Genomic DNA, 72089 nt, shown 5'->3' on the forward strand with positions numbered 1-72089 from the left:
GATCAACTAGGAATTCATGCCTCCAGCCACTACCTACTTTGAGAGGAGGGCCTAGATTATTAACATGTTAATACACCTTATTTTGTAGAATGGTTTTAGATATACAGAAAAATTATGAAGATAATACAGAGAGTTTCCTAATTGTTCTTGCTAGGACTTCCAATACTATGTTGAATAACAGTTGCAAGAGTGGGCATCCTTGTCTTGCTCCTGATCTTAGAGGAAAAACTTTCAGCTTTTCACCACTGAGTATGATGTTAGTGGTGGGCTTGTCATACATGGCTTTATCATGTTGAGGTATTTTCCCTCTATAACCACTTTGTTGAGAGTTTTCTTCATAAATGGATGTTGAATTTTGTCAAATGTTTCTTCTGCATCTGTCGAGATGATCATATGGCTTTTATCCTTCATTTTGCATCCCTGGAATAAATGCCACGTGATTGTGGTGTACAATCCTTTTAATGTATTGTTGAACTCGGCTTGCTAATATTTTGTTGAGGATTTTTGCATCTATGTTCATCAGGGATATTGGCTTATGCTACAATTACCAACATTCTGCCACTCTTGCTTCATCTATTCCTCTACCCACTTCCCACTCCTACTCTCTTCACTGCTTTTCTCTTACAGCCTCCACCCCCCACCATTTTTTCTGGGGAGAAGTCACACATATTACAATATGCAAATCTTAGGCTACACAGTTTTAACAAGTGGGCACAGCTGCATAACACACACCCCTTTCATGATAGGAAGCATGTCCATTCCCACTATTTTTTTTTTAAGTTTATTTATTTATTTTTGGCTGCGTTGGGTCTTCGTTGCTGCACGCAGGCTTTCTCTAGGTGCAGCGAGCAGGGGCTACTCTTCCTTGCAGTGTGCAGGCTTCTCACTGTAGTGGCTTCCCTTGTCGTGGAGCACGGGCTCTAGGCACGCGGGCTTCAGCAGTTGTGGCGCACACGTTTAGTTCCTCTGAGGCATGTGGGATCTTCCCAGACCAGGGCTCGAACCCGTGCCCCCTGCATTGGCAGGTGGATTCTTAACCACTGTGCTACCAGGGGTGTCCCACCCCAACTATTTTCTGTCCTATTTTCTAGGACCATCCACCCCCCCATCCAGAGATAACCACTGTCCTGATTTTTTCACCTTAGGTTAATTTTGCTTGCTCTGAAACGTCATGTAAATGGATTCATATAGTTTGCACTCTTTATTTCTTCTTTTCTGGCTTCTTTCACTGTGTATAGTGTCTCTGAGGTTCGCCCACGTTGTTGTGTGTGTCGGTATTGTATCCCTTTCTATTGCCGAGTGGCACTGCATTGAATGCATTTGCTGCATCTTGTTCATCTGTTTTCCTGTTGATGGGCATTTGGACTGTTACCAGTTTGAGCTGCTGTGAATAAAGCTGCTGTGAACATTTTTGTCCAAGTCATTTTGGGGTGCATGTTCTCATTTCTCTTGGATAAACACCTATTTGTATGTTTCTGTATCCATCAATGCTGACGATCTAGTCAGTACTCAGAAAAAGTGTGGTAAAATGAACTGAGTCGTGGAACTAAGAGCTGCGAGGTGGCAATAATCAACCGTTTCATATAGTGAAGTGCATTTCATATAGTAAAGTTCCAAAGTTGAGGGTGAATGCCAATAGCAAAGGCTGGATAAAAAGAAAGGACATCTGAGGTAGGGACTGAGTGATTCAGTCAAGAATTTTGAAAAAGAACAGCCTTTGAAGAAGAGCCAAAACGTAGAGACAACCAGGAGACTTCCTCCTGCAAGGGACGGAGACTTCTCTCCAACATGCTGGCTGGACTGGAGTCCTGCAGGGTGTCTCTTCTGGGGTCAAAATGGTACACTTGGAGCAAAATCACGACGCCCAGAGTTTGTTAGTGAGATTCTTCATGATGTTTTATATCTTGCTGAAGAGCGTTGATACCCTTTGTTTTGTCCTCCTTAAATCCACTGCTGAACTGCCACACTGAGAGACTTTGTCCTGCCAGGGCTAGTCCAGAACAGGAGACCATCCAGCAATCTTTTCTCCTGGCGCTGGGAGATGTTTGTGTGTAGCTAGGAAATCTGGGCTCCTGCCATTAATTAGCCATGTGCGCCTTTGTCTCCAAAGTTCTTTCCAGCTCTGAAATATTACAACCTGGCAACTATACTTCTTTTTTCAATATATATTTTTTCTTATTACAAAGGTATATGAATTTACCATAGATAGTTAGAAAATATAAATAACAGAACCGAAGAAAATATAAAATCACTCACCATTTCACCACTCAGTGCTGACTCTTATTAACCTTCGCTCATTCATTAACACATATTCATTGAGTGCCTACCATGTGCTGAGCAGTTTGAAGTGTGTCTTTCTAGACAATTTATATTTTAATGAAATCCTCCTGCTTTGTAACCTGCCTTTCACTTAATAGACAGTGGTGAACATAGTCTCACGTCAGTAAATATTTTTCTACAACGTTCCAGTTTTTCATGTTAATAAACACTGTCAGAGCGAGATTTTGAGAACCGTTACTTTAATTCCCACAAGCAGAACTCCCAGGTTAATTAGTAATCACGCTTATGAGGCTTCTGGCAGGTGATGCCAAAATAACCTGCCTCCCCAGCCTCTCTTTACATCTATCCACTCAGACATATGCACTAAAATGGGTCCAGAACCGCGCTGCCCATTACAGTGGGCACTAGACATACAAGGCTGTGTATATTTAAGTTAAAATTAATTAAAATAAACAATTCTGGTCCTCAGTTGCACTAGCCACATTTCAAGCACTCCATAGCACATGTGGTTACTGTAATAACACAGAAAACATTTCCATTATTGCAGAAAGTTCTACTGGACATCACTGGTCCAGATGTGATGTTTTATTGATGTTAATTATTGTTATTTTGGGGTAGAGCAATTTGGGGTGATTTTCCTTTTTATTGCATTTCTTGACCCCTTTATTTATTTTTTTGGCCATGCTGCATCGCTTGTGGGATCTTAGTTCCCTGACCAGGGATTGAACCCAGGCCCCAGCAGTGAAAGCTCCAAGCCCTAACCACTGGACCACCAGGGGACTCCCTCTTGGTCCCTTTATAATGAGCATTTATCAATTATTGTTTTACATATATCAGGTTTAAAAGCTTTCTCCTCTTTGGAAAGGTGTACCTCGTGCCCACTGGCCCCCCGTAGATATGTCTGATTATGGGAAAACTTCAGAGCCCTTATGTCTGGTCATTGGGTTTGAATTCTAATTTCCAAATTAGAGCTCCAAAAAAGTTGAACTAAGAATCTCTATTCAAATTTACTTACATATGCATAAAGAAATTCTGGAAGGATACAAAAACAAAAAATTAGGAACATTACTTACCTAAGGCATGCGGAGTGGGTGTCTTTGCAGATGAGGACAAGAATGGGACGGAGATTTTCCATGTGAATGTATCACCTATTTAAAAATAGATTTAAAATAAATTTAAAATATATCTCATTAAATTACACAAAGAGCATATGATTGTAAAAAAAATTAATAGTAGACAGTAAAATTCCTTTCTCCGAAGGTTATTAATGGCAGGTTTGTGAGAATCCTTTCAGACTTGGGTCCGTTATGAACAATCACACATAATATCTTTTTTATATGAACAGGACCACGGGCACTTACGCTCTGCAGCGTGCTTCACACGTCTCTAAAATGTTATTCTGTCAGTGTGCTTTCATTCCTTAGGCATCACCAGAGTCCTACCTCCCTTCCTGTTGATGACAGCTGGAAAAAGTGGGCTTTTAAAGCTCCAGGACTTTTTTCTCTTATGTCTCCAGGTGGCCCTTGATAACACCTCCACGTCTCCTTTGAAAGCCCATGTGTCAGACCCGTTTCCAGATGACGGCAGAGCTGGCATCAGTCGGTCCAGGTCAGTCCCATCCTCACGGACGTTGCAGCTTCAGTTCCCTTACTTCTCACCCTCTCCCTTCCTCAGGTGTCTCCTTGTCTGCACCGTTCCCAGGCAGCAAGGGGTGAAGGGAGTAAGAGCATTTCCAGGTGGAGCCTCGGGGCAGGGAAGAGGCAGGGACATGGGGCACGAGTCACCTCCAGGTCCCTTTCTTCTTCTCCAGGCAGCCAGTAACAGTCCCCTTGCTTCCTCCTCTTTTTTTTCCTTTGTTTGGCTGCATCGGGTATTAGTTGCAGCACACGGGGTCTTTTGTTGCAGCACGGGCTCTTTGTTGTGGTGCGCGGGCTTCTCTCTAGTTGTGGCCTGCAGGTTTTCTCTCTCTCGTTGTGGTACGCAGGCTCCAGGGCACGTGGGCTCTGCAGTTTGCGGCATGCAGCTTCTCTAGTTGAGGTGCGCATGCTCAGTAGTTGTGGCGTGCGGGCTTGGTTGCCCTGCAGCGTGTGGGATCTTAGTTCCCTGACCAGGGATAGAACCCATGTCCCCTGCATTGGAAGGCAGATTCTTTACCACTGGGTCACCAGGGAAGTCCCCTTGCTTCCTCCTCTTGTCCACCCCCAGTTCCAAATCCACTTGCAGCCCCTACTGTGATGGACACATTCCTGAACCTTACTTGCATCTTTTTTTGCAATTCTGTGATGGGTTTCCCACATTGACCTTGGAGAGTCTGTTCCACACACCTCCTTGGGCGCACCCTTGTCCATATCTCCCACAGGAGGGGAATAAGTGAGTAAGGGGCATTTCCAGAGGACTGGGTGGGCCTGGAGTAAGTGTGGAAAAAAGTGGAGATGAAAGGTATGAGTCACCTACAGGAGTCACTGATGCTCTTGGAAGTCGCCCAATACCTGGACCTAAGAGAGAAATCTCAGTTCTGGGGCGGTGTGTGTGTGTGTGTGTGTGTGTGTGTGTGTGTGAGTGTGCCCCTTCCCCCAGAGGTCCAGTAACTCGCCCAGCTTCAAAGACTCTGATCCTGGCCTCACAGGACTGGAACCAGCAAATCCATAGAGACATAAAGTAGACTAATTGTTGCCAGGGGCTAGGGTTGGGGGGATGGGAAGTGCCTGTCAATGGATACAGGGTTACTTTTTGGAGTGATGAAATGTTCTGGCTAGTGATGATGGTTGCTCTGTGAATATATTAATAATCACTGAATTGTACACTTTAAAAGGTTGAATTTTATGGAATGTGAATTGTGTCTCAATAAAAAAGTAATTTAGAGGGTTGCAAATCTATTGAGATATAATTTACATGCACTAAAATGTAAACTCCCATCTTAATGTAGAGTTCAATGATTTTTGACAAGAACCCCCATGCCGCCACCACCACTCTAATCAAAATATAGAACATGTCCATCACCCCAAAAGTTCCCCTGTGCCCCTTCAGCATTTTTTTTCAACAACACTGAATAGAGTAGAAACTATCAGAATTCATCACACATAGTAAGGGGTACTAGTTCATAAAATTTACATTGTAGTTATATTTAAAGATATACACACGGGCTTCCCTGGTGGCGCAGTGGTTGAGAGTCTGCCTGCCGATGCAGGGGACGCGGGTTCGTGCCCTGGTCCAGGAAGATCCCACATGCCGCGGAGCGGCTGGGCCCATGAGCCATGGCCGCTGAGCCTGCGCGTCCGGAGCCTGTGCTCCGCAACAGGAGAGGCCACAACAGTGAGAGGCCCACGTACCGCAAAAAAAAAAAAAAAAAAGATATATACACACACACATTATAGGGTTGCGATATGAATCACAGTCAAAAGGACTGAAAGTTCCTATTGAAACATGCACCATGGAAGGTGTAAGGGGGTCGTGGCAGAAATGTTATGCACTTGCTCTGAGGGTCGCTATGTGGCTGGGCTCTCTGCCCAGCACTTACATGCATCATCTCATTCAAGCCTTACAGCCACTTTCTATTACGTGCCTCATCACCCATTCTGCAGATGAGGAAACCAAGGCTTCACGATCTCTGCTGGAAGCCAGATCTAATTTCAAAACTTACTGCCCATAATGCCTCAGTTTTCTCTTTATGGGTTTATAATTCCAGCTGAAATGTCAAATCCTGGAGGATGAAGACAGTATCTGTCAACCTCAGATACTGTCATTCAAGAACAGCAAAACAATAAGAAGATGAAGAAGAGAAAAAAAGAAAGAGGACACAGTCCTCCCTGCATGGAGCTTGCAGTCGAGTCACAGGTGTGCACACCCAACCAGAGAGCTTGAAGCACCAAAGACAGGAACATAGTGTCATGTTTTTCTTTGTAACGCTGCGTATAACCCTGGGTGTGATGGGCTGGTTTTTCCTGTGTCCAGTTGCTGGGAATGTTGCCCCAGCCTTTCTCTGAGACACTCCTGGGCAGTCAGACCAGGTGGACCCTGCAAGGGCCATTCCCTTCTGGGTTGTTCTGGAAAGCTCAAGACCTGAGCTTGTCTTGAGGAGTCCTCGTGACACAAAGAGTCCTGAGGGTGCAAGGACCCCAGACCAGGGGTCTTGCTGGAAACACTGGAGCCCTCCAGAGCCCTCCTACCAAACACTGGCCGCAGAGCAGCAGGGGGAGGATTACAGCACAGAGTTCAACATTAGGGCTTTTGTCCCTGAATTGCACCTCCATGATACACTGGTAGCCACCATCAATCTCTCATTTCAAGAGAGTCAAGCCAGATGGCATAAATCCTACCTTCCAGTTAGCCCTAATTGATTTCACCCTTATTGATTTGTTGCTAGTTAATGAGCCTGTTTACCTCAAGACCCAAATCCTTCTTTCCCCCTTAGATACTCTGGCATCATTAAATCTTTTAAACATTAGGAAATGTCTTTATTTTATTATTTTTAGGGAACGTCTTTAAATGCTAGTCTTGGACATCACTGTATTCAGCACACGGCATATTCTAGAAAAGTCAGGGGACCCCCAACAGAGACCAGCTTTACATCCAAGGAGTAGCTAAAACCCTGGAGTCTCGAGGTCACTAGGGCCTTCTCAGTGTGTTCATCTGGGATGCTGTGGAAAGACTTGGAATCACACAGACCTGGATTTGGATCCCAGCTCTGTCACTTGTTAGCTGTGACCTTGGGCAATATACCTCACCTCTCTGAACATCAGTTTCCTCATCTCAAAAACAAAACAAAACAAAAAACCCCAGGAGTCTTGTAGGGTTACTGTGGGATTAGATGAGATCAAGGTATGCAGTAGGCACCTAATACATACCAGCTCTCCTCCCCACCTCCTGCCTGCCAAGGAGGTTAACATTCTACAAAGACAAAAACAGCCAAGCAACTTTCTGTAAAGGAGGATTTATATCTTCGTTCTTGTTTTTCCTGAAAGGGCACGAACAGGAAACCTTGCACTGGTAAGAACACCCTAACTCTGGTCCTTCCGCGCAGTAAAGTAAGGTTCCCACGGGTTCTTAACCGCCGTGCATTGTCATATATTATGTGATATGAACCAAGTGTGTTCACTGGAAAACGGTTGTCTTGCCATCTGTACCGCCACCAAGAGGTCCGCGCCACCATCTCCCACTCACCTGGATCATTCGTCAGCCTCGTACTTCCGCTCTTGCTCTCCCAGAAGACACTTCTTTCCACGGAGGCGGGCTCTCAAAATGCAAATCCAATCACATCAGACGCCTGCTCCACACTCTCCGTTGTCTTTTCTGCAAAGCCCGACGCTGTCCATCCGCTGCCTACCTCTTCCGTCCCAGCCCCGACCTCCCCTCTCCCGGAAGCTGCACCAGCCACACGTGTTTTCCTTGTCCTCAAGCAGCCCAACTGGTTCCAGCCTCTGGGCCTTTGCAGCTGCTCCCTCCACCTGGAGCTCTCCTCTTCCTCCCAATGGATGCTTTGTTTTCAATATGCAGGTTTCAGCTCCAAGGCACCTTCTCAGAGATATCTTCTCTGATCATGTCCCCACCGCCATCACATCCATCACTTCACCCTATTTTATTTTCATCCTTGCACTTGCCGCTAACTAAAATTCTCTGGTACCTTGTCTGTCTGACTCACCGTGCACCCCAGTGCCTAGAACAGTGCCGGGCACAGGACAGGGATGTAATTCGTGCTTGTTAAATAAGTTAACCCAGGGAATTCCCTATCGGTCCAGTGGTTACGACTCCAAACTCTCACTGCTGAGGGCCGGGGTTCAATCCCTGGTCAGGGAATTGAAATCCCACAAGCCACGCAGTGAGGCCAAAAAAAAAAAAAAAAAAAATTTGTCTTTCCATTTACAGTATAAATCAATGATCTTTGGGATGGTCTCTCATATTAGAGCTTCTAGTGTGTAAGTGTCTAGACAGTCTTTTATTTTTGGCATTTTTGGCAAAGTGACTTGCTTCTGGAATTTAACAAAACCAGACAACGCCTGTCTCCCTAGTCTCATCCAAAGCTGTGCCACCTCTTCTAGAATCTGCCGAGACTCCGGCTGCCCGGCTCCTCCATCATAACCAGGCACGGCTGAGACAGAGATTTTACAAATCCCACTGGAATACTCTGCTGCCTGAAACACTGGAGCACCAGTGGAGACTTGAAACTGGAGACAGCCCCAATCCAGCCAGAGCCCCTGCTCCTCTGTGGGCTGTATACATGAGATTAATTCAGGCAGGAGCCAGGCAAGAAATGCTGGCCCCTGAGGACGGCTAAGAGAGGGAATTTTAAGATCCAGATGGAAAAGAAAGCTGGGGCAGGGGGTGAGGGGTGGTGGGGTAGGGAGGACCCACCCCTCCGCAACCCAGGGGTTCTGAACCTGCTAGGACTGATATTAAATATTAAATTCGGGGTATTTATGTGCATGTGTATGTATGTACATTTTGGGAAGAGGGTCCATAGTTCTTACCAGAGTTGCAGTAGGGTCTATGCCCTGAAAGGTTAAGAACCATGGATCTGGAAGGCATGCAATTAGGTTAGCGAATCATCACCCTAAACATGACCTGAGCTGAGACAATCACGAGAAAGGAAAAGTGCTTTGTGCTCCAAGGAAAACAAAAGCTATTTCCAACAGGAATTGGCTGTCACATTCTCTGCACTTGGAAAAAAAATCAACAGAGCATCCGCCCAGCCTGCCCAAGGCCCATCCCTAAGCCCAGGTCTCTGGGGAAGGCTTCGAGCCTTTGTTTTCCAGTCTGTGGGCAACTGGCTGGGCAGAGAGCCAGAGGGGAGAAACCTTTATGGAAGAAAATACAGAAGCGTGCCATGTTGTGTGGGCTAGAAGCACCCGAAGGTGCTGACTGAAAGTGATGACTGCTACCGCAGGACCCACTAGGTGAGAAAGAATGTGCTAGTTGAGATTCAGTTCTCTCCTAACCCTTTGACTTGGCTCCAGCCACGATGTTGGGCCTGCTTTTTCCTCTGGGTGCCCTGGGCTCCACAGTATTCATCATGGGCCTCAGTGCCTTTCTAAGTAGATTTTGGACCCTTTAGGGGTGGCAAGCCCACTTTTCTCCCTATGGCCACCCCAGCTATCAGACTGGAGCTCCTGCCTATTTAAGGCTATGTGTCACATCTGGTGTTCAGAAGGGACACTCCCTTCCCCTGCCCTTCTTGCCTTTGTAAGGGGAGGACCTGGGACGTGGCAGAAGGCCCAAAAAACGCTGGAAGGAGCCCCACAAGCAGGCAGGCGGGCCAGGAGCCAGAGCGCTGTGCCAGCACTTGGTGTAACCTCCAGGGAGGGTGCAGTCCACACACGTCCTGGCTTCTGAGAGGCAGGCACTGGGTGTCAGCCCGCAGCCATCACCTCTCCTGCTCAGCCTCTCCATGAGCCCCGCGGAGTCTTGCTCAGCCTTGTTATTCTTCTGCGTCTGTATAGATTCTATCTTTAGTATATCCCAGCGAGGTCTCCTGATTTCCTCCCCCAACTCTGATTCTCCTCCAAGCTTCCCCATCTCAGCCTATGGCACCTTCATCACCTTGGGGCTCATCCTTCAGGTCCCAGCTAAACAGCACCTCCTCCTTGGAACGACCTTCCCAGGAACCAAATCTAAAGGTCCGTCCCCCTGCCCAGCGCCACCAGCCACCCCACCCCCCACCAAGATGCCCTCCTTCATGTCATTCTGTTTGTTGATCACGTTTATATTTACATTTCTATTAAGATATAATTCACATACCGTAAAACTTGCCCTGCTAAGGCACACAATTCAGTGATCTTTTCTTTTTTTTTGTGGTACGCAGGCCTCTCACTGTTGTGGCCTCTCCCGTTGCGGAGCACAGGCTCCGGACGCGCAGGCTCAGCGGCCATGGCTCACGGGCCCAGCTGCTCCGTGGCATGTGGGATCTTCCTGGACCGGGGCATGAACCCGTGTCCCCGGCATCGGCAGGCGGACTCTCAACCACTGCGCCACCAGGGAAGCCCCCAGTGATTCTTGGTATATTCACAAATTTGTGAGACCATCTTCATCATCTCAAAAAAGAACCCTGTACCCATTAGGCTCACTCTCCGTTTTCCCTCCTCCCAGCTCCTGTTAGGCACTAATCTACTTTCTGTTTCTATGAATTTGCCTATTCTGGACATTTCATATAAGCAGAGTGATATGTGACTTTCTGTGTCTGGCTTCTTTCACTTAGCATAACGTTGTAGCATATATCAGTGTTTCATTCCTTTTTATGCTGAATAATATTCCATTGTAGGTACAGACCACATTTTGTTTATCCATTCATCAGTCGATGGACATTTGGGTTGTTTCCACATTTTGGCTATTATGAATAACGCTGCTATAAACATTCATGCACAAGTTCTGTGTGAACATATGTTTTCAATTCTCTTGGGTACATACCTAGGTGTGGAATTGCTAGGTCACATGGTAATTCTATGTGTAACTTTTTGAGGAAGGATTCTGTGTTTTAAATGTGTGTCCCACAGCACTATACAGTACTTTCTTTATCTAGTAGCCCGAGGTATGGGCATCTGCATGGAAAGAAACCCACACTGACAAGGATGTGGAGCAAAGGAAGTCTCAGACATGGCAGGTCTTCTCCTACTTACACATCCAAGAGACACCCCTGCACCCATGCACTAGCATATACAAACAAGGATGCTCCCAGTCATACTGTTGGCCAAAAATAGGAAATAACCCAATGTCCATTCACAGTAGCTTGCATAAATATATTGTGGACTATTCATCAAAGAAAATAAATGAACTGCAGCTACACATCACAGTATGGATGAGCCTCACAGTGCTGAAAGAAACAAGTCACAAAGAGAATATGTAGAGTACAATTTCACTTATATAAAGTTCCAAAACAAGTAAAATGAAATCATGTGCGTTAGGGATGCAAATGTGGGCAGAAAAACTATTAAAAGTTATTTCAACCAAAAAACAGGATATTGGTTACCTCTGGCAGGGAGAGCGGGAGGGACACAGGAAGGTCTTCTGAAGGGCAGCCAATTTTCTAGTTCTTGTCCTGGGTGATGAATACACCAGGGTTCACTTTGAATTATTTTCAACTGTACATAGGTACTTACTTACTCACTATTCTGAAAGTTTCATTTCACAATTCAAAGAGGAGACAGGGGACTTCCCTGGTGGCGCAGTGGATAAGGATCCACCTGCCAATGCAGGGGACACGGGTTCAAGCCATGGTCCGGGAAGATCCCACATGCCGCGGAGCAACTAGGCCCGTGTGCCACAACTACTGAGCCTGCACTCTAGAGCCCGTGAGCCACAACTACTAAGCCCACGTGCCACACTACTGAAGCCCACGTACCTAAAGTCCACGCTCCACAACAAGAGAAGCCACAGCAATGAGAAGCCTGTGCACCGCAATGAAGAGTAGCCCCCGCTCACCGCAACTAGAGAAAGCCCGTGCGCAGCAACAAAGACCCAAGGCAGCCAAAAAATAAATGAATTAAAAAAAAAAAAAAAGAGAAGAGACAGAACCCAGATCTAGGGGTCAGGACACCTGGATTCTAGATCGGGTTACCACCAAAGAGCTGTGTGACAGAAGAAAAATTATTTGTCTCTCTGCCTTGACTTTCTTATCTCTAAAATGGGAATGATAATAACAACTGACACTTGTTCAGGACTTACTGTTCCCAGGTACCGTGCTAAGTGTTTTCACATCTGTCATCAGTTATTAGTACATCCCACGAGCACAAGAAACACGAAACTGAAGCCAGCTTAGGCAAGAAGTATTACATGGTTGCAGAAATGGCCTCTAGAACCTAAAGGCAGGGTGCAGTGGGGAACAGACTCTGGGGACTCTGTCTTTTATTGCTGCTTTTCCCTCTGGAACTGTTGCATACTTCTCTTCTGCTATGAACTGGTTGTTTTTGCATCTCACTCACAAGTCCCAGGTTTATATCTTCTGCATTCAAAACAGCAGCCGGACTAAGCCTGGCATCTCTCAGTACAAATTACAAAGTTTGTTGGGAAAAGAATTCTTTCTGCTTTAGTTTGGATCCAGCCTCTGCTCTGATCCAATGAACTGTGGCCAAAGGTCAGAGTCATACCATGCAAAAAGCCTGCCAGGGACGAATATCATGAAACTGGGGACTATGGCTGGCTGGCAGTTCAGCCCATGGAAATTTAACTCTGTATAGATGTATATTCCTAAGATCGCAGCTCCTAGAATGGCAGGGAGAGTGGAAGAACTGACAACCCAACATCAACTGTTATCTCATCTACTCTATATAACAACCCAGTGAGGTACTGTGAAAAATCCCCCAATGTATGGATGAAGAGACTAAGAATCAGATTAGAGTCAGGGGTTTCCCAACAGCACCGCTGTTGACATTTTGGCCTGCACAGTTCGTCGTGGTAGGGAGCTATCCTGTGCATTGTGCGATGTTTAGCAGCATCCCTGGCCTCTACCCACTGGATGCTAATAGCACTCCTCCAGTTGTGACGATCAAAAATGTCTCCAGGGCTTCCCTGGTGGCGCAGTGGTTGAGAGTCCACCTGCCGATGCAGGGGACACAGGATCGTGCCCCGGTCCGGGAAGATCCCACATGCCGCGGAGCGGCTGGGCCCGTGAGCCATGGCCGCTGAGCCTGCGCGTCTGGAGCCTGTGCTCCGCAACGGGAGAGGCCACAACAGTGAGAGGCCCACGTACCGCAAAAAAAATAAAAATAAATAAAAAAAAAAAAAAAAATGTCTCCATATGTTGCCAAATGTCCGCCAGAGGTGAGAAACACTGACACAGGCTGAGTAAATTTCACGACACCGCTCCACGGGTAAGACAGAGACAGGATTCAAATGCAGGTCTGTCTAACTCTAAAGGCTTCTTTCTCAGTCACTGTCTCTCTTATGATCATATCTAAATTACCTACCTCATAAGGTTTAGCGAGGATATACTGAATGTGCAAGCACCTTGAAGAGTTAGGGGGAGCAGAAATAAATTATGTCTCCACATTCTGATAAGCTTCCAGTTCTGTGGATCAATGTGACCCCTCAATCAGGACAGGGTTCTGCAGCACTAAGGAATTTGAATTCCATGGGTCTGACCACCAATCAGATTCCCCATTTAGTATCGTGACGTGATTACTCTCCAAAGCCTCTCCCTCATGAGGATTGACATTCCCAACGACTTGCTATCCTGTGTCCAATTCCACTCTCCAACCTACGATTTACGGTAACTTTTTTTTCCTTTGCTTTTCTTTTTTTTTTTAACAGTAACTTTTCTTACCTGGTTTTCCTCTAGTGGTGCCAAGTCTTTTTCCAGATAATTTGGTCCCTAAAGCCTATATATTCTCCTTCCACAAACAACTAACTGAACATATTCCATCTCTTCCTCCATGAAGACCTCCAAGAGGTCTTAACCTAGGCTGCCTGAGGTTCCGTGGTGCATTTGCCAAACTCCAGTGGTTTCCCTGGAGTGGGCCCTCCCATAACTAGAACGCCTCTCTGAGAATGTTGCTTGACCAAGCCCTATGTGGACAGACGCCAGCCTGTTAGTTTTCATTTTGGTTTGTTTCTTATTTATTAAATTTAATTAATTATTTTTGGCTGTGCCAGGTCTTAGTTGCGGAGAGCGGGCTTCTCTCTAGCTGTGGCGCATGGGCTTAGTTGCCCCGCGCCACGTGGGATCTTACTTCCCCCACCAGGGATCAAACCCACGTCCCCTGCGTTGGAAGGCAGATTCTTTACCACTGGACCACCAGGGAAGTCCCTTCATTTTGGTTTTTAATAGTCATTGTGACTGAATTCTAAAAATGACGAAGTCCTTCATCTGCAAGGCAGTGAGGCCCTCCCATCAGAACCCTAAGGGAAAACATTTTGGCTGAGATTAGAGAAGGCTGGCCACACACTAGTGACGGGTTCTTTACAATGAGCTTCTGTAAGTCTATCAAAGAAAGCACATCCTTACAGCTGAGTTTAGCTGCCGAATAAAATGACCAGGATATGTCATTCATATCCTTCCAGTCAAGATATAAACAGTCTGTTTGGAGGTCTGGTTACAATATAGTACCTTTTGGTAAACTTTTTTTTGTAATTGAAGTATAACCTACATGCAGAAAAGTACACAAATCATAAGTCTACAGCTCAATGAATTTACCCTGAAGTAAACATACCCATATAACCACCACCCAGATCAAGAAATTACCAGCATTTCAGAAACCCCTCTCAGGCCCCCTCCCAGTCACTATGTTCACCCTCTCCTTAAATGTAACCACTCTAATTTTAATCTTATGACCTGCATATTTTTTGTGTATCTGATGGCCCAGATAATTATCTCTGGAGGCCAGAGTTAATCAGAAGCTGGAAGGACTGTTTCCCTATGTGTCATTCCTCTTAAGAATAGTTTATCAGGGCTTCCCTGGTGGTGCAGTGGTTGGGAGTCCGCCTGCCAATGCAGGGGACACGGGTTCGAGCCCTGGTCTGGGAAGATCCCACATGTTGTGGAGCAACTAAGCCCGTGCGCCACAACTACTAAGCCCGCATGCCACAACTACTGAAGTCCACGCGCCTAGAGCCCGTGCTCTGCAACAAGAGAAGCCACTGCAATGAGAAGCCTACATACAGCAACGAAGAGTAGTCCCTGCTCACCGAAACTAGAGAAAGCCAGAGAGAAAGAGAGAGAGAAAGAAAGAAAGAAAAAGAAAGAAAGAAAGAAAGTGCATGGTAAGAATAGTTTATCAGCAAGCATGCTTCCAGCTGCAAGTAATAGAAAACCCAACTCAAATGGCTTAAACAATAAGGGAATTTATGATCTCCATACAAATGGAAGCCTGCTGCAGGGTGTGCTTCAGGGTTCATTGCATCAGCAGCTGGAGGCAACAAAGTCTCATGTTCTCTCATTCTCCACTCAGCCACCTTCGCGTTTACTTCATTTCAGGCTGGAAGCAGGGCAGCCATAGCAGTTACTTCTGTGGCTCTGGAGAGGACATTTCTTCCAAAGGTTTCATGCCACTGGTAAGAATTGGGTCACATATGTAACCATGTGAAATAGAACTGTCCCAACTGTCTCAGACTTATCATCTGGGATAGGATGGATGTTGAGAAGCCCACCCCAGTGCTCCCTACAGAAAGCCACAGAATAAAATCGGAAAACGTCTGGCTCCTCTAATGTATAAACATGCTTTATATTGATAAATGGTAACAAGGGTCATAAACAGGGGAGATTTGTGGCTGAACATACTGTTGGAGATTCAAGATTAGAGGTAAGTAACTCTCTGGGAGGAGAGAATAAATTGACCGTGGCAAAATAAACACAGCCGCTCCTGTCCCCCGCTCCCCCGAACGTCAATGATCCTTCCTCTCTGAATTGCCCATTTGGGCACTGAGTCATAAACATATTTAACGTTATTGGGATTGTGTCTGTTACCAGTGACGTTAAGCACAGAACATAATGTTTCAGTATCTCTTAGTATACAAATCCTAACCCTTTACAAATCACATGATGGCAGGCAGGGCACACGGAGCCCGTCATTTATTTTAGTTTAGTTTAGTTTTTAAATTTATTTTTCGCTGCACTGGGTCTTCGTTGCTGCACGCGGGCTTTTCTCTTGTGGAGAGGGGGGCTACTCTTCGTTGCGGTGTGCAGGCTTCTCATTGCAGTGGCCTCTCTTGTTGCAGAGCGTGGGCTCTAGGCATGCGGCTTCAGTATTTGTGGCACATGGGCTCAGTATTTGTGGCTTATGGGCTCTAGAATACAGGCTCAGTAGTTGTGGTGCATAGGCTTAGTTGCTCCACGGCACGTGGGATCTTCCCGGACCAGGGCTTGAATCCCTGTCCCCTGCATTGGCAGGTAGATTCCCAACCACTGCGCCACCAGGGAAGCCCAACCCCGTCATTTAAATGCTACAAAGTGAGTCATGGCTCTTCAGAACACTCCAGTTCCTTCAGTTACCTCGATGATACCCCAGCCATTCAGTCCCCCTAGATGTTTGAATATTCTCTACACCACCAATTTTTGAATAAATATGATAAATATGAGACTCATATTAATATTCACTTGTTACAGTAGCTGGGAATGTAACAGATTTACATCCCTTTTTTCAATGTGCTAGTCACATATTATTCCAACACAGATGAATACCTGTTGGTGAAATCTATCATCAAAGAAGATCTGGGTAGGTAAGCTATACACATCAGTGAAAAACAATCACAATAATGGGAGATACAAGAGTGATATTTTTACGTTAAGTGGTAAAACATGTATGTCTGTGGATGATAGGACAGATACATTTCAAAGATAAGGTATTAATTACACTGTATATGTATATACATTTTATATACGTAAGTGTATATGTACTAATAATTTTATATTGTTTGAAAAAAAGGTCTCCAAATAATCATTCATAGTGGATAAATACAAAACTGATAACATTCTTAGCACCATCAAGAAACGATGAATACAGGGGTAATTCCAACTGAAGAGTAAAAAACCCAGCATATCCTTCAGAAAAATTTGCCACAAAACTAACTCTTGAGGAAATTTTTCTCACAGATGTTTCTAATTTTAATTGCTACTGTATTTTACAAGGCAACATATCAGCACAAATATTAAACTATCTAATATGCAAAGTTCTAATATGAGAAAGTACATCACTATAACGCACTAGATCTCAATGCGCCTAAACACCCTCATGTTTCAGAAAATGTACTATTTTTTTCGGTATGTGGGCCTCTCACTGTTGTGACCTCTCCCGTAGCAGAGCACAGGCTCCGGACGCACAGGCTCAGCGGCCATGGCTCACGGGCCCAGCCGCTCCGCGGCATGTGGGATCTTCCCGGACCAGGGCACGAACCTGCGTCCCCTGCATCGGCAGGCGGACTCTCAACCACTGCACCACCAGGGAAGCCCAGAAAATGTACTCTTTTTACTGGAGTAAAAATATCCTGTGAGTATCAATCATTTTAGTTGCATTTTTGATATCCAACAGCCATCCAATATCCCCTACATGTCTGAACATTCATTCTTGTTAGAATTCCAGTTTTCTCAAGAATGACACGAGGCAAATGTTTTACTATTCCCTTTTATGTCAACTGGGAATGTATCTTATTTATAATCCAATATTACCCCAGTTTGCTCTTTGGTACAGGTTAGGCCATTTTGAGAGAAGTTGAATATATCATGATGCCAAGACCCAATACAGTCAAGGATCTTCTAATGGGGACATGAAATGTTAGGAAAAGGCCTCTGTTAATTTGCTCCATAAAAATCATTATCATGGTTGTAGAGATTTTAAGAGGAATGCTCTTTTCCTTCCATACCTGCAGAGGGCACATTTTTCACTTCACTATTACTCCACCAACCAGTCACATGTATTCTGAGCATCTACTGTGTTAGAGCACTGTACTAGGTACAGTGGAGAAACACAAAATAATGCCCAGTAATTGCCCAATCTCTGTCCTCAAAGACACTCCACTCTAGCTGGGAAGATTAACAGAGGGACTCGTCTGGTGCCAAAGAATGAAAATGGCCATAAGTGTGTGCCAGGCACTCAGAGAAGGGAATAGTGAATAGTGAACTGGAGTTAGGTTTCATGGAGAAAGTGAGACTTGGATTGGACTTTGCAGTCCAGGTATCATTCAGCTAGACTACCATGATAAATATGCTGCCTATCCACTGCCACTCTTCATGCTTGCCAGTGTGGCTCCACTTCCCACTGAGCTTGGATCAAACACGGTGCTACATAGGGAGATCAGCCCGGTGCTTTGTGACCACCTAGAGGGGTGGGATTGGGAAGGTGCAAGAGGGAGGGGATATGGGGATATATGTATACATATACCTGATTCACTCTGTCATACAGCAGAAACTAATGCAACATTGTAAAGCAATTATATTCCAATACAGATGTTTAAAAAAAAAAAAACACGCAGTGCTACAAGCAAACAGTCTAGTCAACTGCAATCAAAACTCAGGACCAAAAAGAAAAAAAAAAAACTCAGGACAAAACCCATTTGGGATGGGTGGGGGTGTAAGTTGGATATTACGGCTCATGGAAAAGAACTCTGAAGGGTACGAGAGAGAGGAAAGGGCAAGGTGGAAGCAGAAGACAGTAGGAGGAGTGGCCGGCTGAGAGCAGATTGTCTAGGGAGGTAGTATTGGGTCAAATCATAGAAGATATTGAAAACTAGGCAATTCTTGAATAAAGAATGTGCTTAAGAAAGGATAACTTGGAAGGAATATGCACAGCAGATACAGAAAATGACTGGGTACATCTGCTTAAAAAAAAAAAAAATTCTCATTTAGAAAAAGCCCAAGCCTCTGAACAGACTTATGGGTGATATTTTTAATTTTCATGAACAAGAGATTTCTTAAGTATCCAGAATTCTAGCTTAGAAGGCATTTTCTTTCGGAAAGCATTGTTCCACTGGGTTATTTACAATGCTGCTGTTGAGAAGTTGTGATATCACTTTCTGATTCTTCCAAAGTGATCTACTTTTTCTCTTTCAAAGTTTTTAAGACCATGGTTCTCAACCCTCACCATGCATCAGGTTCCCCTGAAACAGAGCTTTTGTTTTAATTGATCTGTGGCAAGGTCAGATATTAGTATTTTTTTAATGTTCCAAGGTGATTTCAAGATGATCCAAGATGTGGCCATGGTCAGTGGTTTTGGATTTTCTTATCCCTTCTGTTCTGAAATTCCACAATGATATGCCTCAGTTAAGAGTCATTTTTCATTATTGTGTTGAGCACTCAGTCATTTCAACCTCAAAAATCATAATTTGTTCTGAGATGTTTTCTTTACTTTTATTTATTTTTTAATTTTTTGGCCACACCTCGTGGCTTGCGGGATCTTAGTTCCCCGACCAGGGATCGAACCTGGACCACTGGCAGTGAAAGTGCCGAGTCCTAATCACTGGATCACCAGGGAATTCCTTGGCATGTTTTCTTGTATTATTTCTGCAATAGTTTCTTCATTTTTCACGTCTAGATGTCCTCTTAATTGAGATGGGTATCTCCTTGTATAACCTCTCATTTCCCATCTTTTCATTTTTGTTCTACCTTGTGGGAGATTTCCTCTTTTTTATTTTCCATCTCTTCTACTGCTTTTTTTTTTTTTTTTTTGCTCTCATTAAAAGACTTTATTTTGGAATAATTTTAGGCTTACAAAGACTTGCACAGGTAGTCCCCTAATGTTAACATCTTACATAATCAAAGTACAATTATCAAAACTAAGAAATTAATGTTGCAACAATGCCACGAAGTACAGACGTCATTTGCATGTCACAAGTCATTCCACTAATGTCCTTTTTCTGGATCTAATCCAGGATCCCACACTGTATTTGGTGGTCATGTCTCCTTAGTCTCCTCCAGTATGTGACAGTTCTTCAGTCTTTCCTTGTCTTTCATGACCCTTGACACTTTTGGAGAATATTGGTTGAGGGTTTTGCAGAGTGTCCATCAATCTGGGTCTGTCTGATATTCTGTCATGATTAGACTGAGGTTACGAATTTTGGGGAATACAATAGACAGGATATGTTCTTCTCAGTGCATCATTTCAAGGGTACATGATGTTGATGTGTTATTTATTACTGATGATGTTAAACCTGACCAACTAGGTTAAGTCAGCCAGCTTTCTTCACTAAAATTACTGCTTTTCTCTTTGTAACTAGTAAATGCTTTGGGGGAGATACTCTATGTAAATATCGTTTCTTCTTCAGCTTTTGCCTACTAATTTTAGCATTCACTAGTAGCCTCAAATTTGTAATTTCTAGAATTCTTATCCTCTGTTCCTTTTTAAATAGCATCCTTGGTTTGTATTCATGGATACAATATCATCTCTCTGAAGTTGCAAGTTTTGTCTTCTTTTCTTCTGCATTATTTCTTCCTCTTTTTCCTATTTGTTTTGATCTCTATCTTTTGTACTAAAGCTTCCAAAAATGGTTGATAGCCCTTGGCTATCTGTTTATATTTAACTGTTAAGGAAGGCATTAAAAATCTTTTTGCATGCTTTGCATCCGAAGAGCTTATTGAAGGATTTCACTGCCAGGTGACCTTGTGGAAGCCACCAGGTGTCAGTAGCTGTTGACCTTTTCTCTAGAACTGGTGGGTTTCTCCAGAGAGAAACCTTCCTAACCGCTGCCCGGGGATATAATCTTGACTGTTAGTATTCTACAAGCCAAGGAGGTGCAGGTGGGGAGGTATCTCAGCAATGAGTATGAAATTCCACTTAATCCCCACTCACCATGGTCCTCAGCTTTGCCTTGTAATCTCACATCAAGATCATCTCAGTTTACTGGCCTTCAATCTTCCAAAAATTTCCTGAGATCTTTCACTGACAGAGGTGTACTCTCTTATTCACTTTGTATCTTTGTTTATTCCTTACTCTCATCATTTATGTGGCTTTTGGAAGGGAACAGAGATAAGTTTGTCAAACTACTATGTTCAATCTGAAGCCCCTTACTGTTATTTTTTGGGGGGTGGTCAAAAACCATCAATATTTATTAAGTATAAAATTCTATGAACCGAAAAATGGTACAGATGAACCGGTTTGCAACTCAGAAATAGACACACACATATAGAGAACAAATATATGGACATCAAGGAGGGAAGGCAGGGGGTGGGTGGTGGAATGCATTGGGAGATTGGGACTGACATATACACACTAATATATAAAATAGATAGCTAATAATTGACATATAACATTGTATTAGTTTTAGGTGTACAATATCATGATTTGATATATGTATACGTTGCAAAATGATTACCACAATAAGTTTAGTTAACATCTATCACCACACAGTTATAAAAATTTTTTTCTTGTGATGAGAACTTAAAAAAAAAAAATTCTATGAACCAATCTCCCATACAGAAGAATTCCAAATGGTTTATGTAGATACCCCACCCTCAAGGAGGTGGAGCGAAACTCCCTACCCCTTAAGTGTGGGCTGCCCATAGTAACTTGCTCCTAATACGAAACAGTATGGAAAGTTCCTTTCAAAGAGTAACTTTATAGAAAAGAAACCTAATAAACACCTATAATGGAAAAGAATCGGAAAACAGAATATATATATATATATATATATATATATATATATCTCAAATCATTTTGCTGTACACCTACAAACTAACACGATATTGTAAATCAACTATACGTCAACAACAAAAAAAACCCTAATAAACACTACCTCATCCTTTTGATCAAGGTCAGTCTCATAAATCGTATTGATAGTATGTACCCTTGATACGATGCAATAATAACAAATTACATCTAGAGGCTTCCCCCACCCCAACCGAACCTATAACCTCAGTCTAATTATAAGAAAAATATCAAGTTCCAATTGAGGGCATCCTACGGTGTACCTGACCAATACTCCTCAAAATAGTCAAGGTCATCACAAACAAGAGTGCGAGCAACTGTCACAGTCAAGAGGAGGCAAAGAAAACATGATGACTAAGTGTAAAAGAAGAACAGAAAAAAAGACACTAGGTAAAAACTGAGGAAGTATGAATAAATTGTGGACTTTGATAATAATGTACTGATACTGGTTCATTAACTGTAACCAATGTACCACACTAATGTTTAAGATGCTAGCAACAGGGGAAACTGGGTGCTAAGTTTATGGGAACTCTCTGTATTATTGTCATAAATTTTCTAAATTTAAAACTGCTCTAAAAATTAAAGTTCATTTAAAATATTTCTATGAAACCAATAAACACTGGCAGCTGAATTTATTTACAGAGAAAACAGAATGGGTTTGTGGGGATGCAGGAGTCAATGAGGTTTTTCGGTTGTTAGTGATGTGGGCAGCATTGGGATTCATCTCAGAATTCTACTTAGGAGTCCCAGATAATTCAACAAATTTGGATAGGTTGTTCGTTCAGACACAGCATGATAACCCATACTGAAACTGCTTAGCCCTTCCTATGGCCCAGCATAAAGCAGGGCACCCTGAGGGATGCAAAGACGCTTCCTTCAGAGGTTGTATAGTCCATTAATGAAGACACTTAAACAAAATACACAAAGTATGTGATAATAGCATCTGCCTTGGGTATCTGCTTCCCCTATGATCCACCCCGCCATTCAAAGCTGAGGAATGGGTCCCCCCCTGCCCTTGATGGGATCAGAAATGGATACTCTTGACACTGTCTAGCCAATTACATTCTCACTTCTAAGAATTAATTTCCATAAGACGTCTGGACTGGAAACTAACGTAGCCACCTTGATTCCTATTGGTCTTCTGATTCCTGGTCCTAGTTCTCATGAGGTCCAGTTGTGCTTCCTAACCCTGAGTTCCATCAGATGCTCATTCATAACTGATTCATAACAAGTAAGTTCCCTTTTACCTGTTAGCTGAAATAGGTTCCTTACTTATGTATGTTATTCTATGACAAAAATAATGAGTGTGTATCTTTTTAAAGTAAAGAATATTTCTTCTTTGCAAAGAGACTTAGCACAGAATAAAAAAATGAGTCTCTGCCCTATGAGAGCTTAGGTATACTTGGAGAGGCAGAACCCTTTGTTACCAAGGCAGGCATTTTAAGGTCAGGTAAGCTGCAGAGGCCACTGTAGTTAGGATATGTTTTAGAAACTAAATCTGAACTAGCTTAAGACAAAAAACAAATTTACTGACTCATACATGAAAGGTCCAGTGGTAGACTTTTAGCCCTAAATGAAGGTTAATAAAGATGTTCAAACAGAACTGCACTAGTTTACATGCATGGTCTGGCTTAAAAACAAATCAGCTTAATTTCTTCCAAATGTTTTCCACAACAGGCTAGTGGGTACATTTTTGGACCATAATACTTAAAAATGAAGAGAAGCGTGGCTAAGGTGTCACTTATTAGTAAACCATGAGACAGAGTATGCAGTTTAAAGGGGCAAGATGGAGCAGAATGAGTGTAGGAAAAATCCAAAAACTAAAAAAAAACAAACAAAAAACACCTAAAAAAAAAGATTCAGGGAAGAAAAAGGGGGTCACATCGGAAGTCTTAGAAAGCTCATTTTCCTGTGCTGCTCCTTATTAGATTTCTTGGGTAATAAATCAGAGTGGGCAGGTTTGTGAGAAGATTCGTTTTTATTGTGGACATCATCCTATTGTTTTGTAAGTAATGCCACCTCCTTTTCTGAAAAACTTCGATGAGGAAACTAGAAAAAAAAAGATCCCAAAAGTAAGCTTCTCTAAAGAAAAATGAAATTCAGGAACCTGGGTTTAAAAATTTTTCTCTTTCCAGGTCCATGGTGTTTCAGTCACAGAGATTAGAACCAGGAACAAACAATAGGAAACGGCTCTGAGACTGGCACTGATGGATCAAAAATGCCACTTGTCACACTTGTAACAAACAGCATTTGTATTTGCATTTGTTTCTTAATTTAAGGTAAGGTGTTTCTTACCTTAAATTTACATAGTTGAAATGACAATCTTCGACCTCAAGTTTTCAGGAATCAACCAGGATTTGTCAAGTACCTGCTAAATACTCAGCATCAGGAAGAGTGATGTGAATTATTATGATTGAAGGTTAAATATTAGATTCAAACACTAGTAATAAGAATGGGACTTTTCTTTCCTGTTAGTAATCCTCAATTCATGTGATAGTGAAATAACCAAGCCCTAAGGAACGATGTCTCATTGGTTATGTTAGAATGCTATCAGTATGTTTTAAAGGTAATCATACAAATGGCTTATTTACCTTGTTTTATTAACATAGTCACTAGAACTTCGATCTCAATGTTTAATTTTCCCCAACAGTTTAGCTGTTTCCAAGAAAAACAACCATTTGAAGACTGGCATTACAGATAACAACATATTATTATCTTGAACTGGCTTCTCTTTACCAGATGGTTTCAGTAAAAATAGAACTCCCAACCTGTCTACCTGGTTGCCACTTCACACCCATTAATACAGCAAAAGTTTTGATTTCTGCCTCTCAGGATTATCAAACGCGCAACTCACGTCAAGGAAAGAGCAGCAGTAAGAATCCTGAAAACTGCAGAACTCCCCATCCAGTTACACTAAAACCAGTAGTAGCATAGATACAGGTGACTTTTATGCTTCTCAAATTCTTTTCTTCCAGAACACCTGAGAATTACAGGACCAACATTTCTACTTAAAAAAAAAAAATTTTTTTTTAAAAATAACTGTAGGGATTTCCCTGGTGGCAAAGTTGTTAAGAATCCGCCTGTCAATGTAGGGGACACGGGTTCTAGCCCTGGTCCAGGACTATCCCACATGCCGTGGAGCAAGTAAGCCTGTGTGCCACAACTATGGAGCCTGCATTATAGAGCCCACGAGCCACAACTACTGAGCCCACGTGTCACAACTACTGAAGCTCGCGCGCCTAGAGCCGCTGCTCTGCAACAAAAGAAGCCACCGCAATGAGAAGCCTGTGCACTGCAACGAACAGTAGCCCCCACTCGCCACAACTAGAGAAAGGCTGCACACAGCAACGAAGACCCAACGCAGCCAAAAAATAAAATATAAGAGCAAAGCTAAATAAATGTAAAAAAAAAAAATAACTGTAGTCAGGGAGAGAAAAGGAAAACAGTATCTTTATTGTGTGTAGTTCTAACAAACATTCACTGTGTGCACATTCCAGCAGAAAGAGACAAAGATCTTTGTTCAAAATATGCTGAAATAAAATAGGTAAACAAACTTCATTACTGAATACACAAAAGGAATGTTAATATTACTCGCTCAGAGGGTGAAGTCAAAAGGAAATTAAATAATCATAACAATGTTTTGCCTAAATAGCAAATGTAGAATATAGGTGTAGGCACAAAGCAGCTCCTAAAATTCATGAGTGGGATGCTAGATGTAGGGCAGGTGACTTGACAAATACCTCTCTGCTTCTTGAAACCTCCCTTTGAGATCACCCCCACAAATTCTAAACCCAAGCTCTTCCAGGGCACAACCATCAAATGTGACTAAACTTCCCATTACTTCTGTGGTATTTGGCAAAAGAACGAGATGGTTAAAAAAAGAAAAGAAAAAAAAAAAGGATCAATCTCCTGTTCAGACATGTCTGAATCCATTCCTCCTGGAGAAGGAAGTAATGAACATTAAAGCTCTGCATTTCTAAAATGGAATTTAATCAGATAGGCATCACTTAAGATTTTAAGCATGAGATACTATGTAAGTAATGATATATCTGGCCTGTAAAGCATTTTTCACTGCTTCACTTGGGAACTGAGTATATACTCAACAATATTCTTATTTCACAACGTGTGGATTTGTGACAACAGTTGAAAGAACTTTACGGCTCAAATTATAGGTTCCAATGCATTTTTGTTGCTGCTTAAGTGGTCAAATTAGAACTAAACACAGTATAAACTTTATCCATACCACGTTCCTGTCTTTACAAATGTAAGTCATTTGGAAACCAAAACCAATTCCCGAGAGACAGGGGCAGGAAATTTTGGGACCCAGCACTAACATCCCTATTTTGGGGGCACTAATTTCCCCTCATCTCCTCCTCTTGTGCTCTCCAGCCATTATGTGTACAGTATGGTGAGCAGCAGCAGTGAGCCTTCCTTGGGAATAAACAACCAAACACCCCAGAGACATCCCAGGAGGCCCGGCTGGCCAACAGGGACTGGCTCCACTGTCTCTCCAGAGGGGTTTTCACGACCCACCAATGTCGAAACTGTTTCAAGAATTCCTGTCTACTTCTTAAAACAAAAGTGCTTTTTGATGGATTCGGTTAACATACTATATTACTTTATTGTTTAGAAAAAAACTTCTGCAAACTCACACAAGCTCTACCTGGTTGTTTATGTAGGCAGCAGAATAATAGTAAATGGACCCAAAAGTGGTTTTTATAATACAAAGTGACATGATATTAGCAGGAGATCAAAAGAAGCCCTGGGTATTGGATGGATTTCATGGATGGTTGAGACAAAGTCTGAAAATCTTTTCCTCTGGCTCTGAACAAAAACAAGTCCAGATATAAACAGGAAAAGACAACCAATATGAAATAGAAAAACATACCTTTTGCATTGGTCTTTACCCTAAAAATATCAACAAAACACAAATTTTACTTAAGAATATCGTTCTTTAACATTTCTTCTAAGCCAGATGTTTTTCATTCAATTTTGGGGACTGCCAATGCACTTTTAATTGACCCAAGTTATCTTCTGGCTTAGTTTTAGCTTGAATGTTCCCTTTCCAGCTCCTCAATACTCCTTTGTTCTTCTTTTCTACCCCAGTGTGGGCCCATGTGATCATGCAACTTAATGATTACAGCAATTATATATCAATTCTTATTCAAGGCAACCCTTCCTTGCCTTCCTGGAGGAGCATCAAGTCACACCACCTCTGTTACACAATAACCAAAGATTTTTTCTTTCAAAAAATTGCCTTACACTGGCATCTTATAATACATACAAAACATTTTCTAAAGATATAAGTTTTAGGGACTACCCTGGCGGTCCAGTGGTTGAGGCTTCACCTTCCAATGCAGGGGGTGCAGGTTCGATCCCTGGTCGGGGAGCCAAGATCCCACATGCCTTGTGGCCAAAAAACCAAAACATAAAACAGAAGCAATATTGTAACAAATTCAATAAAGACTTTAAAAGATGGGCCACATCAAAAAAAAAAAAAAAAAAAAAAAAAAGATATGTTTAAAAAATTTACCCATATCCCTGACATATAAAAGTCAGCCAGAAAGCCCCTAAAATTTCTCCATAATGTCATAACCAAGTGTGCGACTAGCAGGTTAACATGATTTTTACAAATTGTGAATTCACTCAACGCTAAATCACAGGATACAAGACCTGGGTTGAACTTTTTCTTAAATAGTTTGCATGGGCAGACACTGGTGTGCTGTGTAGCTTCCTGTCCTGTCAAGTGCCTGGCAAGCAGGAATAGGGGAGGACACAGAGCAGTGCCCATGGTCCTTCCTGAACCATGCTGCTTCCTGCTGCATGTGACGATGGCTCAGAGTAGACTGGTCATCCTCAAAGGATGGGAAGAAAAATCACCACAGTTGTCGGCAGAAAACTCCCAGTGGACGGCCTCCTCAGGTGCTTCCACGGGGGGGAAAAAAGCAGTCAGATACACCAGAGAAAGTCCGAACCAAGGAGAAATAGTAACATAACTCTAAATAATAACCTTCTCCTCAATGAAACAGTCATCTGAGAAAAAAAAAAAAACTACCAGTTTTTTATTCTCAATGGAAAAAACAACAAAACCACAAATTGGAGCCATGGAGGTAAAATACACACGAAATGGAAAACATTCTCTTGTCCCGATCTACCCCCTCTGAATGCCGCTTTACCATGACAGTTATTTTACTGGGGCAAACAGAAGATTAAATACTGTACCTTTGATCAATTTGGAGTCTCTTCTGTAAAAAGGGGAATAAAAAATTGCAAGTTGATAAACAAAAAAAGAGCAAAATCCTTTAACGAAACTGTAAAGCTCTAAACACATACTTATAAATTTATATTTTACCAATACAAGATGGTAAGGGGTTTAAAAAAAAAAAAAAGAAAAGAAAAAAGATGGCTAGGAACTGGTGCCAAAGTAAAGGATAAAATTTTTGGTGCTTTTTCTAAACTCCTGTCCTAAAAGTAGTGTTTTTCAATATTTTTCAAAAGGAAGATTACTGTGAATTCACTCTATCATCCCAATTCATCTCTTCCTCTCCCTGTTTCTCTCCACTCCCCATAAACAAAAGGGAAGCAGAGTTCTGCCCAGCACCATTTGGTGGCCTTAGGAGGTGGCAAGGGCTCCCTGCTACACTCAGTTTTAACAAATATAAACAAGGAACAAGATCATTCTGCAGTTGTGTTTTAAGTCGCAGGTGTGCAACCTGATTTCATGAATTAAACCTCTTATGATAACTTTAAAAATAATATTTACTTAGAAGAAAAAGGGAAAAAGAAAAGCTTCAAAACCAGAGTGTGATGCCCTGTTAAGTATGTCTAATGTGCATTCAAAGTATTGGGAAGCAGGCAATTTTACCAAAGGGCAATGTCACTAGAATCCGTAGACTATAATTATAAAAGAAAGTTCTGAAACATAAAGGTTCTCGTGGAAAAGAGTAAAGAGAGGAAACAAAGGCAAGGACACAATGAGCAGGTGCTTTGAGAGTAAGGCTCTGAGAAATGACTTGGACACTGGCCCCAGGGCTGAGGTGGATGTCTGGCCAACAGTCTGGGGTCCGAGGGAGAAGAATACAATTGGCAGGAGTCGAGAAGAGGGCACCGCTGCAGCCTCCAAACAAGTGTCTAGTCCTCACTCCCAAGTAGATGTGCTTTCCAGACTTCAACAAGGTCTCCTCAGGAGGACTTGCTCTCCGCCATGTAGTAACGATACAGAAAACCTAAGAGAATAGCACCTACGATGGGGAAGATCCAATACGACCAGTAGCTAGACGTTTGGGAAGGGGGTAGGGGGGAGAAGCAATAAAATTGTGAACATTTCATATCAAATGTACCCTATCTTTCAACATTCACATTTTAATATTTTAAACATTTTTCACATTTTAATATTTTTATAGCAAAGAATTTTATTTGGGGAAATAAAAAAATCCAAAGATCTGGATTGAAGTTAAATAATAATTTTAAAAGGATTAAAAATGGAATGTATGGTATAATACCAAAAATATATATACATACACACCTCAGTATATATGTTTTCACAAAGACATAAAGTGGTTATTTCTGGGTTACAGGATTATAGAGAATTTAAATTTTTCTTTATGCTTTTTCACATATTCTACAATTAACATCTTTGAGCATGAAAAGTCACCATTTTATGTATATAATTATAAATTTAGAACCAATGATACAACTGTTGAATATTACATCTGCCCCACATGTATTTTTAAAATTTAATCCTCACAACAATCCTATGTAACAGGTATTATTATTTTCATTTTATATATGAAATACAAGCTTTGCACCCAAAATCACAAAGGGAAGTTGGTCAAGCAGTCTGATTCCTATCCTGATTCCCATCCTCTTAATCCCTACTTAAGCTCAGACACTAATAAGGACACACACACATGCACACACAAAACATACTGATAATTCTAATAAAGTTAAATAAATGGTAGTTGGCTTAAAAAGTCCTGTAAGAAACTTTCCTCAGAGTTTCAGGACAGTCATTATTCTCCTTAAAATAATCCTTCCCGGGGATTCCCTTGACGGTCCAGCGGTTAAGAACTCTGCGCTTTTCACTGCGGTGGCCCAGGTTCAATCCCTGGTTGGAGAACTAAGATCCCGCAAGCCACACAGCTGAAAAGATCCTTCTTCTCTAACAGAGCTTATTAGCTCTGCTAGTTTTAAGGTATAATTCTTCCATGATCCAAATGACCTGGCTGCCCCTCCACTTATGACATATGCAGTCTAGGTATTAAAAGGCTTTGAAGCCCAAAAAGCCAGCTAAGGTTCAATAATAAAAATGATTCTCTTTGCCTAAACATGCCTAGCACTTTGTACATTTAAGTATGGCAGAAAGCTGTTCTGGACACGTTTAGAACGTCAGCCAGGTAGCTTTGTTTAAAGACACAAGCAAGTTGGTCAGTATGTACAACAGCAATATGGCACAGGGAAACTTAAAAAGTAATCTCCCCGAAAGAGTAATGAATTCAGATATCTTCCAGAGCAGCCACAAGGGACAAAAGAGTTCAAAACACGGAAGATAAAGTCTTCAGTGCACAAGACTGAGAACGGTTGACCACCAATCCTCATATAATCCTTTGTAACTTTACGGCCACTGAGAACAGAACCAGAGGAAATGCACCAAAGGAGATACAGATCCAACAACTTCCTGGCCATAATACAGAACTCTCTTCATTCAGATTTATTCAGGTTATTGCACATAGTTGTGACTCAGTTATTTTTATTGCTTTGAAGTATTCCACTATATGAATATCCCAGAATGAATTCATTCATTTTACTAATGAATAGTTATTTGGGTTGTTTCCAATATTTTAATATCTTGAATAATGTTGCTGTGAGCATTCTAGTACGTGTTCACTGGTATACTTGTACACACATTTCTCTTGAGTATGTATATATCCCTAGAAATGCAACTGCTGGGTCAGAAGTTATTATATTGTCAAATTTACTTGATAATGCCAAATTGTTTTCCACAGGGACTGTACCCCTTTACATCTCCCTAAGACCCTAAAGAGGGCCTAAGATTATTGGTAATACACTTCCTAAACAACGCCTCTTATTTTTAGAATTTTTAAAAATTTTCACCAATCTGGCAGGTGTGAAATATACCCTATGATTTTAATCTGCATCTCTCTGATGACAAATGAAATTAAACCTTTTTTTTTCCATATGCTTATATTTGTGCTTCCTCTTCTGTAAGGTGTTTGTTTAAGTCCTTTTCTCATATTCTACTAAGTTACTTTTTAATTGATTTGTAAAAATTCTTCACGTGTTCTACATAGTAATTTTTAATTGGTTTTAAGTGTAGTGTAAGTCTACTGCAAGTTTATGGCCTGTATTTTCAAATTCTTTATGGAGCTTTTGGATGAGCATAAATCCTTAATATTAAGAAAGCTGAATTTACTAACAGTTTCCTTTAATTTCCACTTTTTAAAAATATTCTGTCCATCACCTCAAACAAAAAAGACATGGTACTTTGATGGGAAAAAAAGACACATTTTCTCTCTCTCTATGAAATGCTTTAAGTGGGACCTCAGAAAGATAAAACAGCTCTATATAATCTCTATAAATTTTTACAAGCCAAGGATTCTACACTTATCTCAAGTAGAGACACTTAAGGGATGACAAATGTATACCTTTCAGGGCTAATTCTACTGTGTTAGTAACATTACTGCAAGGGATAAGTAAACCTTTGAGGAAGCACACATTCCTGAACATGACTGCAATACACAATTTTTTTCTTCTGTAAAATGTAATAATACATTTTTACATTTATTATTACATTCATAATATGTCAGGTAGGTGCAGAGTGGTTGTGAGGATTAAACGAGATTAAGTTTTTTTTTTTTTTTCGAGATTAAGTTTTTAGTGGAAGTTGCATAGCTTGGCTGAGCTACAGAGACTGTGGGCCTGAATTAACAGTAGCATTTGTCCATGCATACTTACCTCTTACTACATGTGATTCTAATTTACGTTACAACAAGATGTAAAAATTACTCAAGGCAAGAACTTTTTTGAGATTACTCAGATGACTAAAACTGTAAAAATTAATTTTTCTAAAGCTAAGGAACTACTGAATTTGTAATAATTTTGACCAAAAAAGAATGAGCTGTCAACTGTACTCTGTTATGTTACACATGTATATTTATGGAAGAACCTCTTTGCCACACAGTATGTTGAGCATAAGGAAATCTATTAAGGGAATACCAACCTTTTGCATGTATTATTTTTCGGAGGGTCCTGAAGAAGATGCATATTCAAAAACAAACAAACAAACAAACAAGATTAACACAGAGTATATAAATCTTCTCGAATAGTCATGCAAACTCTGAAGCTAATAACAGAACTTCATCTTTCATGCCATTTGATGTTTACAAATCCATATGTGATGGGAGGACTAGGAATTCTTTTTCTGATAATATACAGGTATTCCCTAGTAAAGGACCACTAATGAAAGCATAGAGAAATATGACCTAAACTCTTTTTATCTGTAAAAAACAAACAAACAAACAAACAAAAAAAAGCCACTGGTACAAACGATATTGCAATGAACTAATTTGCAGTCACAATGGTAAGCCTGGTTCACTGTGGCTTGCCACTGGCTGTAGCTAAGATGACATTTTGTGAAAACACTGTTAAAAAATAAAAACTCCTGTCTTGTAACATAGAGATCAACTGGGAAATGCTCAAAAGCATGCAGATGACTGCTTTGTGGCTTAGAGAAGTGAACTCGTTTACTCTCTGAAATCGTAATAGTTATGATTAGAGACCTTAGGGCTTATTTCACAATGAAAACACCAAGAATGGAGTTAGGGGAAAGAAAATACCAAAATAAACTTAAAAACAAAAATCTGGCAGTAACAAGGTACTTATACATGCGACAACACTGATGAACCTTAAATGTTACGTGAACTGAAAGAAACTAAAGACCATGTATTATATAAAGTCCATTTACATGAAATGTTCAGAATAGGCAAACCGAGAGGCAGAAGAGTAGATTAGTGGTTTCCTAGGGCTGGGAGAAGAGGAGCTGGAGGGAAATGGAAAATGACTGCTAAAGGTTACGTGGTTTCTTTTTGGAGTGATGAAAATGTTCCAAAATTAATTTGTGATTATGGTTGCACAGCTCTGAATATACTAAAAACCCTTGACTTATACATCTTAAATAGGTGAACTGGATGGCATGTGAATTATACCTTAATAAAGCTGATACTAAATTTTAAAATTCACTTTATGTAAATATCAAATGAAGTTATGGATTTCATTAATTAGCTATATAGTACAAAAAAGCCTGCTAACTTACTGCCAGAGGACAATAACCCATTAGCATAAGTTACTGCTGCCCAAAAGATCATCTTTGCCAATATGCAATAATATGCCAGGGTATGCACACATAACTACAGACTTCAGTAACCTCCAAGATTCCCAAAAACCCTACATACATACTGGCCTAGATATTTTAGAGCAGACCATGAGATAAATTTTAATTTCATATACCCAAAACATTGTCATGCAAATGAATACATGCCCCAAACCTGAAAGAAATCGCCTACAGGCAAGTAAAACTTCTAATAAAAAGTTTTAGATAAATCCTATTAATATACTACTACACTTCTTTGAGACCCGATGTTAACAATCTGGGACATTTCTCCTTGAATAGAATGAGTCAGGCTAGCTAAAACATGTTACGGTCAATCTTTGAGAAATACAGCAAGTGTTTTGCAGATTCGGAAGGCTGGGGTGGTAATGACGGTTGTGTGTGCATCTCACAACGTTGCCTTTTTTTTTTTTTTTACAACGTTGCCTTTTTAAAGCTTTTTTTTTTAAAACTAATTAAGTTATTTATTTATTTTTGGCTGTGTTGGGTCTTTGTTGCTGCGCGCGGGCTTTTCTCTAGTTGTGGCGAGCGGGGACTACTCTTCGTTTCGGTGCACAGGCTTCTCATTGCGGTGGCTTCTCTTGTTGTGGAGCATGGGATACGCACACGGGCTCAGTAGTTGTGGTACGCAGGCTCTAGAGCACAGGCTCAGTAGTTGTGGCGCAGGGGCTTAGCTGCTCCATGGCATGTGGGGTCTTCCTGGACCAGGGCTCGAACCCGTGTCCCCTGCATTGGCAGGTGGGTCCTCAACCACTGCGCCACCAGGGAAGCCCAACGTTGCCTTTTTAAATATTCCACTACAGTAGCCAAGAAATAATTGAATTCTATCAAGAAAATTCCACGGTCTTTTATGCTTTCTTTATCCACACATATACCAATGATTTATGGAACAAAAAAATGTAGACTTAGTATTAAAAAAAAAAGCGGAGGTAATCTGAAAGGCTTACGTGAAAGCGAAACGGAGTAATATATGTATTATGATGTTTAATCTATAACCACATTAAATCCGTTAGTTCATATAAATGGATTCTGTAGATGTCAAAGTTTTTAGCCTCTTTTACAACCAAAAGCACTGGTGTGTGCTAACTAGAGTGAGCCTCAGACAACGTAGTAAGCAAGAGAGAGAAGAAAGAGACGGGGGAGAGAGAGGCCAGAAGAATCAAGACCATAATATACTGAAATTGTAATAGTTCGTAATAAGCAATAAAAATTTTAAAATATACATGGTTTCCTTCCTTCCTTCCTCCCTCCCTCCCTCTCTTTCTTTTAACTAAGTACCTCAACCCCTGTTTTAAGAGCAATCTAGGAAAGAAAAGAGAAGGAAGCTTATCCTCTTTAGAATACGAAGAGCCAAATAAATGCCAAAGTGACTCTGCTTTTAATCAGCTATAAATGAAAGAGTTTTTTAAGGCACTGCTCTTGTAGCCAAGTGTCTTGGCCAAGTTTGGAAAGAAGCCAAATAAGTTATTTTTAATTTAACAAAATTAAGAAGGGTTCTATTAACACAAAACCTTCCTTCATCTTCACCCTTCCATTCTCTCCGTGTACAGCTCCCCCGTTCTCATTTCCACTCCAGAGCTCTGTGCTGCATCTAACAGATGCTTAGGTGAAATTCCTACAGTTTATGATTGACTTTAATTTACCCCTGTGGGTGTTCAGGCATATCTTGGCTGGTTATGTTCTTGCCCACATTTTAATTTACATGCAAGATTGGTCAGGAGAAGTGACTGCTCTCCACCTTTGGCATGTATAGTAGTAATTGCAATACTATATGATTTTAGTTACAAGAGAGCAGTTCAAATCCAGAATTCTACCAAAAGCCTTACCAAGTGATTAATACGCATGCTTCTTTATTCTCCAACGAGTCTGGAATCCAATTCCAAACAACCAGATTGCTTTAAGTCTACTCTGATTTTAGTCCAAAATTAACAGAAATTAACTGTTTAAATACAGTGGTTCCTAAAGTTCAAGATTCATTAAGCCTTTAATTCTGTCATAAAATAAACAAATATATTTATATACATACAAATACTAAACATGAACTTTGTAGAACAAGAGGAAATATTTCATAATATTTGAGTAACCTTTTTATTAAAGCTGATTATAACTGAAATTATGTCTAATATCCTCAATCAGTTTCCTCACCTGTGAACTGAAAGGCTCAAATCAGATGAACCTGAATTCTAAAGTCATATTCAATTAACTCAACACAATTTTCCAACCCAAGGGCATTTTAGTAAAACCTACAAAAGCAGACTTTTAAAGATTAGAGAGAAGTTAATACCATTCTCCCACATCCAAGAAGGAAGTCTGAAGGAGCACAATCACACAGAGATGTTTCTATTTTTCAGCACGTACGTAAAGGTGTGTTCTTTCAGATACTCTTCTGAGACAGTGTGCCGTGAGTACCAACCCTCTCTGATGTGGTTAAAAGAATGACAAAGAAATGTCATAATTGGCAAACATATGGGAAGGGATTTGGGGGTCAGTGGGGCGTGATTTCACTATGAACACTGTTTATGAAAAAAACATGGGAGGAGAACACATGCTTAAGGAATGGTGTACTTTGTCACCAGAACATAAACATAGGAAGCAATACGCCAAAATTATAGTTCTGATGCATTCAAACATATAGACAGAGAGTTACGTGTATCTTCAGCCTAAACAGTTTATACTTAAGACTTTCAGAGGTTTAAATAAAAGGGAAATATAAGGTATATAAGAGGCTTATGTTTTAATTCCTAAATTGAATGTTAGCCATTCCAAGAGGATTCCAAGTATTTAAAATTGGAAGAAGTGGATTTTAAACCACAGGACACCTTCAGCAAATTCAATGAGTATCTGGGTGGTCTGGTAGTTTTTGCAGCTTTTTATTTAGAATAATTTGGTTTCTACGTGGCCAGAAACTTATGAAAAACAACTTGGGAACTTTGGGCTTCAAACACTACTGCAAAGGATTTTCCCCCCATAATACAATGGACTGTGTAACATTAGCTAACACTATATGAATTTTAGTTTTAGGTTCATCATACAACCTAAAAAGTCTGAGTTTTGAAAGTATATGATTTCAATATTTTCATGGCCATGTGGTGTGGATCTTGAGGACAGCCTTCTCATGACGCTCTAATGTACTAAAATTTCTTTCTAGATGAGAATACAGTTTAACAATTACTGTCTTGTAAAGCATAAATCCCTAGTCAGCCCAGTCATATAAGTAATATTTCCCTGTACATAAGGGCAAATTCAAAGATGAAAAACACCTGCTAAAACAAATTTCTATATGACTCTCTCAAGAACCCATTATAAGATACATAAGACATCACTGAAGAAAAAAAATTAAAACACTCAGACACTAATTTCTACTGGGACCTAAGAAGTGAAAAACTTGTTATAACATTGGAGGGCTGATTTGCAAAAGATGTTACCTTGTCCTTCTGACATCTTGCTTTGCAAAACTACACATCATTTCTAAATAAAGCATTACAAGAAGACACTAAGCCTTCAGATTCCTCAGAAAGGGTATTTTGTCTTTCAAGAGTGATCTTGCCATTACATTCTATGCTTTATTTCAAAAGATTACGTTACAAAACACAAATGTTAGGGGAAAAAAAACCAGGCAACAATGAAACCATCATACAAAATTCTTTGGTAAATAGCAAGCACTACTCATCTAAAGGACATCTGCCTACCCATTTTTAACGTTAATAAATTAGGTTGTAGATATGACAGGAATATTTAACAATTCTTAAAAGGAAATTTTTAGTATGATACAACCAACTAACTACATTACATAACTATAAAGCATGCATTCTTTTTAGTTTCCCTCCCATAAAAGAGAAAGTAAATGGAATGTTATGTATGTATAATACTTTACATACGTGTAATAGAAAACTGTATAACAAAAGTCTGTAGCATCTGGGAGAAAAAAATGTATCTGCCTTTAAATGCAAGTTATAAATTGCTTCTAACATAGATGGAGTTTACTAAATTTCAAAAGTTAAATTTTTTAAGTTAAAAAATGAAGTTTAAGAAACATGTTAAGGGACTTCCCTGGTGGTACAGTGGTTAAGAATCCACCTGCCAATGCAGGGGACGTGGGTTCAACCCCTGGTCCGGGAAGATCCCACATGCCGCGTAGCAACTAAGCCTGTGTGCCACAACTACTGAGCCTGCGCTCTAGAGCCCACGAGCCACAACTACTGAGCCTGTGTGCCACAACTGCTGAAGCCTGCGTGCCTAGAGCCCGTGCTCCTCAACGAGAAGCCACTGCAATGAAGAGCAGCCCATTTGCCACAACTACAGAAAGCCCATGTGCAGCAACGAAGACCCAACGCAACCAAAAAAAACAAACAAACAAAAAAAACCATGTTAAGCTTTTATAGAGACAATCTTACTTCCTTAAAAAAAAGAAACAGATCAAATCCTGTTATAGCAAATGTCATCTCATCAAAGCTTTTGTCTATGGAATACTAAATATTAAAGAGAATGAGAGAGATCTTTATAAATGGATAAGGAACAATCACTAAGATAAAATTTTTTAGTAGAAAGAAGGGGCAGAATAGCACCTATGAGATTTTTAAAGCAAGGGATGGTTGGTCTGTCTACTGATCAATCAGTCTATCTATCCATCCATCCACCTATTTATATTTATGTATGCACAGAATCTCTTTGGAAGAGTAAACAAGAAAATGGTAGCTGGTTACCTCAGGAGAAGGGGAACTGGGAGACAGAGTTGGCGATGGCAGTCATTTTTATAGTACACTTTTTTGTACTATTTGAATTTTTTAACCATGTACACCACAAACTACCCATTCAAAAAAGTTAAATGGAAAAATGGTCAGGTTATTGGGTCTATGCACCGTAATGAGATTTGACCAGTGAAGCAGTTGAACTGTCACCTAGATAATATCTGTTGAATAAATGAATGAAATGGTGCCACTTTTTTTTTTAGTCAGGTTAGCGTTTGTATGTTCCTTATCTCCTGAACTGAAGGTAGACTGAGTGATAAAAATGTTAACCAAGAAGTAAACCCATAATCCAAAGAGAGACCTCATGGACCACAAATGTGTCTAGGTTACTTTAGCACAGTAGGCAGGCAGGCAAACTGGCACAGAAAACATTGTTTCTAAGGTGAGTTTCCATAACTCAAAGCAGACCAGAAAAGTGTTAAGTATGAATGGAAGATGGCTCTCAGCATGGGGACTAATCCAGCCAGGAAGAGATTTAGAGACAAAAAGGTTTTTTTAATTCTAGTTAGTTATCTTTGACTGAAGCAGGTAAGAAAAACATCTGTTGCCAGATCTGTAGTTTTTAAGCTTTTAAGTTTTAGTATTGTAACAAACATTTCAGGGTCTTGAACCCCAGGCATTATCAGTCTAACAAGGAAACAAGGTGACCAACAATTATTTATTTACTCATGTCATAGCAAAAAGCAGTATGAAAGGTAGTTTCCAAAATACTGGGAAGAAGTTTCTGATTTACACTCTAGAATAGCATGTTTTGGGTGCTTTTTTTAAAAGTTTTTTTGAGGGGGTAGAGAGGTAGTTTCAGGCAGGCAAGAGACATGGAGCTTGGAGCTGTGGAGGGAGGAGAGAAGCAGAAAAATAAAGGAAGAATGAAAATGAAAACTCTGTCGCATAAGGCAGAAGACATCTCTTAATTAGGCATTAAAAAAAAATCACTTCCTCACAGAGGTTCTGAAACCTTAACCAAAAGAAAGGAAAGTATTAATGAAATGAACTTTACATTTACTTCTTCATGGTGAAAGTAAAAAAAATTGAGGGCTTCCCTGGTGGTGCAGTGGTTGAGAGTCCCCCTGCCGACGCAGGGGACGTGCGTTCGTGCCCCGGTCAGAGAAGATCCCACATGCCGCAGAGCGGCTGGGCCCGTGAGCCATGGCCGCTGAGCCTGTGCGTCTGGAGCCTGTGCTCCGCAACGTGAGAGGCCACAACAGTGAGAGGTCCGCGTACCGCAAAAAAAAAAAAAATTGAGAAAAGAGACACCTGCAGCCTAGACATAGAAGTGCCTCTTTAAAACCCATGTAAGAAATAAATGTGGAGGATCAAGAATTTCTTCCTGGAACTAAAATCAGGCTGGACTATAGCTCTATGACAACCTATGTAGGTGGTCTTGGATCTGCCTGAAGTACAGCAGTGTGACTGGAAACACTCAATAATCAAACTCTCTATTTAATGGAGACTATCCTTTGGGTATAGCAGACATGATAAGAACAGCCTTGAAAACACTGCCTTTAAGCACTCTTTAAGCCAGGCTGAGGCCAAGCTACATTTGGAGACTTCTGAATTTTTACAGAATTTCACCAAATCTCACCAGCTAAAAGGGTTTCTTTTTCTTTATTTCTTACAAAAAGTCCAAGGCTCAACAGTTTTAATTTATCTGAGACATCTCTAGTTAATTCTTTGGCCTATATATAGAAGGCAGACAGTGCTTTCCACAGAAGAGAACTAAAGTTCCCTAAGTTTTCAAATGAAAAGATGGGCATGTCATTCAGCACAGTCTGGTGCTTGGCTATCTGGGTTACGTTAAGTGCAAATTCCCACCTCCAGAGATCATGAATCAGTAGTAGTAATGGCAGCCCAGGAAATATGCATTTCAGAAAACATGCCAAGAGATTACAATACAGGTGGTACAAGGAATAGAATTTGAAAAACACTGCTCTACATTCCTAAGAATGGTCTTAACTACATACTATACTACCAAGGAAGAAAAATAGCAACAAGAAGCAATTTGTAGACTTCTAGACATTATAACTCCCCCACAATTTTATTTGTCTTAAATATAATGGGTGTTCTCACAGTGCTGTGCAGAAGTGGGTTATGCCTCCTGGATACAAGGTGCATCTCTTGTACAAATGGGAACATCCCTTGAATCAAATGTTTACCTCTGAAAGTAATGGTTTCTGGACATGTTCAATATACCAAACAAGCCATGCTTAGTTCAAATTTTACCTTAATTACACAAGTGAACATTCAAGAATGGATAGTACCTGTGTTAGGAGGGGAGGACAAACAAACCAACAGTGCTCACAAAGCATTTAAGGAACTATTTCATGCCCCCTTCATAAACAATTCAACAGTTCAGAGTAGCAGAGTGCAGCAAGACGGAAGCGTTAATTTACACAAGCACTCTGGATGGCAGAGCAACAGGTGGCAGACACCACCAAGCAATCTCTTGAACTGAAAGAATTCTTATGTATAGGCCAACTTTAATTGCTGTGTCATATGAGTTCAGTAATACCAGCTCAATGAGGGAAGGGAAGCAAGAAGCTAGGAGGAAAAGAGGAGGGAGCATTGCCTCCATGATGTTCTGGGTGACAACTGCTGTCCCTTTAAATTAGAGGGTAGGGGAAGTCAAGGAAAATAGCGAGAAAAAAGTGGGGGAATAAGGGAGATGAACCATCCAGCCTGTGGGAAGCAAAAAGGCTTTCATATTTTCTTCCTGGTACATTATGCAGTACACATTAAGGTTTTCAAATATTTAATCTTTTGTTTTTGTGGTATCACTGTGTGAATGGGAAGGGTGTGTAGGCCTATTTGAGCCTACACCATAGGGGAATAGGGACAAAAAGGCCTGTTCCAGTCAATTACTCAATTGTTCCAGTCTACAACTCATTCTACGACTTGCAAGAGTAAACCGACCTTCCAATTCTTTTTCCAACACAGAAGCAATTATTATCATCTATACTATTAAACGTAAGAACAAGAAATACTTTTCTACAACTGAACCTATAAACTAATTTCTTTCAAAGCAATAGGGGGCATGGCTTTAGAGTTTCAGTTTTTTAGAAAAGCGAATACAAGCATGAACAAAATGTTCCTACTGTTCAAGACTCAGCTATTCTTTTTTCCTGAGATGGTACTGAAAAACAGGATTTTTGTTTGGGGGAAAAGTAAACACTTCTCTTGTTACAATACATTAAAAAAAAGCAATTTTATTTGAGTAAATAGAAATATAAACACTTGAAAGACACAAGAGAAATAGAGGACTTCTTACCTTGCCATCACTTCTAGGTTTAAGGTCATTCTGTTTAAAGAGGAAAACAAATAATATTTTACGACACATCTAAACGAACTCTCATTACCTGCTTATTTCTAACTTTGGAACATGAGACTACATTCTGGTAGTAGTAATTCCCTGGGAGATGCCATGGTCTACAGAAGGGTACTGCCCACTCCCCCACCCCTGCACCCCTGACTCTGAGCATATCAGGGTCCCTTGTTAGAATGGTATGGTTTTAAAAGTCCATAGTTACCACTTTTAGCAATGAATTTGCAAGACCAAACTACTATTTTAGGTAGAGATATTAACTGCATTACAAAAAAATCAATCAAAAATAATCCCACCTCCAAAATCAGTTCCTTTTCATAGACACTATATGTGCTGATTTACAGACAAGAAGCTCTATCTTAGCACAGTAAGGCTAGATGATTTTGGAGAAAATTTAGCCTAATGGCTGGGTTGAACGAATTTCCATTTTAGTAACTCATTCCCTCATCATGATCTGTGGCTGTTGGATAGCTTCCTCTCTCTACAAGCACTCCTAGAGCTCAGCTAATTCTTACCGGATGCACATCACCAATATAGTACTGTTTGAGCATTTCTCTGGCATCAGAGGAGTGGCCTACATCTTCAAAACTTTCAGTTGCATCTCCACCAGCTTGTTCCAGCAGAACCTCTTCTCCGCCAGGATGCTACAAGGAAAAGATATTTACTGAAGAGAGGGCTGTCTGAAAAGCTAACTAATGTAAGCTACTTCCCCCTCCCCTCTCCTCTTTTCCCCTTTCTCCCTTTAATGGCAGCAATGGGACGAATCAGCACTGCATACCCCATGACAGGATGCAATGGGGAGAACACAACGTAACTCCTGTGTCTTTTGGCCAAAAATGCATAATGTGGGTTTAACTGTGAGGAAACCTAGGACAATCGCAAACTGAGAGATATTCTACGAAACGACCAGCTGTGACCTCCAAAAATATCAAGGTTAGGAAAGCCAAAGAAAGAATATTATTCTATTCCTGCAACTTTTCTGTAAGTTTGAAATGGTTTCAAACTTTAAAGCTAAATTAATGAATAATACCAACATAATTGCCTCTATACCTAGAAAGTAGATTCTATCTATAACTTACATGCTATATACCTTGGATAAGTTATTAAGAAATTGAGATGTCTTTGTTTCCTTATTTGTAAAATGGAGACAATATGAGTACCTATCTTTACCATTGTGAGTACTATATGAGATAAGGATAGGAAATACTCTGTACTCAACAAGAGAAAGGTATAGTTAGTATAATGTGCTACCATCTATCATTTTAAAAAGCAGATACACATATGCATGTATATGCATAAAATCTCTCCGGAAACATTTAAGGGAACCTGGTGGCTGGGAGACAGGTGCAAGGAAGACTTTTCACTGTACACCCTACCGAAATTGGTTTCGCAAGTACAGTATTACCTACTCAGAAAATAATTTTTTTAAAATTGCATTTAGCACAGTCCCTGACTTAAACACTCAATAAACATTTACTTACAACTAGCAAATTTAGAATTTACACTATTAGACATATATAGATTTATATTTTTGGAATATCAAGTAATGCTTTTAAGTAGTTACTTTTTATAACAACCTTTTAAGCAGGAATAATATTATCATCCCTATTTTAAAGATGAATTCAACAGAAGCACAAAAACTCTAAGTGTAACCTCCCAGTCAGTCACTTGCCTCTGAGCTCCGTGAGGATAAGGAAACTTCTATTTTTGTCTCCTAAAAGGTCTCCACCCAGTGATGGGTCTCCCACCCCAGCATTAAGCATGCTGTTTTGAAGCAAGAGTTAGACAGCTGCCACTCATCTGTTGTTACATCTGAACCCTCTCAGCCCTGGTAAGCTATTATTTTTGGAATTGCGTCCCAACTTGCTCTATGTACCTAAACTATGGAAGACATCTTTTCCTTATGACACATCCCAACTATTATGCTGCCTTTTCAGAGTAAAAGGATAACAAAATGTCTTAGTGGTTTGAGATATTCCAGAGAATGGTTGAGTTTATGACTCCCTACATAGCTCTTTCTACAACTACAAAGTATTTTCATTTTCACCAATCTCTCATCATAAATAAATAAATAAGCAGCTCTTTTATACTTTTTTTTCCTACTGTATGGGGAAAAAAAGAATAAGGAATCAACTACAGCTTTATAACAGAAATAAGTACAGTTAGTTAACATTTTGGTGCATAAAACTGTTTTTCCTGTCCATTCAATCATTTCAATTATTATGCTTCAATTTTTATTGAATACTTACAATTTAATGTACTAGGCAGTGATGAAAGGTTTTGTGTCTTCATAAAAATGAGTTCATATGGTATATACTGTTTTATAGCCTTTTTATTTTTCATAGAGGCCAAGGAGGGTCAGAGTGGTCAAAAAAAAGGGTTCAGTAAAATAACTCTCACTCCAAAATGTGGTCTTAATACAGATGGTTTGGAGCAAGCAAAAATATTTCAGGGAACCCTTCGTTACTGTTTTAGAACTCTATAAACTTCAGACATTATGTAAAATCAAATAGCAGCCCAGCCAGAGGCAATGCACTAGGCCTGAGGCCACAGCAGAGCCCAGGCCAGCCCTGAGCCAAGATAATGCCCAGGCTGCAGGACAGAAGAAGTCCCTGAGGACAATCCCAAGAGGAGCCCCAGTGCCCCAGGGAGGAGAAGCCCCGTGACCCTGGTCGGACTGGCTCTCAGTGGGCTGCTCAACTCCAACATGAGCCTCTGGGTGGTCCAGCCCATCTTTATCATCACCTGGGGGTGTGATCCACCACTAGGTGTCTATCCTACTGCAGAGTGACAAGAAGCTCAACCAAGAGCAAATATCTGAAATTAATTAATTAATTCAAAGCACAGTCCTCAGGGAAAATGGAAATTATATTCCCAAACAGTCCTTGACATAAAAATATTACTTCAACAACCCAGAGGATGGAGTTTTCAAAAAAAAAAAAAGGAAAATAATACCACCTTCTCCTACAACTGATCCCACGATGCTCACAGACGTGATGAAAGAGAATGTCACAAATGTCCTCGCTGTGATTCTTATTGGTGGATGGATCAACATGACATTCTTAGGCTTTATCACAAACTGCTATTTCCAATGACCCTATGTAAGCTTACGCTACAGAAAGGAATCGAACTACCCATTATTAATAGCGGCATCCTGGTACTTCTGCTGTGTATTTGGGCTTCAGAGCATTCACTCTCCAAATGTGGGATAATGCCAATGACCAATCAGGAATGATGGAGACACAGATGACTGCAGCAGCCATGGCCATGCCCACCACAGATACCAAGAAAGCTTTCAAGACAAAGTGAAAAGTTTTGGAGCTAACAGATCACCAGAGGGCACCAGGTGATGTCAAAGAGGAGCACATGGCCAAACGCCTCCACTTGGAAGGCATATTCAAAAATGAATTACAGACCTCTTTTTTTTTTTTTTTTTTTTTTTTGTGCGGTACGCGGGCCTCTCACTGTTGTGGCCTCTCCCGTTGCAGAGCACAGGCTCCAGACACGCAGGCTCAGCGGCCATGGCTCACAGGCCCAGCCACTCCGCGGCATGTGGGATCTTCCTGCACCGGGGCACGAACCCGCGTCCCCTGCATCGGCAGGCGGACTCTCAACCACTGTGCCACCAGGGAAGCCCTACAGACCTCTTTTTGAAAGTCAACCAGGGATTAGCTGTTGGGAACTTGGAGTAGTCCTTAACCTTTTAACTTTTGTTTGCACCGGAGACTCACAGAATAAAAAGGAAAATGCATGAACTGGTGGGCATGCAACAAGGATCATTCTTGTCTGACCCAGGTTCTTTTTTATGTTTGAAACTAGAAGAAACGAGGCCTGTGCGCTGGGTGACTAATAAGGAAAGAGTTATCTTTTAAATGTTTTAAAATTTCCTTCTGGTGCCTGCAGAAATGAAAGGCAGAGAAGGGGGGAAACTCAAGCTAGTGATAATATATAAAAACTTAGCAAAAATTCAATCTTTGGAAGAAACATTGCCAATTATAACTAATTATCATGTGCAATCAGCCTGACTTCTAGACCACAGTAAACTCCCGTTTTCTTGGGATCCGAATACCCTGTATTTTTATGCTTAACTTATGTGCTAGTATTTTTATAACTTCCTTTTAAAAACTAATAATTTTCATTACTGAAAATTTAGAAACTATGTATGAGCAAAACAAGTCTCTGTATTGTTCATTTTGAGCAAATGTGTCAAAACTTTATTCAAATAAACTCTTTTTCAGAGTGAATACTCAGGACCAGGACAGACTTAGCAAACCTTCTATATCTCTTAATACTGTCCAGGGAAAGCTGATGACCCTGATATACTGCTGGATTCTCAAGTGCCTTCAGGATGACCAAAGATAGGTTAAATATGGGAGATGCTTGATCTGGATCTCAGAATATATCAAATCCACTGGGGGAAAAAAAAAAAAAATCAATGGTTCTGTACTGTATGTAACCACTCAGTTGAACTAAAGACCCAGTTATTCTGGATATGAGAGTTTACATATTGTTATAAGAAGGAAGATAGGGCAATTGCTGGCAGATACAAAGATAACGGTTGCCCAGGGATAATTCTGTCTGAATTAAATGTCCTAGGGAAGTGGCAGTGTGCCATTCTATACCAACAGTTAAATGTAATTTGCATGTTGAGTACTGTAATCAAAACTGGGGAAATCAGAATAATATCTGTGGATTGTATCAATATCAATATCTTGAGTTGTTTTGTACAACTACAGTTGTGCAAAATTTTACCAGTACAAGGAAATGGGTAAAAAGTACAAAGGATCTTTCTATTATTTATTTTATAACTGCATATGAATCTTGTTATCTCAATAAAAATTTCACTCTAAAAAAATAAAATCAATTCCCTAAGTATATACTAGAGAAATGTGTATACATATATGAACTTATACACACACACAAATGATCATAGCATCATTATTCATTATGACCCTAAACCTGAAACAACCCAATATCCATAAGGAGAATATGAATAAACTGAGGTATAATCATACAATGGAATCCTAATCAGCTATGAAAAAGAATGAGGCACTGCAATATGCACAGAATAATATAATATATTGAACCAAAGATGCCAGACACAAAACAATATATACTGTGACACTCATTTGTAAAAAGTTCAAAACGAGGGATTTCCCTGGTGGTCCAGTGGTTAAGACTCCGAGCTCCCAATGCAGCGAGCACAGGTTCAATCCCTGGTTGGAACTAAGATCCCACATGCCAAACGGTGCTGCCAAAAAAAAAAAAAAAAGGAAAAGAAAAGAAAAGAAAAGGGCAAAATGAATCTATAGTGTTAAAGTCAAGAGACCTAGTACCTCTGGGAATGAGGAAGGAGGCAGTGATTGGGAGGGTCTACAAGGAGAGGTTCCAGGATGTTATAATGTCCTAGATGGTGGTTATCCAAATGTGGTCACTTACTAGAGTGACACCATATGGCTAAATTTTAGGAATATATAAATAGTGGGAAAATAAGTTCCAAAATACCACAGACACAACTGCCTTTGCGTATACTCTATATATAGTCAAATGATCTTTGACAAGGGTGCCAGGACCACTCAACAGGGAAAGGACAGTCGCTTCAACAAATAGTACTGGGAAAACTGACTATTCACATGCAGAAGAGTGAAGATGGACCCTTAACTTATATCGCATTCAAAAATGAACTCTTAATGGATTAAAGACCTAAACGTAAGACCCAAAACTATAAAATTAGGGGAAAATCTTTTATGACATTGGACTTAGTGATACTTTCTTGGATATGACATCAAAAGCAAAGGCAGGGCTTCCCTGGTGGCGCAGTGGTTGAGAGTCCGCCTGCCGATGCAGGGGACACGGGTTCGTGCCCCGGTGTGGGAGGATCCCACATGCCGCGGAGCGGCTGGGCCCGTGGGCCATGGCCGCTGGGCCTGCGCGTCCGGAGCCTGTTGCTCCGCGACGGGAGAGGCCACAACAGTGAGAGGCCCGCGTACCGCAAAAAAAAAAAAAAAAAAAAAAAAAAAAAAAAGACAAAAAAAAAAAATAAAAAAAATGACATAAAAAGCAAAGGCAACAAAAGCAAAAGTTGACAAATGGGATTATATCAAACTTAAAAAGTTTTATACATCAAAGGACACAATCAACAGAGTGAAAAGACAACCAACAGAACAAAAGATATGTAAATCATAAGGGGTTAATATCCAGAGTATATAAAGAACTCCTAAAATTCAACAACAAATCAAATAACCTGATTATACAATGGGCAGAAGAGTTGAATAGACATTTCTCTGAAGATGACAAATGACCAACAAGCATATGAAGAGATGCTCAACATCAGTAGTCACTGGGGAAATGCAAATCAAAACCACAATGAAATACCACCTCCCACCCATTAGGATGTCTATCATCAAAAAAACAGAAAATAACAAGTGTTGATTTGGACATAAGAAATTATAACCCCGGGAATGTAAAACAGTGCAACCACCAGCACCATCTATTTCAGAACTTTTTGTCTTGTAAAACTAAAACTCTATGGGGACTTCCTGGCAGTCCAGTGACTAAGACTCCTTGCTCCCAGGACTTCCCTGGTGGTGCAGTGATTAAGAACCTGCCTGCCGGAGTGGGGGACATGGGTTCAATCCCTGGTCTGGGAAGATCCCACGTGCCGCAGAGCAACTAGACCCCTGCACCACAACTACTGAGCCTGCATGCTGCAACTACTAAAGCCCACATGCTTAGAGCCCCACGTTCTGCAACAAGAGAAGCCACTGCAATAAAAAGCCCACGTACCGCAACAAAGTGTAGCCCCTGCTTGCCACAACTAGAGAAAGCCCACGCACAGCAACAGAGACCCAACACAGCTCAAAAAATTAATTAATTATTTTTTTAAAAGCCTCTGTGCTCCCAATGCAGGGGGCATGGGTTCGATCCCTGGTCGGGGAACTAAGATCCCGCAAACCACAGGGTATGGCCAAAACAAAACAACTCTATGCCCATTAAAAGCTTTTTTTTGATTTAATATCTCTTTCATCTAATATTATTATAGCCACCTCTACTCTTATTTTGTTACTATTTGCATGGAATATGATTCCGTTCTTTCACTTTCAACCTATTAGTGTCTCTGAATCTAAAGTGAGTCTCCTACAGATGGCATATAGTTAGACCACGTATTTTTATCCATTCTGCCAATCTCTGTCTTTTGACTGGAGAGTTTAATCCATTTACATTGAAAGTAACTGCTGATATGGAAGGACTTACTCCATCAAAATGTCAGAGGACATTATCAAGAAAGTGAAAAGACAACCTACTGAATGGGAGAAAATATTTGCAAGTCACGTATCTAATCAAGGATTAGTATCCATAATATATAAAGAAATCTAACTTAACAAAAAGACAAACAATCCAATTTAAAAATGGGCAAAAAACTTGAATAGCCATTTCTCCCAAGAAGATACAGAGAACGAATAAGCACATGAAAGGATGCTTAACATCATTAGTCATTAGGGAAATGCAAACTGAACCACAAAAAGATACCACTTTACACCTGCTAGGATGGCTATGACTGAAAAACAGAAAAATTACAAGTGTTCCATGGAGAAGTTAGAACCCTCATCCATTGCTGGTGGGAATGTAAAACGGTACAGCTGCTGTGGAAAACAGTTTGGAGTGTCTTCAAAAAGCTAATTATAATATAATTACCATACGACCCAGCAATTTCACTGCTAGGTATATATCCAAATGAACTGGAAACAAAGACTCAAACAGACACTTGTATGCCATTGTTCACTGTAGCACTGTTCGCAATAGGCAACAGGTGGAGACAACCCAGGTGTCCACTGATGAATGGATGAACAGACAAACAAAACGTGGTATACACATATCATGGAATACTATTCAGCCTTAAAAAGGAGTGAAATCCTGAGACATGCTACAACATGGATGAACCCTGAAGACATTATTCTAAGCGAAATAAGTCAGACAAAAACGACAAATACTGTATGATTCCATCTAGAACAGTAAAATTCAGAGAGATATAAGGTAGAACAGTGATTACCAGTGGCTGGGAGGAGGTGGCAATGGGAAGTTATTGTTTAATGGGCACAGTTTCAATTTGGGATGATGAAAAATTTCTGGAAACAGCTGATGGTGATAGACACACAACAGTGTGAATGTACTTAATGCCATTGAACCGTACACTTAAAAATGGTTAAAATAGTAAATTTTATGTTATGTATATTTTACCATAATAAAAATAAAAATTTAAAAACCTAAACATGTTAAGTAAAAGAGGCCAGATACAAAAGGACAAATATTGTATGATTCTACTTATATCAGGTAGCTAGAATAGGCAAATTCATAGAGACACAAAGTAAATTAGAGGTTGTATCAGGGGCTTGGGAAGAGTGATGAGAGGGTAGTTATTGCCTAATGGTTACGGAGTTTCTGTTTGGGGTAATGAAATAGTTTTAGAAATAGATAGTGATGTTGGTTGCACAAACCGTGAATGCAATTAATGCCACCTAATAGTACAGTTTAAAATGGCAAATTTTTATGTTATATATATTTTACCACATACACACACAAAGCTAGGTTTATATACCTATAATTAACATAAGCCCAAAAGTTTACTTTCGTCTGAATCACAGCAAAACAAAACAAATAAGACCAAGGAGTCTGGAGGTTATCCTCAGTCACCTAGATTGGTTGGTTACCAGTGTTATTCAAATCTATTGGACAATCATAAGTTTCTCCCTATTTTTATTAAGTAAACCTAATATAAGGCAGTACACATTTCCCATTTTTTTCTAGGATCTGCTTTGCTTTTAAATCTCATATGAATTTGCAAAAACGATTCTTTTGAACTGGATAGCCTTTGTGTTTTAAGACTAATGGATCTTGTCTCAGCTTTTAATGCATGAGCAATTATATAACACTACAAATATTTCAAATAAACTATATGGCAACCAAGATCATAAACTTTCAATTGATGAAACAATGCCTGTGATCGATTCATTTCTACCTCAGACCAGCAATAATCAAGTGAAATACTTTAGATACAAAGGAAACTTTGTAATGTCCTCTTGGGAAGGCTTTTAGTCGGGCAATTGTCCATGGAATATGTGGTAGGGAGCAGGGGAAGCCTTTTGGCTTTTCCTTAAGTTCATTTACTAAGTATTACTGAAAGGAGGACAGAAACTTTATGTTTTAATATAGAAAAGAAAGAGGACAAATTGCTAACAGAAAATAATACTTCCAGATTACTAATTCTATGGAAAGGATAGGGGACAGATGGGCAGAAAAGAGGAGAATGTGAAGAATAACAAACAGTTACAGAATAAAAATCTTGCTGGGAGGGCTTCCCTGGTGGCGCAGTGGTTGAGAGTCCCCCTGCCGATGATGGGGACACAGGTTTGTGCCCCGGTCTGGGAAGATCCCACATGCCGCGGAATGGCTAAGGCCCCTGAGCCATGGCCGCTAAGCCTGCGCGTCCGGAGCCTGTGCTCCGCAACGGGAGAGGCCACAACAGTGAGAGGCCCGCGTACAGCAAAAAAAAAAAAAAAAAAAAAAAAAAAAATCGGGGAAAAAATTACACAAATTCTCTGTGATTGGAAATTCCATGCTGATGTAATAAAAATGTCAATATGGGGCTTCTCTGGTAGCGCAGTGGTTGAGAGTCTGCCTGCCGATGCAGGGGACATGGGTTCGTGCCCCGGTCTGGGAAGATCCCACATGCCGCGGAGCGGCTGGGCCCATGAGCCATGGCCGCTGAGCCTGCACATCCGGAACCTGTGCTCTACAACGGGAGAGGCCACAACAGTGAGAGGCCCGCGTACCGCAAAAGATCACCTGACTTGGAAAATGAAATCTAGAAACATTAAGATTACAGAAGCTGCAAAATTAGGCCAGCCTACCCAAACAGATTAGCAGAATACCTCATCAAAATAAGATATGGGTGTTAAAGTTTTGGAGAGGACAAAAACTACTTCCTAAAAAACGGTCTGACAACTCAGAAAAAGATAATAGACCTGGGTGTTGAACAGCAGGAAATGGTGCAGGTCCATAGGTATTTGCATTTGGATTAGAAAGAACCTAGTAAGGCAGGGGTGTCACCTAGGAGAGGTTAACTTGATGGCTGCCAGAAATGGTGTAACCCTGGCAGTCACAATTGCTCACGGTCTGAATTTCAGGTCTGCAGATCTGAACATAACTTATTCCCACCAGATTACATACCCTTATCCCCACTGTACTAGGTACCACTGCTACAGATTCTCACAATTCCTTAGGCATCTTCATGGTACTATCACAGTTGCAATTATTTATTTAATGTCTTTCTTCCTCCACTAGACTATAAACTCCCTAAGAACAGGGACCATGGTTGTCTTATTCATGGCTGTATTCCTGAACATAGCATAGAACCTGGAACATAGTGAGATCTAGAGGTCACTCCCTCTGCCCTCCTTCCCTCCCATCTGCCCTCTCTCCCTCTCTGGCATGTATGCTGCACGAATAAATAAACCAAAGTCGATTTGTGATCAAGGCAGCTCACCTAGACAGTGCTGGAGTTTAAATTTTGCCTCATCTTCTTTCTAGCCTTCCCTAGGACCAACCACTTGAGACCGTTCAAGGAAAGAAAGCATACTTTCTACAGATTTGGTAATTCCACAAGCTAGATAACGATCAAATTGCACTTTCTTTTGACCAGGCTTGGAGAAATCCAGTAAGAATTGTTATTAGTCAGACACTGAAGCTTTCAAGGGGTACCCTAGGGTGGCACCAAACAGAGCCTGCATTCTCCATCTTTCCAAAGGCAAGACCACTCTACCTTACACGACAATTGCTTGTACACAGATCTCATCTTCCCAGCAAGTCCAAAGCATCTAATTCACCTTTAAATCTTCAGAGCATGCGCTAGTTAGTAAGCACTCAAAAGATGCTACAGGAAACAATATATTTTTTTATTATTAATAAAAATAACCACTAACACTTACTGAACTCTTTATGCCAGGTACCATGATAAGTCTTTATATGAATTACCTAAATCAATTGTCTCAACAACCACCCTGTGAAGTAGGTACTATTATCTCCCTTGAGGAGATGGAAAAAGGCCTTTACAGAGCACAACTGCCCAAGGTTACGGTAAAGTAGGAAACTGAATAAGACTCTTGAACCCCAAAGCCCACATCCAGCCATTAAAATGTGTTTTATATATATATATATATATATGTATCGCCAAATATGTGTGTATATATGTATGTATGTGTGTATATATATATATATGTGTGTGTGTGTATATCACCAAAATTCTCTTCAAAAGACACTTAAGAAAATGTAAAGGCAAAATACAGACTGTGAGAAAATACTCGCAATACATATTTCTGAAAGGACTTGCATCCAAAATATATAAGGACTGCTTTCAAGTCAATAAGAGAACAAACCAATTAAAAATGAGCAAGACTGAACAGACACTTTACAAGACATGCAAATGGCCAATTAGCCCATGAAGATACTCAACATCATTAGTCATCAGGCAAATGTAAGTTAAAACCATTATTATATATCAGCACACACCCATTAGAGTGGTTAAAAGTAAATCACTGACAAAACTTGTCAATGAGGATGTGGAGAAACTGGAAAACTAATGTGTTGCTGGTGCGACTGGGAAAAGGTCTGGCAGTTGCTTAAAAAGTAAAACAAAGACAAAAACAAAAAATATGACCCAGCAATCTCACTCCTAGCTATTTACCCAAGAGGAATGAAAATATATGTCCACACAAAGATTTGCACGTAAAAGTACAAAGCAGGTTTATTCATAATAGCCCAAAATTGGAAACAACCCAAGTGTCAATCAACAGGCAAATAGCTAAATTTTAGTATGGTTACAATGAAATAAGAAGCACTAAATAGGAATAAATTGCAGATACACAGAAAAAATATAGATGAATCTCACAGATATGTTAAGCGAAAGATGTTAGACAAATAAGAACACATACGGGTCTGCAGTGTTAGAAATCAAATCAGTGGTTGTACGGGAACATAGATGGTAGAAATGTTCTATACAGTGATTGTGATGGTGATTACACAGATGAGACATTTTTCAAAGCTCACTGAACTCCACATATAAAATCTATACATTTTATTGTATGTACATTAGATCTCAATAGAGTTGACTTAGGCAGGGGAAAAACTTAGATGGCAAAATATTACTAACAACCTAAATGTTTATAAATATGAGACTGCTTAAACAAATTATAATCAGTCCAACAAATTCTATGAAGAATAAAGAAGTATTCCAGGTATGGATATGGAAAGACTCCTGAGATATAGTTACATGAAAAAAGCAAGGCATATTTCAGCAGGTATTATATGCTGTTACCTTATGGGTGAAAAAAAAAAGAGTGGGAGGAACTACATTCACTTTTGCTTGTACATGCAAAACAAAACTCTGGAAGGATTCACAAACAGCAGTAGCTAACTTTAGGAGGAGGTCGAACTGGGCAGATGGGAGGAAGGCTTTTCACAATGTACCCGTATGACCTATTCAAAAAATGAAAAAATTACCTGGGTTCCAGAAAAAAGGTACTAATTCTAACTTCCCTCTATCACATTCCCAATCCTTCCAAATTATATCTAAGATGTGGAAGAAGGTGGTTGTAAAACAGACCTAATTCCATACTCTATAGCCATAAAAAAAATTGAGGCAAATCCTAATGTAGTGGGCATAGGTTATCTGGTCAGACTGCCTGAGTTCAAACTCCACCTGTACCACTTAACATTATGACTTTGTGAAAGTTATTTCTCTGCTCCTCAGCTTTCTAATCTCTAAAATGGGTTGTTAGGAGGGTTAAAAAAGAAATTACATGTAAGCCACCAGAATAATAAGCACCCAAGAAATACTATTACTATTAAACCAAATCAATTAATAGACACTATAATTCAATTAAGGAATACTAGGATTCCATTTCTACTTATACATATCTGTATACATTGGTATATGCGTGGACGATGTAGAAGGATTCAAACAAATTCTTGGGGTTTAAAGAGTTTTACTTTCTTCCCTTCTGTATTGTTTTTCCCTCCAACCTAGTATTCCCACTTATGCCAACAGTCACTAAAAAATACATAGAAAGCTTTAAAACAGCACTATGTGTTAAGTTACTCATTTCAGAAATGGTTAATTATACATAAAACAATGGCTTCCAAACTTCTCTCACTTGTGATACAGTAAGAAAACAAGAATATTAACTGAAACAAAGGTTCACAAAAACATGCTTTGTGAACAAAGGTTTACAAAATCATACTTACCCTTGCTAAGAGAGATGCACTTTGATATGTTCTAGTCAATGTCATAAGATATTGTAACCATTTTTATATGATTTTCTTTCTAAACAGAGGTTCACAATAGCTGTACTTGACCTGTCCCCTCCTTGATCATACTGACCTCATCTAATACTCTCCGGCTACCATAACCTCCCTCACTGTTCGTCAAACACACTAGATATACTTACACCTCAAGGCCTTTGAACTTGCTCCCTCTGCCAGGAAAGCTCTTCCTGCAGATATCCACATGGCCAGCTCCCTTAACAGAAGGCCTTTACTCTAGTCATCTTCTTAATCAAGCTATTTCTGGCCATCATACCTGAAATTTCAACCCCTCATCTTCACGCCCTCACCCCATACATGTCCACAGACCTCTTCCCTGCTTTATTTTTCTCCTTAGCACTTAACATAGCATAAATTTTAGTTATTTACTCTGCTTATTTTCTGCTTCCCATAGATGGTAATCTCCACGAGGGCATAAATGCTTAACTCTCTGCTGCTGCATCCTCAGCACCTAGAACAGTATCTGGCACTTAGTAGACACTTGATAAATATTTGAATGAGTAAGTGAATGAATGACTAGACTTGGAGTGAAGAAGAACACAGGGACAGAGATGCTGGAACAGGTAAGTTAGAATGGCTAACTACAGGTAAAGATTGGCAACTCAAGCTTGAAGGGCTGCCCCTGGCACACCTGTGATGTCTCTGGCTCCATCAGCATGTGGTAAACCAGGCTGGGAACCACTATTAAAGATTAAACTCATGTCCACTACACGCACTGAGTGTTCCTTCCAAGTTCATTATCTATTCTGAATCAATCAAGAAGAAACTGGGGGGGAAATGAAACCACAAATGAAAAACATTACTGGCCCATTATGAACTATGCTTTACCAGGCATGCTACAAGCCACACTTGAAACTTATTATGAGGCATACATCAAACGACATAGCTAAATCTAGAATTCCAAAGTAATACTGTATAGACAAGAGAAACCAAGGTATTTATCTAAAGCACACCCTGCCACTAATCAACTGTCTGACCAAAATCTCTCTGAACCTGTTTCTTATATCCCTGTTAAAATAAGGCTCACTACTATCCAACTCACTTTCAACTAGCTAATTTGAGGCTGATATAACGGGAAAGCACTTTTAAAAGCATAAATGCCATACAGCCTACAAATACAAGAAGCTACTAAATTCTAAGATGTTAACTTATTGGCCACTAGAAAGATTTATTTAAAACAATGTCCTTAAAAAAAAACAAAGGGGGACCAAAAAAAAAGGGACTTCCCTGGTGGCGCAGTGGTTAAGAACCCGCCGGCCAATGCAGGGAACACAGGTTTGAGCCCTGGTCGGGGAAGATCCCACGTGCTGTGGAGCAACTAAGCCTGAGCGCCACAACTACTGAACCTGTTCTCTAGAGCCCACAAGCCACAACTACTGAAGTCCACACGCCTAGAGCCTGTGCTCCGCAGCAAGAGAAGCCACCACAATGAGAAGCCCATGCACCGCAAGGAAGAGTAGCCCCCGCTCCCCTCAACTAGAGAAGGCCCGCGAACAGCAACAAAGGCCCAACACAGCCAAAAATAAATAAATTTTTTAAAAAATTTATTTAAAAAAGTAATACTAAAATAAAACAATATTCTTTTTGGGAAATTTTACGTTTTAAAAGTTTTTATAGATTTATGAATCAGGATGTAGAGCTTTATCCTGTAAGCCCCAAATTAGTAGAAAACAAATTTTGCTGGTACATTTGCTCCAGAAAGAGAATGAAGCGAAATGAAACTTTTTCTCAGTTATAGCAGGATTATATTATACAAGAATTTACAAGGAATTAACCACAAGATTATTAATCTATTACTGAAAATAAAATAATACACACCATAAATAAATAAATAAGCATTTAAAATATCCTAAACCCTCAGGGATTGGGAGTGAGGGGAATGACTGCAAAAAAGCAAGAGGGAACTTTTTAGGGTGATGAAAACACTCTTAATTGAAGTTGTGATTACATGGGTGAATACATTTGGCAAAACTCATCAAACTGTACATTTTAAATAAGCACAATTTATTGTATGTAAATTACACCTCAACAGAGTTAAACAAATTGAAAGTCTGTTTCCTTGAAAACAAAACAAAAAAAAATCACTCAGTTGTACCAGGGTCTTGAGAACTTGTAAAACCTAATACAAAAAAAAAAAAAAAAACCCTAATAAAACAGGCTTGATTTTACAAAAGAGGGGGACAAAACCTGAGTCAATGGCCAAAAAAAAAAAAAAAAATCAACTCATAACCTCTGGACTCAAGGTCAACTCAAAATAGATAAAAGAAAGGCAGCATAATGGGGGGAAAGGAGGAGGCATCTCAGCTTCTCAAAAAAATGAAAAGCAAAAAATGATATTACTTCAGAAGGCATAGTGGAAAGAGCAGAGGTTTGGAGCTTTCAGACCTGGGTTCGAATGGCTCTAGGTTGTTAGGTGAGAGACCCTGAGTCTCAGTTTCCCTTTCCGTAAAGTGGGCATAATGGTGACTCAGAGTTTAGCCAAGCACGTCGTAAGTGCTCAATATGTGACTCAAGGCACGAGAGTTTAGTGACGGCTGGAAATGCATGCACACCTAAGGCCCCCCAATCTCCGTCTCAGAGTGTCGTATTCCCTTCCGTACGCCTCTTCGCCCTCAGCCAGGCCTCACTTCCCTCCCATACACACCCTAGCAGCGTTTCCGGGCCCGACCACCCTCGCCGCTGCAGCTCCCAGGGGCCGCCCACCACCCGGGCCCCACCTCGTTAAGGAAGCGGGTGACATCGTAGACTCGCCCGTGGATCACCAGCCAAATCTCCTTCGGGGAGTTGCGTTTCGCCACCTCCTCCAATCGGTAATACGTGACGGAAGTCTCGACCCCTCGCCCTTTCCCATCGCTGCCACTTGCTTCCACAGTCGCCATTGGGCCTGAGGTACCTCTTCTCTACCGCTATCCCGGTTTCCGTTGCCAACTTCCTGCAGGTAGACCTCACGCTCAGTCCTCCCCGGCTTCCGTAACCCGGGCCCATAAGGCCAGCGGAGGCTCCTGGCAACAGCCAATTACGCTTCCTAATAGTTCCTGGTTCGTTTTCTTTTCACCAATGAAACGGGGGATTCAATTTCAAATCCCACCCACTCCTCGCCCGATCCTAGGGGCGCAAGCCTGGTTCGAGGTCCAACTTACCAATCAGGACCATCCATCTCCTCCAATCTCACCAATCACATACCGTGATTTTGGAAAGGCGCCTAAGCGAGACACGTCGTCTGAAAGAGAAGTTTTTTCACTTGTCGTAGGGGCCTGCAGAATTCTGGAAGATGGGGCCGAATCACCATTTTCACGTTTCCCTTCCCTTTGCCGTGGATCCCTCCTGAATCACGCGGAACTCGTTTCCCCGCCCACTTCCGGCGCAGCCTCTGTTCCAGCCCCAGCTTTACATTTTTGCAGCCTCCAGGCTGTGATATGGGAAATCCATTCTTAGGCTCAGTTTCCTCCTCACCAGTAAAATGGGCATGATACACTCTACCCTGTAGAGAAATCTGGCCGATTAAGTGAGAGTGTATACACATACATGCAGAGCGCTTTGCACATAGTAATAAATACATAAATAACAGGCGGTGGGCCGAGGCCTAGAGAAAGTGATTGGGGGTACGATATGTAGTATCCCAAGTTTGTGCCACTACTAAGAATCTGATTTTGTTGTATGTCAGTTTTATCTTAATAAGGCTCAGGGCGGAATGGGGGGGGGGGGGACCTGATTTTTAAGCGAATTCTTCAGTGATCAGGACAATGTACACTGTTTTCGTTTCTCTGTGTTCTAAAATAGTATTCGCCTCAACTGTCGCTGGCTAGAGGTTCCGGCATTTTCGAATTATGAGTTTGGTTTCTATGCAGTGTTGTTAGCTAGACCTGATTTTTAAGCGAATTCTTCAGTGATCAGGACAATGTACACTGTTTTCGTTTCTCTGTGTTCTAAAATAGTATTCGCCTCAACTGTCGCTGGCTAGAGGTTCCGGCATTTTCGAATTATGAGTTTGGTTTCTATGCAGTGTTGTTAGCTATTTATTTTTAACTGCCATTGCAACAGACAAACTGGTCATGGGGAGATGTCATTTTCATCGTGTCACTCTCCCATACCCATAATCCATCCCCAACCATTTCCACCATTCCCTTTAGTCTTGTGCACCAGCCACTGACCCCTAGACCTACTGGTATAAGCCCACATCTGTGATCATGCCAGGTCCACCCACTTAAGATACTCCCCTTCCTTCCAGTGCCTACTCACCTTTCAAGGTCCTGAAATTCCTTCTTTTTCACAAACTGCTACCATTATGAGCTCCGGTGATTCCATCTCCATATAGTACCTAAGCACATTACTATTTCAGAAATTTCTGAAAGAAACAAAACATTTACATATATATAAATTTAAGTGCTAGCAATAGAGATTTGTAGCAAATGCAAAGGGACACAGCTCTGTACACATATATGTGAAATGAACAATTCACACTTAACCCTGGTGTGCGTGAGTCAACTGAGAAGGCTATGTTAAAAATGTAGATTCCTGGGAATTCCCTGTCGGTCCAGTGGTTAGGACCTGGCGCTTTCACTCCGGGGCCCAGGTTCGATCCCTGAACGTGAAGATCCCGCAAGCCACGTGGCACAGCCAAAAAACAAAAAGAAAATGCAGATTCCCTCCTGTCCAGACGTGGAGTCTCCTCCTCACCTTGAATGTTGGCTTGCTTTGTTACTTACTTTCGCCAACAGATTGTGGCAGAAGTGATACTGTGCAAGTTATGTCTAGACTTCAAGAGGCCCTGAAGTTTCCATCTTAACCATCTTAGAACGCTTCATGATGCTGTGAAGAAGCCTAGGATTAAAGATGTCGCCTTCAAATTGGCATTTGCCATCTACCTCTACAAGGATCAAATTATGAGTCAGCAGCTGCTGACCTTCAACACCCACTGAAAGGAGTTAGGCTGGAGATCAGGAAGGAGGCCCTCTGTGCTCTGGGAAAAACTGGCAGAACAGGTCTTCAGATAGATATTTTCAGGAGACAATTTTATGAGCCCAATTCTTGCATCTCCTCGAATCTAGAAAAGCACTAAAATCCTTCATGGTGATGTCTGCTCCTCGTGACTAGCAGTAATCTTCACAAGACTAGCAGAAAACTTCTGCAAAAAATATGTGCGTGATTGCATGTACTCCCCCTTCACCAAAATCACATATATACTGACTTTCCCCACTACCTCTTTTTTTTTTTTGAGGTACGCGGGCCTCTCACTGTTGTGGCCTCTCCCGTTGCAGAGCACAGGCTCCGCGGCCATGGCTCATGGGCCTAGCCGCTCCGCAGCATGTGGGAACTTCCCGGACCGGGGCACGAATCCGTGTCCCTGGCATCGGCAGACAGACTCTCAACCACTATGCCACTAGAGAAGCCCTGTATGCCTTTTTTTCTTCCTTATATCACTGACAAGGACTATTTTACACTAGCATTTCTAGTAGAACACTGAATAAAAATGGTGAAATGAGCAACTCTAGCTTGTTCCCAATCTTAGGAGGAAAGCGTTCAGTCTTTCACAATTAAGTATGATGTCTAGATTTTTCAGTAGATACTCTTCATCTGATAGAGGGAAGAATTCTCCTATCTACCTTCTTTCCTGAAGTGTTTTCTTTTTTTCTCTTTAAATCATAAAAGGAGATTGAAGCCTGTTGAACATTTTTTCTGCATCTATTAGGATGATAATCGTTTGATTTTTCTCCTTTATTCTGTGAATATGGTGAATTACTTTGAACAGTTTTCCAAAACTTAACCATCTTTGCATTTATGGGATAAACCTCACTTGGTTACAATGTTAGTCTTTTTTTATATATTGTTAAGTTCAATTTTCTACAATTTTTTTAAGGATCTTTGGGCTTATATTCATGAGGAATGTTGTTCTGCAGTTTTTTTTAAATAAATTTTATTTTATTTTGTTTATTATTTTTGGCTGCGTTGGGTCTTCATTGCTGTACGCAGGCTTTCTCTAGTTGCAATGAGCGGGGGCTACTCTTCTTTGGGGTGCGTGGGCTTCTCACTGCGGTGTCTTCTCTTGTTGTGGAGCACGGGCTCTAGGCGTGCGGGCTTCAGTAGTTGTGGCTCACAGGCTCTAGAGTGCAGGCTCAGCAGTTGTGGCACACGGGCTTAGTTGCTCCGAGGCATGTGGGATCTTCCCGGACCAGGGCTTGAACTCGTGTTCCCTGCATTGGCAGGCGGATTCTTAACCACTGCACCACCAGGGAAGGACCCAGTTTTCTCTTCTTGACTGTCTTTGATAGTTTTTTTTCAAGCTCTTTAATAAATATTTACTGAGTAACTACAGCTAAGTACTGTGTCTATATATTAAACAAAACTCAGCACAGTGCCTGCCGCAGTGTCCTCAGTAAATGCTGGCTAGTTTGGAGTTATAATTTCTAGGTGCTATAAATGAGACCCAGTTCTCAAGGAAATTTACTCTCTTAAGAGGAAGATGGCATTTACCATATAAAACATTTTAACATTAACATTTTACTACCATACAAAACATTTCAACATTAACATTTTACTTTCACTGTTTTTACATATGTATTAGAAAATCCTCTCCCCATCGCTGTCCAGCTGTGTGCTCTGAAATTTATCTCAGATAACAGGCTGGTGTGTGAGATGCTGCTCCAGGGTACTCATTATTTACCTTGCAAGCTCATTTTACTGCTTTTGTATAAATGGTGGAAATGGAACAGGAAACTGTCAAGAAAGACACTGTGCATGCTCCTTGAGAATAGAGCAAGAAACAGGATTCTGTCCCATTTTTTTGCAGACATCAAACACACTTCCTGGGTTCTCACACTCTTTTTGAGGGGGAAGTTCCCCTTTCCTGTTCCAAGAATAGAATACAATAAGGTAGCCCTCAAATCTGTTCTCACCCTTCTCAAGGTATTATGTCCCCTGACAACCTATTTTCATCCCCTGCCAGTGGGAAGACAAACTCTTAAAGCCATCACAGTCCAACACTCTCCTCCCCTTCCCAGAGCCAGGCCTGGCCATCCAGTATCAGGGAAGCTTCAGGAAACTGCAAAGTTAAGAGCCCATATTGTCCAAGATGTGGCCTCGGGGAGAGTTACTTGATTCCAAGCATCCTAGTGTTGTTCCAACCCCCCCCCCTCCCCGGCCAGCCTGACCTCTCTGGCCTGTTGGGCAGCCTCTTCTGGAGCCTTCCCCCAGAGCCATCGTATTGAGTTTTATGACTGTGGGGCTCCATCCCCACAGCCCAGCCCAGTTTCTAGAATCAAAAGAAACTGTAGCTGTGCAAAGAGCCATCCATAAGGATGCTTTCTACCCTGGATTTTGGTTCCTGGCTTCAGTACACCCACTTTTCTTCCTTTTAATGTTTTTTGTTTTTAACATGTACTAAATATTCATATGTTTCAAAAACAAAATTTATGTATATCTATATATCTATATATGCACATGTATATGTGTATGTGTGTCCTTACAATGAAATATAATTCAGCAGTAAAAATAGCATGCTAAAACACGGATGTACCTTGAAAGCATCATGCTAAGTGAAAGAAGCCAATCACAATAGACCACATACTGTATGATTTCATTTATGTGAAATTTCGAGAAAAGGCACATCTATAGAGACAAAGTAGATTTAGTGGTTGTACATGGCCGAGGGGGTTGGGAGAAATGGGAAGTGACCACTAATGGGTATGAAGTTTCTTTTTGAGGGGCGGTGACAATGTTCTAAAATTAGACTGCAGTGATGGTGGCACAACCCTGTAACTATGCTAAAAGATACTGAATTGTATACTTTCAATAGGTGATTTACATGGTATGTGAGTTATATCTCAATAAAGCTGTTGAGGAAAAAACAGACAAAGCTTAAGGGTGTTAGAAGTCTAATTCAGTGGTTAGGGGAAGGGCATAAGGAGGGGACTGAAAAACGTAAAGAGGCTACAATACTTCCCAGACGTGGGGCCGACAAAAAACATGGATGTGAAAAGACGTTAACACTTATAAGTTCTTTATCCTGTGAGAGGTTCTTTTCGATAAAGATGGTCTAGTTCAGAGACTGGATGATGCCATTGTTTTTACTACAGTCTACTGAGCCAAAGGCCACTTTGAAAAATTGTAATGTTTCCATAAACACAAAGTTTCCTTTAGGCTGGTTTTGCCCTCAGGATGCTTCAGTTGTCTTTGGTCAGTGACCTTTATCTAGTCTGTAGAGGATGAGTAGCAAGGCACAGAAAGCTCCTCCATGACTGTATTAATCTCTTCGTTGCTGCGCGCGGGCTTTCTCTAGTTGCAGCGAGCGGGGGCTACTCTACATTGCTGTGCGCAGGCCTCTCATTGTGGTGGCTTCTCTTGTTGCGGAGCACGGGCTCTAGGCGCGTGGGCTTCAGTAGTTGTGGCGCATGGGCTTAGTTGCTCGGCGGCATATGGGATCTTCCCTGACCAGGGCTTTAACCCGTGTCCCCTGCATCGGCAGCTGGATTCTTAACCACTGCCCCACCAGGAAAGTCCCTAAATCAGATTTTTAAAGATATAATTTATATGCACTAATGTACTTTTTATAAACCATCATCCACATTCATTTAAGTAGACACTTTCTCAGGAGAGTGTCTGAGGGCAGTGAACAATGGTTACAGATTAAGTGATAAATTAATAAATTAAGATAAGGGGTAGTAGAGGGAACAAGTTTTAAATTTAATTTTTTAAGTCCTTAATACTTCACAAGGCTCAAAACTAAAAAGAAAAAAAAATTAAACATCTCAATAAAAAGTCTCTTGACCACCTTTTCTATATACTTTCCATTTCCTTCCACTCACCCACCCCAGATAATTACTTAATAACTTTTTGTGTATCCTTCCTGAGTTTCTCTATGCAAATGCAAGTAAATATAAATATTTATACTTAGTTTTACTCACATATATAAAAGGTGCTAAACATCACAGTTCTGCATCTTGCTATTTTTACTTAATGACATCTTAGATATGTTTAGATAATAATACATAAAGTGCCTCCTCATTTATTTTTACAGTTGCATAGTTTCCCATAGTTCAGTATTCATAGTTTGGTATGAATGTATCATAATTTAACTAGTCTCCTACTGATGGAGATTTGGGTTTCCAGTGTTTTGGAATTACAAATAATGCTGTAATTAATAACTTTGATCTTATATCACTGTACACACGTACAAGAAAAAATGGGACTTCTAAGCCAAAAGCACATGCATCCGTACTGTTAGCAACTGCCCCCATTTATATTCTCACTGCCCTTCATAGCAATTGTACAAATTTATATTCTCACTGGCAACGCACATGAGTGCCAGTTTCCTCAGAGCCCCACAGAGTGTGTTATCAAAGTTTCTGGAGTATAAAAATCAGACATTTTTAAAACTGTATCATACTCTAGGTCTGACTTGCATTTCTCTTATGAGTGAGGTCAAAGAACTTTTTCTATACTTCAGAGTCAGAAATGAATTTATCAACCTTCCATCTAGATCAATCTGAAAAATAATCTTAATGGCCAAGAATCTCTTTTGAGTTGAGATGGTTTGATTTCTACATGCCGAGCACAAGCTTACTTTAGGGGTATTCTCTCTGCCCAACTTCACATTTAGATTTTATCATTCTAATCTCTGGTTAAGTGTCAACCCCTGGGTGAGGCCTCAGTGAGCCACCACATCCTAAGTGGATACTTGGTCCATCGCATCATTCTATTTTCTTTCTAGAGAGTTCATGGCTACATGATATTTTTCTTTTCTTTTTTACTCTCAAAATCAACTTTATTGGCATTCTGGAAACTAAGCAAAAGATTATAACAACCAGGTGAATGCTTAATCAAGGAAAAAACAGTTGATTCTCAGTCAGAGAGCTCTGTGGTGTTTTAAATTACCCTGTCCCATCCCCTACTCTTCAGTTTGGCAGAAGCTTTGACAAAAACAGCGCCCATTCCTAGTACAAGTTCTTAGTCCTGGAGGTAGTAGAAGTGACCTCATTCTTAAAGAATTGTGGTTGTTCATTTCAACCAGTCTGGTGGCTCCCTGAAGGGCCAGATCAAAAGACTTGCCCTCATTTTGCCTAACTCAGAACTCTCCCAAGTCTGAGGCAGCTACCTGGAGGGGCATTAATAGATTTAAAGGCAAATGTATTAGCCACTGCCTCCCAGGACAAGGAATAATGGTTGGGCAAACAACAGACCAACCAAAAACAATAATATTTAGGTGTAGGTCTCTTTGAGACCCTGATTTTAATTCTTTTGAGTACCTGGAAGTGAAATTGCTAGATCTTATGGTAATTCTATTTTTAATTTTTTGAGGAACTGTATACTGTTTTCCATAGCAGCTGTACCATTTTACATTCCCACCAACAGTGCACAAGGGCTCCAATTTCTCCACATTCTCACCAATACTTATTATTTTTTTATTTTTTCATAGTAGTCATCCTAATTGGGGTGATGAGAAAAGAATTTGGCCTTGCCACTGGCCTGCTCAGGCAGCCCCAAACCCTGAACCTTTATTCTTAAAGCATTTTAACTTTGCATTAACTTTGAGCAGTGGACGTGAGACCCACCCCGGTTAAGTTCAGGTTAGGTTTGGGACACTGGGATATTTTCTTTCATCCATAATCATTGGATCTGGGCCTATAAATCAAATAGTTAAGACACAAAACACAAACAAGGTCGTAATTTGTTTCTTCCTGCCCTCTGTTTTTCTTGGCATGGAAAAACTCAAGCTTTTCCTGACTGGGGATGGGTAGTGACACTGGGGGGTGATTCATTAAAAGTGGCCTGAGTAACTGGCCTTTTATTTCTTCTCATTCTTTCCCCTTATTGTCCCAACTAATGTAAGGAAACACATTGAATAAAATAATTCTCCTGCTGATAAAGAACTTTCCCCTGACTCTTTGTTCACTTGCAGCTATATGCTCCCAGAATCAAAATCTTGGAGCTGGGGAGGCCACTGTGGTAGATGTGATGGGTATTTCTTTTTATTTATTTATTTTGTCTGCCTGGGGTCTTCATTGATGAGCAAGGGCTTTCTCTAGTTGCGGCGAGTAGGGGCTACTCTTCGTCGCGGTGTGTGGGCTTATTGAGGTGGCTTCTCCTGTTGTGGAGCACAGGCTCTAGGGGCATGGGCTCAGTAGTTGTGGCACTCAGGCTCCATAGTTGTGGCTCGCGGGCTCTAGAGCGCAGGCTCAGCAGTTGTGGCGCACGGGCTTAGTTGCTCTGCGGCATATGGGATCTTCGCAGGCCAGGGCTTGAACCCGTGTCCCCTGCGTTGGCAGGTGGATTCTTAAGTACTGCACCACCAGGGAAGCCCCTTGATGGGTATTTCTGATAGAGAAGGAAGGTCAAGAACCCTGGCTTATGGAAGCCACCTTTTTCACTCCCTTTTCTCAACAGTTATCTATTATGTTAGGAAATTGTTTCTGTGCCCTGTGATCCTGGCCACACAAGCAGGAGTTGGGTGTGGCTATGGGTAGTCACAGTTCCCTGTCTCTAAAATGGGTCTCAGGACACAAGTACTTTCCTCTCAAATAAGTGCCATTAATGTCAACCATTCCTAAGGCCAGGAAAGACAAAAGGAAGTGGTAACAATAAAAAATATTCACTTTATAGTACACATAGATCATAATAGTAAGAGAAATAGCATAATATACCATTTTCATCTTTTACACTACATGCCGCTATTTTATTTAAAATATTTCTATAAATTTTTTAAAGAAATAAAGAGTACATTTAAAATTATGTAGAGAGAGAAGGCTGGACAATAATAGACTAAAAAGCTAATAGCTATCTCAGGGTTGAGGGTTTCGAGTTGATTTTAGTTTTCATGTTTATAATTTTCCGTATCTTTTCAGTTCTTCTCACAGATTGTGTATCACTTTTGTAATCAAAAAGAAATTATACTATAGTGTTATTTTATTTAAGTTGATTTGTGTGCCTCATACACCTCTGTGGAAGTGGAACAATTTATTTTCAAAGAGGTGGGCATAGAAGGAGACAAGTGGGACAGGAGAGGTAAGGGACAGATATGACTATGCTCAGGGTCAGGGTGAGGCTGTGGAAAAATACCAGTGATGCCACACCCTCAGCATGGTTCTGGTCAAGGCTACCCCTGAATCACCCCACCACTGGCTTTACTTTTTGCCCCCTCCAAGTGAAATAATCCCCGTTTCTCTCACCTATTGTGGTAAACCTAGCTTCCTTGCCTTTGATCATTTTTGTGGCCTCCCTCTGAGCCTGCTCCCAGCACTCCACTATCTCTGTGGATTCCCAAAGAGACAAGCTCCTCCTGTGGGGAACCAGCCAGGAAGGGGAGAGTGAGAGGATGAATCTGTGGGTGCCTGATACCCTAAGTGGATGGTTCTTGTTGACTTTTGAGAAGGGGCTCAATAAATAGCATGCCTCCTCCCTACTCAGGCTCTGAATCAACTGGCGGTCTAAGTGGTCAGGAGATGAATTATCTTCTGATAAGGCTATACATTGCAGAATGTAGCTGAGCATGTGAGCCCAATAGGCTTCCCTGAATCCTAGTTCAACAGACTTTCCCACAGTCCCAGGCAACAGTGGACCAGGGTGCCCTCCCCATGTGGAGGAAGAGAACTTGTGTTCCCTCCCAGCATCTCAATCCTAAGTGACCAGGAAGAGGAAGACACTGGGAGACTCATGCCCAGTTTCTCCTAACGCTCTCCTTCCCCTAAGTGCAGGAGAGGGAAGGCATGAAGAGGAGCCTGGGGCATGATGACCCTCTACAGGAAGGAAATATTTGGAGTGAGGGAAAAGCATTTTCCTCTCCCGAAGTTCTTACTATTTCTTGGATTATAGAACATTTTGAGGATAGGAAGCAAGTTATAAACCACCACCTCAGAAAAGTGCATATAAGTGCTGGGCTTTGGTATTAATGATTTATATCTGACCGCCTTTCCCTTTCTTCTGGTCTCTGTGCCCCATCTTCCCTGCGAGGAATTGTTTCTATTCTAGTGTATGTGAAGCTAGTGGGGCTGCCAATCAGATGCTCTGCCTCCCCTCCTTACAGATGGGGCATGTGATCCAATCTGTCCAGTGAGAAAAGCTCATTTCCCTGGCCCTGTTGTTTTAGGAATGGGCACTTGATTGAAGGCAGCCAATCAGGGAACAGGACTAAGGGCAGGAAGACTGCTTCTTTATATGAATACTGAACTGGAGAAAAAGTAAAGCTTGGAGCTCTCCACAGCTGTTTTGTCTGCCAAGTGGCAAGACTCTAAAAAATGGAGCCCAACAAAGCAGAAAGATGCCCTGGGGATGTTTTTGACCCTTTGATGTAGTCAGAAACGAAATCTAGTCTTGTGGTTACATGAGCCACTAAATTTGCCCTTTTTTGGCTCAAGCTAGTGTCAGGCAGATGTCTGTTCCTTGCAATGTACGTGCACACATAGAACTTGGCCTCCACTTTCCAGGGGTGCTTAGGCTATGAAGCTCAAACATCCATTGGATGTTCAGAGCCCCTTCTCTTAGTGGTGCCCTTTATAAATTTGAAAATTGATCAAGTATTATTCTAAAAGATTCAGATAGCTCTGGCTACTGCATTTTGGGCACCAATACTTGTTTCTTCATGTTGACGCCACTTCTGCTTGCCAGCAACTTGGAAACCATACTAAAAGCACAGGCTGGAGGGCCTATAGCTTGAGAGAAGACAAACAATATGGGTGTGTTGGAATGCAGAAAATGCTGGGAGCAAGTGACTGATCGTCTTTTCCTTTATATGTAACGGATGAGAGTTGGAGGTAGAAAGAAGAGAAAGACAATCCCACCCAACCCAAAGAGGATGTGTGGGCAAGTTAACATGCAAAATGGCGATAGAAGATTGATGCAGGGTGGTGTAGAAAAAGCTATGGAAGAACAACAGCTCACTTTTTTATTTTTAATTGGGTTTGGGATTTTTTTGGTAAATTTATTTATTTTAATTTTTGGCTGCATTGGGTCTTTGTTGCTGTGTGTGGGCTTTCTCTAGTTGCAGCGAGTGGGGGGGCTACTCTTCGTTGCGGTGCGTGGGCTTCAAATTGCGGTGGCTTCTCTTGTTGTGGAGCACGGGCCCTAGGCGCACAGTCTCAGTAGTTGTGGCATGCAGGCTCAGTAGTTGTGGCTTGTGGGCTCTTGAGCGCAGGCTCAGTAGTTGTGGCACACGGGCTTAGCTGCTCCTCGGCATGTGGGATCTTCCCGGACCCGGGCTCGAACCCGTGTCCCCTGCATTGGCAGGCAGATTCTTAACCACTGCGCCACAGGGAAGCCCAACAGCTCACATTTTATTTTTTTATATATTTTTAAATTTTTATTTATTTATTTATTTTTGGCTGTGTTGGGTCTTCACTGCTGCATGAGGGCTTTCTCTGGTTGCTGCGAGCCGGGGCTACCCTTCGTGGTGGTGTGCGGGCTTCTCATTGCGGTGGCTTCTCTTGTTGCGGAGCACAGGCTCTAGGTGGGCGGGCTTCAGTAGTTGCGGCACATGGGCTCAGTAGTTGTGGCTCGCGGGCTCTAGAGCGCCGGCTCAGTAGTGGCGCATGGGCTTAGTTGCTCTGTGGCATGTGGGATCTTCCCGGACCAGGGCTCGAACCCGTGTCCCCTGCATTGGCAGGCGGATTCTTAACCACTGTGCCACCAGGGAAGTCCTCACACTTTATTAAGCATTTACTCTAGGCTAGACATTAAACACTTCACATGCATTTTAACAATTCTAGGTGGTGGGTACTACTGTTATTCCTACTCTACACAAGGTAAAACTGAGATGAGACGGTTAGGGGTTGTAAGAGCATTCCACAGCCCCTAGAGGCAGGATTCCACATCAGGGTCATGGGAATCCTGCACTTCCTAACCACCATGTTCCCTCTCTAGTTAAAGACCCGAGTTAGAACCTAGCTTCTGTCACTTGCTCGTTGAGTGACCTTGGACAAATCAGCCTCTCGTAGCTTGTTGCCTCACCTGGAAAATTCAGATATTATACCAGATAACTTTTTTCTTAAAACTCTTTCAACTCAAAAATTGCAAAAACTTTTAAAACACCCCAACTCCCCAATCTAGGATTTATATTCTTGGCCTGAGCTTTGCCCCTAAAGACTGTATAGATTGGTTTTTTCCCATGGATTTAGGATCAAAGGGCTCCTTTGGGTTATGTGTTCCTTTGAAATGGATTCAAAGGCATGCGTTTTCAAAGTGAAGGGGAAACTGGAAAGCCTTCATCCTTGCTGAGTGAATCAGCATCCCAGAGCACAGGTGACAAGTCCTGACATCCCTTCACTGTCTGATAAACCCACAGGTCACGGCTCTGAACTCAACCCCACTTTTCCTTCTTCCTGCCCCCTTTATGGGCTTTCTGATAAGGTGCCCCAAGTCAGCTGTGACAGTGTTTTCTCTCTCTGCAAACAGTCCCCAGGGCATGCACTCTGCCTGCAAGCTCCCCAGCTGCTTCCAGCTCTCTCAGCCCAGAGCCCTTTAATTGCTGCATTCCAACAAATTAGCCATGTGACAGAAGATTATTTTTAACTTCAATAGAGCAGCTCCCTCTCTTTTAATATATCATGCTTGGCCCACATTCCCTCAGTGAAAAGGGCACCACCGGCTACTTCTGAGAACTTTTAATTACTCCAATTGTTTGCAAAACCCTTAGAAGATTAAATTTTTTTTTTCTTTCTCCTTTCCCAGTTTCCCCATTTGCTATTTAATGAAAGCTGAGGCTGAGTCCAACTTGGGGATTTACCAGCTTTAATGGGTCTCCCCAAATCCTCTCTAGCTGCCCCCATTCTCTGCAAGATAATTTTTTTAAAGTGCAAACCCGCTGGGGGATGAAGGGAGGGCAAGTTCCAGAGTAACAATCCCACATAGAGCCCCAGAAGGTGGCAGGACGAAGGTGGCAGGACGGAGGTGGCTGGTGGCGTCAGGAAGACTGAGCACTAAACATCTCTTAGGTTTTGGGACCCTCCAAGAGGATCCTGATGATCGAGCCCGACACTGAATCTGAGCCTTTCACCTTCAAGTAAACCACACAGAACAATGAGCATCTCACGGACCACCATGTGGACCAAAGGCCCTTCTCCAGTTTTTCTGAATTTCCTAAACCCCAGATACTTCTTTAATCTCATAAGGCCAAGTGGGCAGTGTGGCCAAAAATGATTGAGGTTGTATCACCCACCATCACCTGGAAAGGTACAGAGAGAGTTGTATTTAAGTTTGACTCCTGCAAAATTGAGAAACGTGCATTTTCTTATACCTGAGTTTTGCAAAATAATTCATACAGGTTATAATAGTATGCGTATCATTCCAGCCATTTTCTATGTTATCCCCATCCGTTATCCACGGTTTTGCTTTCCACCGTTTCAGTTACCCGCAGTCAACCAAGGTCCGAAAATATTACATGGAAAATTCCAGAAATAAGGAATTTATACGTTTTAAATTGTGCACAATTCTGAGTAGCTTAATGAAATCTCATGCCATCCTGCTCCAGCCCGCCAGGGTCGTGAATTATCCCTTTGTCCAAGTATCCACTGTCTATATGCTACCTCCTTAGTCGCTTAGTAGCCGACCCTGGTTATCAGATTGACTGTCATCGTATTGCAGTGTTCGAGTAACCCTTATTTTACATATAATCGAATGTCAACATTTTAGTGCAGGTCAGTGAATCTTGAAAATAGCAAACACTCGTGTAAACTACCACCCAAATCAAGATATAAGTGTTTGCATCTCTTCGGAAATTTGCCTAGTACCCCTTTTCAGTCAGTGGCCCCGCAACCCTGGGCAGCCGCTGTTCTGATTTCTGTCACCTAGATTTGTCTCGTTTGATTTTGGAATCACACAGGGTGTACGTCTGTCTTTCTGTGTTGTGTTTTTGAGATGCATCTGTTGTTCCAACAGTGCCAACCTGGGTGGTGGTGTTCTGTGGGATTTGCAGGAATAAGTAGAAGTGGTAAATTCAGGCCTAACCAGAGCAATTTCATTAATGATAGATTTCCTTAGAACAGGCTTACATCGACTGCCATGCACCACAGTACCACAGTAACGCTATTTAGACATGGCAAGGTGCTTTTGATTAAAAAGAAGTCGGCAAAATGTACCTCACAGCTTGCCCTTTGACCCAGCTCTTCTGCATTTAAGAGTTTCTCTTACAGATAGATATACTCACACATGTGTGACATGATGTTTGTACAAGGACATGAATGTCAGGACTATTTTTCAGAGCCAAGGATTAGAAACAAACTAGTGTCCATCAGTAGGAATCTGATTCAATAAATCATAATGAATCCAGACAATGGAACACTATCCAGTCATGAAAATAAGTAAGGAGGTTCCCTATGCACTGAAATGAGATGATCTCCAAAGGGAAAAAAACAAGATGTGGAACAGTGTGTGTTCATTCACTTATTCAACAAATATCTATGGAGAAACTATCAATACAATATTCCAGGCACCACTCTACACGCTGAGGATATAACATTATACCACATAAAATCCCTCCCCTCGTGCAGCATCCATTCTAGTGGCAAGAGTAGAAGGAATAAAAACAAATGAAAATTATATTTGTATGGTGTGTTATCGTTAATATAAAATAAAAGAATAAAAGGGGAAAGAAACCATTAATATGTTCTTTTATTTTATTTTTTTGGCTGTGCCTCAAGGCTTGGGGGAATCTTAGTTCCTCAACCAGGGATTGAACCTGAGCCCTGGCAGTGAGAGCGCCGAGTCCTAACCACTGGACCGCCAGGGGATTCCCAGTGTGTTCTTTTAAACATGCATAAAGTCTCTACTTTGGAGAAGATACTCCAGAAACTGGTAGCACTGGGGAAGGGAACTGGGAAGCTGGGGGACATGGACAGAGGAACAAATGTCACTTTATGCTCTTTGTATCTTCTGAAGTTTAAAATTTTGAATATGTTACCTAGCCCAGAATTAATGGGTTA

General features: G+C 41.1%; 1 protein-coding gene and 1 pseudogene across 1 annotated transcript; one reads left to right on the top strand and one right to left on the bottom strand.

The window, feature by feature from the left end:
- Positions 1–27367: 27367 nt before the first annotated feature.
- On the bottom strand, positions 27368–57160 carry CYB5B (cytochrome b5 type B). Its single transcript, XM_024763093.1, has 5 exons — positions 56904–57160; positions 41325–41453; positions 40756–40785; positions 31576–31604; positions 27368–28608 (listed from the first exon to the last, which is right to left on the bottom strand). The coding sequence occupies exons 1-5, from the start codon at positions 57063–57065 to the stop codon at positions 28518–28520; spliced, it is 441 nt and encodes a 146-aa protein (XP_024618861.1). The 5' UTR covers positions 57066–57160; the 3' UTR covers positions 27368–28517.
- On the top strand, positions 41564–44229 carry LOC112411789 (ER membrane protein complex subunit 3 pseudogene; annotated as a pseudogene).
- Positions 57161–72089: the final 14929 nt, after the last annotated feature.

The sequence above is a fragment of the Neophocaena asiaeorientalis genome, unplaced genomic scaffold (genome assembly GCF_003031525.2).
Source record: "Neophocaena asiaeorientalis asiaeorientalis breed wild unplaced genomic scaffold, Neophocaena_asiaeorientalis_V1.1 scaffold678, whole genome shotgun sequence".
In the NCBI taxonomy this organism is placed as follows: Eukaryota; Metazoa; Chordata; class Mammalia; order Artiodactyla; family Phocoenidae; genus Neophocaena; species Neophocaena asiaeorientalis.

Coding starts and splice junctions, on each gene's coding strand:
- CYB5B (XM_024763093.1), bottom strand. CDS start 57,065: ATGGCGACTGTGGAAGCAAGTGGCAGCGATGGGAAAGGGCGAGGGGTC. Junction 41,454..56,903: donor TCACCCGCTTCCTTAACGAG/GTGGGGCCCGGG, acceptor TTTTCCTTGTAG/CATCCTGGCGGAGAAGAGGT. Junction 28,609..31,575: donor AAAAATAATACATGCAAAAG/GTTGGTATTCCC, acceptor CCAAACGTCTAG/CTACTGGTCGTATTGGATCT.